Genomic DNA, 72,089 nt, shown 5'->3' on the forward strand with positions numbered 1-72,089 from the left:
GATAGTTGAGCATGAGGCAGGCTGGGAAACCTGTTGTCTGGGACCACCTACAATACCTACTTCTCCTATGCTGATGTCCCTGGAAGGTCTTATATTTTGCCAGTAATGAGAAGGGCTATGGGTGGATTGGGGTGAAGGTAAAGACACACTCAATAAAGAATATCCTTTAGTGTAGATATTGAGTCACCTCAATCCCAGCACGCTGAACAACTGACTATAGTTTCTTTGCTTATCTTTAACATACTGAGAACATATGGGCCCAATCTCTCTGCTTGATGCAGCTATCTGCATGGTGCACCTATCCCCTTCAGTGTTTCCCAAAGTGTGGTACGTGTACCCCCAGGGGTACGGAAAGAGTTTGTTGAGGGTACGCGTTGCACCGGAGTTTGTTGGGAATATGTACTGCACCGTGCTTAGCTGCGCCTAATTCTATGTTCTCATGAGTACGAGGGGTACTCACCGTTACGAAAATTATAGAAGGGGTACACATATGTCAAAAGTTTGGGAAACACTGTGCCTAGGCAAGTGAATGAAATGTTCAATGCCTCAGATCCTGTTGGAACCCCTTTCACACCCTGTGGGGTTCAGGGTTTGGTTTCTGGAGGAGACCGCACACAAATGAAAGAGACATAGAAAAGTATTAATTTGGGAATATTGGGGGCCAGGCGGGAGCCCAAGAGAGAACTACATTCAACTCTGGCCTTGCTATCCCTTTTATTAAGACTATGGGATACACCCATAGCCTTTAGGCAGGAAATTCCAATAACAGCAAATCAGTATAAATTTACATAACACTAACAGGTGGAGGCTGCTTCAGTTAACAATGTCTCAACTAAACAATGAGTGATTAGCTCTGACCTTTCAGAGCAATTAAGGTTGACCAGCCTTCGGATTCCCTGTCCACATCTTTCTAATTAGTGAGACAATGATCAGTTTCTGACAAGACCCTGAAGTCTTCACAGTTACCCAGACAATGGAATAGTTCACAAACACTGCCTCATGCTTATACTTCACACATATACATGCACAAATATTTATCCAAAAAGACATATGCATTATCATGTTTACATAAACAACATTTCCATCCACACCAAACATTAACATAGACATACATATACATTTTAACCTATCCTCTAATAGAAAATTCATATGCTACCCAAATAAAAATTAATGGAATTGAGATTCTGGCTTTTTAGTTGCCTAAAGCTGTCTTCTTAGGAATTTCACTGTTAACCACTTTCACTCTCTCTTCTTGGTTTACAGAAATCTTTTCCCTTAATGCTTCAACACAAAGATAGAGATTTAAGAACACTGAAATAAACCATCCTAATAATTCTGCTATAATAACATGTATAAAAGACCAATTAATAAGTGAATTAAAAGTACTTTGCAAGGAGCACATTATTAAACTTTAGTTTGGAATGCCTCCAATGGAAGCCTCCTTGGCTGGCCCTGCTCCTGCTTCTAGGATAGAGAAAATCTTCACCCAACCCATACCCCCAAATCTTCTGGAAACATAAGAAGGCTGTATAATAAAAATAAAAATTATCAGGTAGGAGTGTCCTTGTGTTTAAAGAATAATGAGATCATGTAGCTGGAGTGAATAAGAAAATGGGGTCAGGGAAGGAAATAAGAGAAGTCATGAAGAGGTTTGTAGGTCTCGTGAGAATTTTGGATTTTACTATTAAAACCACACCCAGCTGGCATGGCTCAAGGGTTGAGTGGTGACCTATGAACCAGGAGATCATGGTTCAATTCCTCAATCCAGGTGCTCAGATTGAGAACTGGATTGCGGGACAATTCCCAGTGTGGGGCATGCAGGGGACAATGGATAGATGATTCTCATCATTGATGTTTCGCTCTTTCTCCCTTTTTCTTTCTCTCTGAAATCAATAAAAATATTAAAAAAAATAATAACAAACAAAAACCACTGCTAGGTGTTGTTGTGATAAAGCAGGTTAAAGATGATAGGTCTGAATTTAGGGTGGGATGGGTGGAGGTGGTAAGAGTTTTCTGGTTCTGGACTGAAAATTGGATCTAGAGGTGTCTGTGCTGCCCACAGGCCACCCATCCTCCAGCTATGACATCATCAGCAAGAGCAAAGGACAGGCCCATAAAACTCCAAGAGCATCTAGCACACATACTGTTAAAAATTTATACTCCTGCCAAAACCGGTTTGGCTCAGTGGATAGAGCGTCGGCCTGGGGACTGAAGGGTCCCGGGTTCGATTCTGGTCAAGGGCATGTACCTTGGTTGAGGGCACATCCCCAGTAGGGGGTGTGCAAGGGGCAACTGATTGATGTTTCTGACTCTCTATCCCTCTCTCTTCCTCTCTGTGAAAAATCAATAAAATATATTAAAAAAAAAAAAATTCCTACTCCACCACCACCACAACATACCAAAAAAGTACATCTCAAGAAAGAAATTATAGCTAAAACTGATGCTTTATCTCCACAATAGGACCACTTTGTTAATTCAATTTTGCCTTATATCTTGCTTGACTCTGTTTACATAAAAATCCCAGGCTCTCCGGGTCATCTTTTAAAGTCTCATCCCAATATGCTTGACTGTTTCTTATCTGACTCAATATTCCACTTATCATCAGTCCTCCAAACCTTTCCATCCTACTATTTAGACTTCATAATTTAGTAACATCAAAATCCTTATATCTACAACTTTTCAAATGCACCTTTACCTTTTTTTGCTGTAATGGAATTCTGGTTGTCCACTGAGAACATTGCTTCTCTAGCAGTGCTGGTTGCTTGCTTCATTCCCTATGGAATGATATGGAATGATATGGAATTAGAAGTGTGATAAGTGTCCTTCTTGCATCATCTTTTGCTTTCTGACCACAATTCTGTAGCTTCAAAACTAGTCCATATCTGTCAATATAATCATTCTGGCATAGCACTCACCTACCAAACTCATCATGGTCTACCCAACTCTGCCTAATCTCTGTGTAGGCAAAGGAAAGCAGACAACTGTGCTGACTAATATCATCTAAATATACATTTAAAAGCCTAAGTGACTGTTATGACCAAATGACTGGAAGGACTGGTCAACCAGTTGCTATAAGCACTGACCACCAGGGGGCAGATGCTCAACACAGGAGCTGCCTTTGGTGGTCAGTGTGCTCCCACAGCCAACTTTCCACAGCCAGCCAACCTCCTGTGGTCCCTCCCCCTGGTCAGTTTCTACCCCTGGCCCACTGGCCAACCTCCCTCTGTCCCTCCCCCAGCCAGTGGCCAACCTCCTGTGGTACTTCCCCCTTCCTACCCCTCCCCCCATCCAGCAGGCCCCAATCAGCTGTCCCTAATCAACCTGACCCTGATTGGGGCTGGGTGAGACAGCCCTGATTGGCCATGATCTCGGCCTAGGGACCTCACCCCTTACACAAATTCTTGCATGGGGCCTCTAGCATTACCAAAGGCCTTACTTGGTCTGTTAGTGATACTTGGACATTTTTCTACTTCAATATTACTCCAGAATTTGCATTAGTATAACTTGGAGAGTGTGTCAAAACATGAATTTCTGAGCTTCATTCCAAGAAGCTCTGATTCAGTAGATCTAGAGTGGAGCCTCAGTTGATGCTGATGCTAGTGGTCTGGGGAACCACACTTGGAATCAATGCCCTTAATCAATACACTCTCTTATTATTTGCTCATTTCATAAGAGATAAAAGTGATCAGAACCGACTTACACCTGTGTCCATCACAAAATCTACCAACTAATTTCATCTGTACTCATACACTCTACTCTCCATCCTGTTGTATTGAATAAACTTCCCATGCTCTTAAATCAAACTCTCCACTTATCTACTCCATAATTTATTCTTGAAATTATTTTCTATCTCATGTTTCATGTTTTTCTCATTGTATTGCCTCCATCAAAATAAAAATATGTAATATTCTCATCTTAAGAAAAAAGCCTTTATTGTCACTTTCCCTATAGCCACCATCCTTTTTTTCTTATTTACAATGTTTTTATTGGATCCAATTAAAAAAAATCATTTGATTTTAAACCCAGTCCATCAGGTTTCCTGTACCCACCACTTTTCTAAAACTTGTTTCATCAAGGTCTTAATTTTCTCTTATCAAATCCAATATCAATTCTCAGTTCTCCTTCCAGTGATTCACCAATATCATTTGACACCTTCGGTTACTCTCTATTTTTTTGAATCTCTTTATCTCTCTCTGCTTTTTCTTGACTTAATGTTTTATTTTTTTCTAAATATCCTTTGTTGAATTTACTTAATCTTCCAGACTTCTAAATATTGTAGGGTGTATTAGTCAGTCTTTTTACCTCTATCCCTTTTTCTAGATACACAAAGCTTTGATTCTAAATACTTTATCAATGTGGATGAAGTCTAGATTCATGATATTGAATTACCTCTCTACATTTGCACTTGAATATAAAATAGATATTTTAGATATAGGTAAAACTGAACTTTTATTTAATTTTCTATGTAACAATTATATTTTCTTCTCCTTTTTTTAATCTCAATAAGTAGCCAGTCAATTCTTTGAGTTCTGTAGTGTAGGTAATAATGATTTTTCCCTTCTCATATTTTAGCTTCTGCCTATCAGAAAGTCAATACTTTGAAAATATATAAATAATTTGTAGCTAATGTTGAATCAGAGAAAAGACTGGAACATAAAATGCCAGGAAGAAGGTTGACTGGGGATTAGCTGAATTCGAGTCTTAAACCAAATGAGTCTCCACATGCCACATACAAGTGCTTGTGGAATCAGGACTCTTGGACTCAGAAAGAGGATCAACTAAGGGCCCTCACTATGAAAAGGGTAATTGAGATAGGAAATGGAAAAGTTAAAGGTTGGGAGAAACAGTTCCCAGGGATCCGTACCTTGGAGAAATCTCAAAATCCATTTTATGAGGCTGTGATGTCAGTGGTGAGGTCACAGAGGTGAGCTGATAGAGTGGGTTCCAGCCCAGAAAGCTTCAGGGGTGGCTGTTCAGCAAGATGAGGGCGGTTTGGAGCCCTGTATAAAAGGAAGGACGGGGTCACAGCTGATTGGTATGTATTCCCCAAATTGGATCCTTTTTCCTTGCCCAGTTACTCATCCATTGTAGCACCCTTTCCCATGTCTTCAGGTGTTCTTTCCCCGATACCATCTCTCAAACCCATGACCCTCCCAAAGCATCCTACCCCAGAGACCTCATTGAACCTTCTAGGTAGACCCTCTAGTTTTCCCACCTTGACATCCCAGGTCCTCTTTCTGCTCACCTTCCTAATTATTCCACTGCTCCAGAAGATGATCTTGGTCTCCCATTCCCATCCCCTAGCTGTGTCCCCACAGACCCGGGCCTTCTGCTGCCCACCATGGCCAAAAGCGGAGAGGCCCTGCCGCAGGGCTGTCCAGCACCAGTCCAGAATCCCCACCTCATCAAAGTGACAGTGAAGACACCCAAGGACAAGGAGGATTTCTCAGTTAAAGACACGTGCACCATCCAGCAGCTGAAGAAAGAGATATCGCAGCGCTTTAAGGCTCACCCTGATCAGCTGGTCTTAATCTTTGCTGGCAAAATCCTCAAGGATCCTGACTCACTGGCACAGTGTGGAGTGAGAGATGGCCTCACCGTCCACCTGGTCATCAAGATGCAGCGCCGTACCATGGGCACTGACTCTCCAGATGCTTCCGTCCCTAGTCGAGCCCCTGGATTGCTCCCTCAGCCAAGCTCCATTTTCCCAACAGATGGGCAGTCCACCTTTAGCTTAGGTGTCCTCACAGGCCTCAGTGGGCTGGGCCTGACTTCTGGTAGTTTCCCCGACCAGCCAAGCCCACTGACGTGGCAGAATGTATCCGTGCCTGAGTTTGTGGCTCAGATCATTGACGAGCCTTTCATCCAGGGTCTGCTGTCCAACACAGGCCTGGTGCGTCAGCTGGTTCATGACAACCCCCATATGCAGCAGCTGATCCAGCACAACCCTGAGATTGGGCATATCCTCAACAATCCCGAAATCATGCGGCAGACGCTGGAGTTTCTACGCAACCCTGCCATGATGCAAGAAATGATGCGGAGCCAGGACCGGGCACTCAGTAACCTGGAGAGCATCCCCGGTGGCTACAATGTGCTTCGAACTATGTACACAGACATTATGGACCCGATGCTTAATGCGGTACAGGAGCAGTTTGGTGGCAACCCCTTTGCTGCCACTTCTACTGCTAATGCTACCACTAACAACAGCCAGCCCTCAAGGATGGAGAACTGTGACCCTCTTCCCAATCCCTGGGCTTCCACAAATGGAACCTCAGGTGGCAGGCGGGGCAGGTGGTCTGGGGACCAGGACATGTCTGAGGTTAGAAACAGGGCTCCTAACATTCTGGGTAGTTTAGGGCTCTATGACTACCTCCAACAATTTCACGAGACCCCTCTGTCCCTGGGAACCTACCTGCAGGGGGCTGCATCCACCCTCAATCCAAGCCAGGAGGCACCACCACCAGGAAACCGAGTTCCCCCAACTTCATCTCGAGTTCCCCCAGCTTCATCCCAGAAACCAGAGTCAGGCCGCCCACGCCCTAAGGAGTCAGTAGCAGTCAAAGGCAAATCCTCTTGCCCAGCATTCTTGAGATACCCCACAGACAGTAGTCCTAGGCAAAGCGGAAGCCAAGACCATTCAGGCAATGGCTCCACTGGTCACAGCACCAGCATGCCTGATCTTATCTCAGGGTTGGGGGTTGCTGCCAACAAGGCCCCATTTGGTCCTTCACCACCGTCCCCAATGGTAGCTACCTCTGGAATCCCTGATCATTCCTGGATGCCACCATCAGCTTATCAAAGATCTCTGAGACCAGATAGCATGAACCAGGCCCCACAATTACAGGATGAGATACGCCGGCAGCTGCCCTTGCTGCTGCATCTTCAGGCAGCTATGGCAAACCCTCGTGCCATGCGTGCCCTACTTCAGATTGAGCAGGGTCTGCAGGTCCTCTCAACTGAGGCACCTCACCTCCTCCTCTGGTTCATGCCTTGCCTAGCAGGGCTGGGAAATATGGCAGGAGAGACAGAGCCTGGAGAGGGCACCCTTATGCCTGAGGCTCCTCCACCAGCCCCAGCTCCTGAGGTTTCCCCAGAACAGGGTTCTGTGGAGCCAGGCCTCCATTCTAGTCCCATCCTCCAGATACTGCAAGCCCTAGCTGGTACCAATTCCCAGCAGCTGCAGCCCGAGGCTCACTTCCGGGTGCAGCTAGAGCAACTGCGGGCCATGGGCTTTCTGAATCCTGAAGCCAACCTCCAGGCCCTCATTGCCACGGGAGGTGATGTGGATGCTGCGGTAAAGAAGCTGAGGCAGTCATAGGAGCCCAAGTTCAGACTGTATCTTTTCCTCTGTGCCCTTTCCCCCATATTCCCTGCCCCACTCCCCCATTATTGAATGCAGCCACACTATGAACTTAATTTACTATTATGCCCTTTACTGCGGAGACAATATCATTCCAGAGTCAATGAGGAAGAAAGAGGGCCACAAACAGGGTGGGGGTGCTTTGAGTGACCCAACCTCCCCTGCCACTGCACAATGATGGGGCCCCAGTGTGAGCTCTGCAAATGCTTGTCTTGAGATGCAATTACATCCAATCTCCAACTGCTGCCCGAGTCTGATTCTTTGTGGGCACTGAGAAAAGGGGAACACGTGGGAAAAGAGGTGATGATTAGAGCTATGTCTGCATGGATATGAGGGCATGAAGGGAAACTGAATGTTAGAAGCTAAAAAAAATTCAGAGGCATGGAGAATAGAGTAGGGAGAGCTGAGGCAGCTTTCTTGGTGTCCTTCCAGAGGTGCCTCAAATTTTGGGTCCTGTAGGAGCTGCCACCATGTACTCTGTTCTTTGGTGCCTCTACCACCAGTCTGTCTGAAGAGTGAGAGTGGGCACAGTTGCTTATTTTTATTCTACTGAAGACTATCTCACGGGTGGCTCTCATTTTCTGAGTTCAATGCTGATCCCTGAGTGGACAGAGATAGAGCAGGATTGTGGCTAAGCATCTTCCATCTTGCCAGGTTTACTAGGTTATCATCCCTAGTAACCAGACTCGGAGAGTTGCTGTCATTGACACAGGCTATGTGTGCCCTGGATTTTGTCTTTCTTGCAACTCCTAGCTCTGAAGTTGAATCCTGGCCTTAGCATTCACTTTTAGGAATTCAATGTAAGTAAGAAATATGATCCTGCCCTCATGAGTTTATCATGTGGTAGCAGGAACTATTCAAATTGGGAATATTTGAAGAGTGCTCATTTGTAATTACAAACTATGATAAATGCTAAGAAGAAAGAGAAGGGGGGTGTGAAATAGCATCACAGGCTTGATCTATTCTGGGAGTCAGAGAAGACTGCTGTGAATATGTGCTCTAAGCTACTACCTGGAAAGTAAGAACGAAAGAGGTAAAGATTTGAGAGGGGAGAGGAGTATTCCAGCAGACGAGTCATTATAGAGTATACAAAGGCACTGAGGTAGGATGTATGTCACACATGGGAAGGGCCCAAGGAATCTTAGGCTAAATTTTAATTTATACTCAAATGCTTCCTGTTGCCCATGAACTTCTAGGGTAAAAGTGTTACAATTTATAAATCAAGCGAGTGAATTATACCTTCCATTCCCCATACACATGAATGTGTCCATGGACTCACACTGTAAGAAATGTCCCAACACACAGTGCATATGCACAGGCAAATACACTTTCACATGGGCATGCCTATGTGCACGTGTATAAGCACACACGCACAACACAGGTTTTTTTTTTTTTTTTTTGGAGATTTACCACAGAAAGGGAGTAAAACCTTTTAAAAAATTGTGTCAGGGAAAGAAAAGTGTCTCTGGTAGAGGCCACCATGCAAGTGGCTGTGGTGTGTTTAAACGTCAGAGACTCAGTGTGGGAGGTCCTTTCAGGAACTGGGAGAAACAGAACTTCTGTCAGGAACTCAGGATACTTGGACCAAACTCTCTTTACTTTTTAGCTTGGAGAAAAAAAGAACTTCTGGGTACACTATTTTAGGGTTCAGTCTCTAGGAGGAGCACCAAACTTCAGAACCCCCGTTACCACCCACTTTGCTCCCCATCAGTGGGGGAGTTCTTGTCCAAACCAAAGGAACTGTAGTTTAAGATGGTACTGGGGAAACAAAGATAAAAGTCTTGCCTCTTGTTTCCTGAAAGTAACAAGCCAAATAGTGCTCTGGGACTGCCTCTGAGTGAGGAAGATGTACATGCACAATCTCTGATTCCGTCCTGGGAAAACCACTTAGGTATGGGGAAAAAAGTGAGGGTGGGAGTGGAGGTGGAGGGGGAGAGGACGGGAGGGAAATAAATGTTGCTGTTCTCATCTATCTATGGCACATGTGTCAAACACAAGGCCCGCGGGCCAAATCCGTCCCGCCAGGCCTTGCAATGTGGCCCGCACCGCGCTGTCATCACTGCACTCCGCTGCGTTTCCATCACAATGACAGTTTATGACTGTTCAGTAAACCATTCGGCCCGCGATTTAGGCTGGATTTTAGATTTTGGCCCCTTCTCTGATTGTGTTAGACACCCCTAAATGGGAAAGAGAAGCATAAGGTTTCATATGAAGGAAAGCAAGCTTAATAGGGCAGGCAGCAGGTGGGAATTTGCGTCTAAAAGTCCTGGGAAGTGGACTCATTTTTGTCCATATTCTCTATAGTTGATGAGATGATGAGAATCCTTGCTATAGCCTCATCAGCGACAACTCATCAGTCCCATGCCCCGTTCCATGGCGAAGGTGGTGAAATTCCAGGAGGAGGAGGTTCCAGGGGCAGGCACAGTCACTGTTCTCCATTAGCAGCTAACACAGGGTTTGGTGCATAGGAAAGCAATCAATAAATCATTCACTGAGACAACATTGAATGGGGAGTGAGAAAATGAACAACTATTAGAGAAAGTAGTTGATGAGACCAGGTAGATATGAATCAAATAGAGCAAAACACAGGGCTGGAGATTGTGTTTGTGAAAATAAAACCTGTTGGGGTTTGGGAAGAGAGATTTCTGTGGGCTGATGTTACTGAAAGAAAAGGCCTCCAGAGACATTCCATGGGCTGGTTCTCAGTGCTCCAAGTGAATATCTGCTCCATGGAAGGACCGCAATAGCAGTTAGTGTGGGTGAGGAATAGAAAAAGGGTCTGATCATACTTGGCTTGGTGCCTGGACCCTCACAAAATGTGCCCTTTCTTTAAACAGAGGTTTGCTAGAAAGTAAAAACAGAACAAAACAGTGAAGTCTGATGATTTGTATTACAGATAGCCAGCCAGGTAGGTGAATGGCATTTTAAAAGAAAGGCACTATCCAAACAATGGAAAGTAATTTTTGACATCTGTGTTCTTTACTTTTTAGATAATATTATTTAGATATTAGATATTTTTCTAATATATGTTATAAATATATCTCCATATTTCCATAGATATTTTAGGGTTGCATTAATTACATTTAATTTTAATAATAGTTAACATTTTTTGAGGTTTTCCTACATGCTAGGTTCTGTTTCAAGCTATATATATTTATTGATTTCAGAAAGGAAAATATATATGTTTCAATATATATATTTATTGATTTCAGAAAGGAAAGGAGAGGGGGAGAGAGATAGAAACATCAATGATGAGAGTGAATCCTTAATTGACTGCCTCCTGCACATCCCCCAGTGGGGATCCAGCCCACAACCCAAGCACGTACCCTGGACCAGAATCGAAACTGGGATCCCTCTGTCCACAGGCTGATGCTCTATCCATTAAGCCCAAACTTTTTACATCTGAAGCCACACGATGGTTCTTTAATGCAGGTCATATTATTAGCCATATTTTTCAGATGAGGGAAACTGAGGCATAGGAAGAGGGGAAGTGCTTGTCTTTTATAGTTATATAGCTCCTGCATAGTAGAGCCAGAATTTGAAATTAGATTATCTCTTTCCAGAGTCCATACTCTTAAACACTGCCCTGAATGAGGTTAATGCTTTAATCTTTACTTGAACAAAGTGAAAGGGGCAGAGTTTGTGGTATTTCATTGAAATTTTGCACTCTTGACTCTTGCAATTATCTACACTGGGCTGAAATACCTTCTTTACCATGGTGCTCAGATGAATATATCTCTATTTTAAAAATGTTAATCTACTAGTACCACACTTCTTCAATTATTTTATTTATTTAGCTTTTTAAATTTTTTCCCAATGACAATTTACATTCAATACTCTTATGTTAGTTTCAAAGGTAGAGTACAGAGGTTAGACAATCATGTACCTTACAAAGCAGTCCCTCTGGCATTTTCAGTACCTGTCTGACACTGTACATAGTTATTACACTATTATCAACTATATTCCTTGTGCTGTACTTTACCTCCCTGGACTCTTTTGTGACTACTAATTTGCAGTTTTTAACTCCTTCACTTTTTTTTACCCAGTCCCTCAACCCCTCCCCTCTGGCAACCATCAGTCTGTTCTCTGTATCAAACTTCTTCAATTATTTAATAAAATATTTAATGACATATTTAATAAAAGATCAATGCTTGACTCATTATTCCTTTGCAAAACTCCCTTGTCTAATTTTGTTGATTTTTCTGAATACACTTTATAATAGATGTCAAAATTCAGAAAAGGACACATGACATTTTAGGTGGCTTTCCCTGACATTTAAAAATTAGAGAAAAATTAGAGAAATGTATCAGACAGTCTTTTCTTTTAGAATAGAAAATATTTCCGCTTAGTTTATTTATATAGCTTTTACATATTTGGCTCTACTTAAACATTATATTATTTTGGTTATTTGGAGTAAAATTATTTTCATTATGGTTAGATATTGCTGTGATGAAACTGTGCTGTTACATTTTGATCTTTATTTCAGAGAGATTTTTCATTGATTATTATGCCATAACCAAATGTTTCCTTGATAGTCATAAAACACCCATTATTCTAGTAGTTAAATCTCTTCTTTTCTAAAAAAAATAACTTGACTTGTTTGCTCAATTTACAAGTTTTAATATTTAAAAATATTTAGATAACATTGATAAATAAAATAAGAATACAAAAATCATCAATAATTCCACTACCTAGATGGCACTGCTAATACCATGATGGTATCCTTTTACATATTTTACAAAACTGTGATTATATTGTACATAATGTTTTATAGCCTGCCTTTCAACTTGATCATCTAGTATAAATCTTTTCCCCAACTTATTAAGTAGCCTTTTATAGTTCATTAATTTGATAAGTATTTCCTGAACAATTTTCATATGTCAGAAACTGTGCTCAGTATTAGAAATATAATAGTGAACAAGATAGAAATGGTTCCTGCCTTAAAAAGCATATAATATGGTAGAGATAACGGACCTCAAACAAACAAGAAATAGAAGTAACAGCTAACACAGAGCACTCACCAAGAATTAGATACTATTCTTTAAGCTTATGCATATTAACATACTCAGTTCTTAAAAGAACCCTATAAGGTAGGTAGTTTATAAAAATATGTTATTACTGATTTCAGAGGTTAAGGAAGAGGGGAAGAGAGAGCCATCAATAATGAGAATCATTAGTAAGTTGCCTCCTTTAACCCCCCTACTGGGAATCAAGCAGCAATGCAGGCATGCATCTTGATCTAGACTTGGAACACTGATTACTGGCTCATTGGTGAGCATCAACCAAATGAGCAACACCAGCCAAGCAGGTAGGTACTATTATTAAACCCATTTTACAGATGAGTAAAGAATAATATTGTCAGGTGTCTAATCTAAGGTTACACAGCTAGTAAGTGATGGAGCCAGAGCTTGGATTTGAACCATTGTCTTTACAGGACACACTCTTGATCTCTATTCTATATCAATTTCTATTATGTAAAAAATTGAATTATTATAGATTTCATACAGAAAATAAGCAAGATATGTTTCTAGTTTATATTAGGGAAGAGGGATATATTTTTAGACGGGTGGTCAGAGTGTATCTCACTGGAGGGAGTATTTATGCAAAAATTTGGAGGGTAAGAGGAAGCCAGACACTCAAAGAGCTGGGTGAAGAATGTTTCAAGCATATGGGAAAGAATAAAAAAAAAAGACCTTGAGTTTGGATAGAGTTTGACACATTGGAAGAAAAAGAGAAAAAAGAAGAAAAAGACTAGTGTGTTTAAAGGGGAACAAATACTTTTCCCTCTACCCTTCTGAATTCTTCTGGCTGAACTAATAAATTAACATAAGACAGATTAACAGGAGAAAATGACCAAATTTATCACGTAAGTACATATGGGGGTTCCCTAAGAACAGGGGCCTGGAGACACATTGGGCAGTTGAGGCTTATAAGCCATTCTGAACTAAGGAAAAGGAAGCAAAAGTCTGGGATTTCCAAGGGAAAGTAGGCAACTCACAGGCAGATAAGAAAAAGCATAGTCAACAAAGTCTTGCTGGGGCCACCCAGATATTGGAACATGGAGTCCAAGCAACTTTGCGTAATCCCTCTCTGTCTCACAGAGTTCATATTATGTTAAGGTGATATCTTCATTTCTTCAAGCAGGAATTCCTTTAGTTCTGTGTCTTGTTTCTTAAAGTTAGCCAGCTTAAAATAATCAATACCCATAAAAGCACATTTTGGGGTGAAAAACTTCTTCCCTTCAGTGTCCAGAGTGTAAAGCATAAGAGGGAAAGTGTGTCGCACTGGCTGGTTTGGCTCAGTGGATAGAGCATCAGGCTGCAGACCTAAGGGTCCCAGGTTCAATTCTGGTCAAGGACAGGTACCTTGGTTGTGGGCTCCTCACAGGTCCAAGCCCTGGTCAGAACTCCTGCAGGAGGCAACCAAATCGATATTTCTCTTACATTGATGTTTCTCTTTCTCTTCCTCTCTCTTCCACTCCCCATACAATAAGTGGAAAAATATCTTCAAGTGAGGATTAACAACAACAAATAATAAGGAAAGTGTGTCATGGTGAGGTGGGAAAGACAGTGGAGTGCAAAGATGGCACAGGACTTTGTTGGCGTGTACAAGTGTAGATTTTATCCTGAATTCATGTGGAGCATGACTGAGGGGGTGGCAAGGGTGGAAGCCACGTCCAATTGGAAGCCCTGTGCAGTCATTCCAGCCAGAGATGGTGTTGGCTCCTGAGATTTGGGTTTTCCACAAGGGTGTATGTCCAACAAGTGGACAACTAAAAATACATTTTGGAGAGAGAATTTATAAAACTTTCTGATACGTTTGAATGTGCAAACTTAAAAGAAGGGAGATGTGAGGATTTATTAATTCAGCTAATACTAATTGAACAGCCTCTCTATATACCAGGTCCTGTGCTAGGTGCTGGAGAAGGGAGACATTCTAGACACGAAGTCTTGCCTTCAAAAAGCCAATACAGAAGGGGCAGGCACCAAACAATCAATATAATTGCAAGCAAAGGGAGAGGTTAAGAAGAAAGTAAGGAGAGTAAGAAACAGAGATCCACAGGTGGACTCTTTTTGGTTGGTTATCAGGAAGAACACCACTGAAGCAGAGATGTAATGAATAAAGGCACTTATCTCAATGAAGGTCAGGAGCAAGAGTTCCCAGGTCAAAGGGACATCAATTAAAATGCAGGCACTAGCTTGGGGTGTTCCAGGGACACAAGTAGTCTGCTGTGACAGGAGCAGATACTCAGAGATGGGGCCAGGGAGGCTGGCATGGGCTAGATTGTTAGGGCATTTTAGTCTTGGTAAAACATTTAGATTTAATTAAAATATAATAGAAAAATATTTGGTGGTTTTGGGTAAAGAGGTGAGATTAAGTGAGCTATATTTTTAAAATATCATATTCACTACTTTGCAAAGTTAAGCCCTGACAGTGCTTTTTCTTTATTTGTAATGCAAGTGGCTGATCTGAGCTTTTATTTCCCAAACATCCACTTCAAAGGGGCATCCACTTCAAAGTCCGCTGTGTCCAATAAACACATTTCCAGCCACAGGATTAGATAAGGAGCCAGGACACTCCCTCCCCTCTGATAGCCTTTGTTTGAGAGTATGGTTGATTTCCATTAACTGATCATTTGTCAGTGTTTTTCTTTTCTTCTTTTTTTCTTCTTGCTATGGTTTAAATTCCTGCTCTTATGTTTTAAATCCACCAATAAAGAGTAAACTCACAAAACACTGAATGCCCCACTCTTGACCCCAATAAAAGTAAACCCCCCCCCCACCCACCCCACCTCTCTCTCTCTCTCTAATGTGGCCCCAAAGGTGCCATGTAACTTCCAGGACTTGTAAATAAAACTGTCTCTTTCAAAGTTTCCTGAAGGCTATTGCTGAGGTCATATTGCAATCATGATAAGAATCACAGGGCCCATCCTACCTAGTTTGGTGCAGTGGATAGATAGAGCATTGAATTTCGGACTGGAAGGTCCCAGGTTTGTTTCAGTCAAGGGCATATGCTCAGGTTGCAGGCTCCATCCTCAGTCAGAGGAGTGCAGGAGGCAGCTGATCCTTGATACACTCTCATCATTAATGTTTCTATCTCTCTCTCTCCCTCTCTGAAATAAAAAATATATTTAAAAAAAAGAATTACAGGGCTTATCCAGCCACAATAATGGTTATTGAAAGGATGAGGCCAATACAAACTGAGGGCCAAGAAAGGAGGCAGGGACGCCAGCTGGCAGACGATCGCAGTATTGAAAGCACCGAGGTAATCAGATTCAGGATACATTTTAAAGAAAAGGCCTGTGATATTTGCTGATAAATTAGACATGGAAAGAGGATGATTCCTGTGTTTTGGGCCTGAACAACTGGTTGAATGATCATATTATTTGAAGAGGGAAAGGAACTGGAGGGAAAGGCAAATCTGAGATTCTGTTCTGACATTAACTGTCTTGGCTGTGAATTTAGCTTTGATACAGAAGACTATGGAAGAAACAGGTTTGTGAGGAGACAGTCTAGAGCAGGCGTCTTCAAACTTTTTAAAGTGGGGGCCAGATCACGGTCCCTCAGAGAGCTGGAGGGCCGGACTATATGAACTACTAATTCCTACTGTAACACCTCGGCTGCGCTCACTGCCCAAAAAACCTGGTGGGCCGGATCAGACTCCTCTGCGGGCCGCATGTGGCCCGCGGGCCATAGTTTGAAGACGCCTGGTCTAGAGCTTGTTCACTGGTATATATTATTTATCATGACAGCAAAGGATTCTAATATGTGCTTGCTCCACATCCACAAATAAAAATAACCTAAAAATAAAAGGCCAAAGTGAAAAGCAACAAGGGCTTATTTGAGATTAAAAAAAAAAAAAAAAGAATTGCAATTCTGGGAAGCACTAATTCATTTGGAGGTGAAGTCAAGGGTATTATTGAGAAAGGGAAAGGGAATAGTTACACAAATAGAAGGAATCAATTTCTTTTGGTGTTAATAAGTCAAGAAAGGAATTTCTATAGGTACAATTAAGCTGTTCTTTAGCTATACCTGGAGATGCTAATTCCAAAGAATGCCTTTCATTTTCAGGATGTCTGCTTTTCTGTTAGCTTTGCAAATATTTTTTTGGAAGACACTGATTTTGTTTGTTTGGTGTGTGTGTGTGTGTGTGTGTGTGTGTGTGTGTGTGTGTTTGATCCAGTCCAAAAGTTATTGTGCCCAGTTCAAAGATTCCAAAGGTTTGAGGAGTAAGATATACCAGGCAGCATAAGCCATATGGTTATGCTGAGAGGCAAATGAATCAGTTTGTAGAACGAAAACGGACCCAGAGAAAAAAGAAGCAGCAATCAGATTCTCAAATCTCAGAGGGAAAGTAGGGCAGGGTTGGGGTAGGGAGAGAGATCAACCAAAGAACTTGTGTGCATGCATATAAGCCTAACCAGTGGCCATGGACAACAGAGGGGTGGGGGTATATGTGGGAAGGGGTTTGGGATGGGAATGGGAGGATGAGGATAATTATGTGAAACCATAATCAATCAATAAATAAAAAAGATATACCAGGAAGTTCCCCTGGGATGACAGCTCTGACTATTTATAATGGCAAATGTTGAAACAGCCTGATGTATTCATTTTTATAGTAAAAAATATATAATTGCTGCAGGGATTAGACAATTTACCCTGGGGCGCACCTGCCCGGAGTGGTCAAGACAGTGCCTGAGAGAGTCCCTGTTTTCTGAGAGCCAAAATATGTACCTTCCCCAGTGACAAATCTCCTCTTCAAATATACCTTAAATCTAATTGTTAAGTCATAAAGACCTGAAATCAAACTCTTACTTTCTCACAATTTTTCTTGTTTTAGTTTTGATCCTGTGGGAGTTGAAATCATAGTTTATCTTTTGTTCTTGGGGAACATGATGCTTAGAACCAGATAGATGGGTTACTCAGTTTTGTAGTTATCAAAAATGCAAGCTGCCCACAAGACCCTAATTGAGGCTGGATGGACTGGTTATACATGTCTTCATTCTCTTCATATAGAAGTGGGAGCCTGGTCTGAACTAGTTCATGGTCAGTAGATAGTCATTTAGTGAGGTTAGGTGACTATAATCAGTATTTTTAAAGCTGGTTCTATAGTTGCCTTTTCTAGTCAGCTGTATTTGTTGATCCAACTCAATTGATATGGTTTTCAACAGTAAAATAGGCTGGGGTAAAACATGTTTCTAAAAAGAAATATTACTTTTTCCATATTTCTATTTAATTAAAATTGTAAGCAATCAATGGGTCCATACTGCTGTCACTACTTGAGCCGCTTAAGCAGAGACAGAGTTGAATCATATGTTTATTCCAGTACTGATGGCAGTATGGGAGAGCAGCAGGTCATCCACAAAAACCTGCTCTGCACCCCACCATAATAAGCTAGCTGCTTATATTGAGTAGAAGACAAAAATTATAAGGGGAAGTCAGTTTGCAGGTCTGGATATTTGTGAAGGCCTGCGGGTATGCAAAGGCCTGGAAGTCTTCAAAGGACCAGCATTTTTGGTTTCTGCAACAAGGTTGCTAATCTTTCCATGGTAATAGGCAGCTCCCTGATGGGGAGGAGGAGCTGTATTTCCAGGTGAGCTCCCAGGTCCCGTAACACACCTAGCCCAGTTAGAATACGCCTTCTTTAATCAGAACAAAACAACCACAGTTAACAGAACATGATTAATATTTCTTACAATTATAGCTGGTCTCCAATATTCTATTTCTGCTCCTATCAAAATCATAAAGAGAGCCAAGCTAAGGCAGGTGGTAGAGACTTCTGCCCTTCCCCCATTCAAGTCTCAACTGTGACCTCATCACTGACATCATATCCCCTAAGGCTGGCTCTGGAGAAGGGCAGCAGCCACCCCATGGGAGCCAGGCGGCTGCAGAGGTAAACTGGAGGTGGAGTTTATAGGACGTGGGTGAGAGGACATCACTGAACACCTACTGGTCCCTGCCCCCAGGTGTGCTACATCTAGGATTCTACAAGGTCCTCAAGTAGCCCTGCATCTTCTCTCGAGGAAATATGGCACAGGCTAGGGAAGAAGCAGGGGACAGCCACCTGGTGTCTGGTCGAGAGCCATCACGTATCATCAGAGTGTCTGTCAAGACCCCGCAGGACTGTCAGGAATTTATGCTGGCAGAAAATAGCAGTATCTGTCACTTTAAGAAACAGATCTCCAAGCGCCTTCACTGTGACATTGACCGGCTGGTGCTCATCTTCAACGGAAAGATCCTCCGGGATCAAGATATTCTGAGCCAACGTGGCATCTTTGATGGAACTACAGTTCACTTGGTGGTGAGGACCCGTTTGAAAGGAACTCTGTCCAATACAGGAACTCTGCCAGACCCCACCGGCAACTGTACCCGTGGTTCTGAAACCTCCACCTCAGAGAGTGCTGGGATGGTAGCCAGGCTGCTCTGGCTAGCCCGGAGCTCGCCTGATCTGGCTGACTTCTTTGGTCAGCTGGCTCAACTCCTGTTGGCTGCGCCTGAGCCTGTGGTGCAGTTCTTGGAAGACCCTCTGGTTCAAGGTGTGGCAAGTGAGAAACCAGCCAATACTAGCCACGTTCCCGAATCCTCAAGGCCAGTACAGAAACCCGAGCCAGCTCTAGACAAGCAAGGGCTAGAGGCCTTGAAGGCAGTGTCAGGTGGTGATAATGCTATGCGTCCCATCTACTCTGACATCCGGCAGCTCATGCTCTTCACTCTGGCCCCACTGGTTGCTACCAGAGGCCATAACCCAGGTCCAGGACTTTGCCGAGGGGAGGCCAATGCTCACAGCAGTGCTGACACCACTACTGCCTCTGTGCCTGTCAGGCCATTGGCACAGGAGGTGAGTGCAGGAGTAGTTGCCCAGACCAAGGGCATGGCCTCAACCCAGGCCAATTCAGGGTATAGGGCCAGTATGCAGGACTCATATTCAGGCCATGATATCTCCTCCCAGGATGGCCAGCAGCCCACAGGGAAAGCCACTCTAACCAATCAGCTGAGACCCTCGCCCTCTGTCTTGCGTAGAGCCATGCATGTCCTTCAACAAAATCCAGGTCTGCTACACCAGCTGGCCACTGGCAGCCCTCTGCGACATCATATGCCATTACTTCCTATCCTCACCAACCCACGAGCACTGCAAGCATTGATACAGATAGAAAAGGGCCTGCAGATACTGTCTAGGGAGGTGCCCAGTCTGGGCCCTGGTAGACCACAGGAAGCTACAGGAGCCCCTGAAATGAGGGGTGCAGGCCAGGGTCACAGAACAGACCCTGTGCAACCCACTATGGCTGTTCTCCAGCTTCTCCATGCACTGGCCAATGCCTGCTCCCAATCCACCCAATCCTCACTATCTGCAACCCTCCCCCCTGAAAGCAGGTACCAGCAAGAACTGGAGTATCTGAAGATCATGGGATTTGCTAATCGTGATGCCAACCTGCAGGCCCTAATGGCCACCGATGGAGACATCCATGCTACCATTGAGAAGTTGCTGGGGGAACCAGAGGCCTAGGTCCCTTCAGCTGATGCTCACCATGCCACCCCATGGAGAGGGAGGTGGAGAAAGGGAAAGGGGAAGGGAGGGGAAGTAGCTTATTTTGGGAATTCCTCCTATTCAGATCATGTGCATACGGGAACAGTCCTTTCCTCAATCCCGAAGCCTGTTCTACATTAAAAAGATTGCTCGGATCACATGTGTGATGTCAGTTATGAGGTAGGTGGGCAAAGAGAATGTTGTTTTGGGGAGGAAATAACCATGTTATATGGTCTTGGGTTTGGGCTTTATCTTCTCATACCCGTAATCTCAGAGTATTTTCCAAATTTGAAAATGAAGTGGGGAAATTGTATTTTTTTTCAGTATTTTTTTTTCTCCTGCTCAGTTGGCAGCACAGTTCCTCACCAACATTGTCATCATCACTGTGAGCCTCCTCTATTCCAACTTGAGTGACTCTGAAGGAATCCTGGCTTTTGCTCCCCCAAGAAGCTGTGGCTCTTTTTACAGCCTCTGGAAGCTACCACTCTTTGACCATGTTTCTCTGTGTTTAGGTCCAGTCTCCTGCTATTACAGAAAAGATGTTTACCTTCCCTCTCAGCTAGGGCTCTTCCTTTGATATCTTCCTGTGCCAGGATTCTGCTTTTATAAGATTGATGGGGAAACTAGAGGCCTAGGTTCCTTCAGCTCCACTACTTCAGAAGGTCCATTCTCTCCACCTATTCCCTTTATGCCACAAAATGCTTGACTCTGATGCCTTATTGATTACTAAATTTTATCTCTTAATTCTGCCTGCCCTTCCAATGATTATGTTTCACCAACCTCTGCAGTCTCTGACTTATCCCCAGGATGGTGCAGAAACTTTCTCAAGAATGTTCCTCATTTTTGATCTTCCCAAAATTTTCTATGGAATTTCATATGCTGACCTTTCTTTAATTTTTAAAAATCTTTATTGTTGAAAGTAGTACAGATGTCCCCCCATTTTCCCCCTCCACCAGGTTCCTGCTCTGCCCCAGGCCTTCACCACCTTATTGTCTGTGTCCATAGGTAATGCATATATGCATATAAATTCTTTGGTTAATCTCCTCCCACTGTCCCACTCCCATTCCCTCTGAGATTCATCAGTTTATTCCATGTTTCCATGCTTCTAGATCTATTTTATTCATCAGTTTATTTTGTTCACTAGATTTTTGTTTATTTTAATTTTTAAATTCAATTGTTGTGTTTTTTTAAAAATATATTTTATTGATTTTTCACAGAGAAGAAGAGAGAGGGATAGAGAGCTAGAAACATCGATGAGAGAGAATCATAGATCAGCTGCCTCTTGCACACCCCCTAATGGGGATGTGCCCACAACCAAGGTACATGCCCTTGTCCAGAATTGAACCCAGGACCCTTCAGTCTGCAGGCTGACACTCTATCCACTGAGCCAAACTGGTTCCAGCCTTTAGAGTCAATTGTTGATAGGTATGTAGTTATTGCCATTTTTTTCCTCTCCTCCTCCTCCTCCTCCTCCTTCTTCTTCTTCTTCTTCTTCTTCTTCTTCTTCTTCTTCTTCTTCTTCTTCTTCTTCTTCTTCTTCTTCTCTTCTCCTCCTCCTTCTTTTTCTATGCATGCCCTTCAATATTTCATGAAATAGTGGTTTGGTGGTGATAAATTTCTTTAGCTTTTTTTTTTGTCTGTGAAGCCCTCTGACCTTCAATCTATACTAATAAAAAGGTAATATGCTAATTAGACCAGGAAACATTCCAAACAAAGCATGGTGGCTGGGCCGAGGCAGAGGCAGGTTTGGGCAGATTTGGGGTGATCAGGTTGGCTGGGGAGGAGGGGGAGGCAGTTGGAGGCAAGCAGGCTGGCAGGGGGAGCATTTGGGGGTGAGCAGGCCAGCAGGGGGACAGTTGGGGGCAATCAGGCCAGAATGTAGAGTGGTTATGGGCAATAAGGCAGGCAGGCAGATGAACAGTTAGGAGCCAGTGATCCCAGATTGCAAAAGGTCCCTGATCCACAAGGATTGGGACTAAACCAGCAGTCAGATATCCCCTGAGGGGGTCCCAGATTGGAGAGGATGCAGGCTAGGCTGAGGGACAATGCCATCACCTGTGCACAAACTTCATGTACTGGGCCGCTAGTTCTAAATGATAGCATTGATGATTAAGAAATCTTGGTTGTAAGTCTTTGCTATTCATCACTTTGAATATTTTTTGACATTCCCTTCTGGCCTACAAAGTTTCTATTGAGAAATCAGCTGACAGTTGTATGAGTGCTCTCTTGTACGTAACTAACTGCTTTTCTCTTGCTGATTTTAAGATTCTCTCATTGTATTTAACCTTTGGCATTTTAGTTATGATGTGTCTTGATATGGGCATCTTTGGGTTCATTTTGTTTGGAGCTCTCTGCACTCCTGGACTTGTAGGTCTGTTTCTTTCACCTGGTCTTTCTTTCTTTAAGCTGCTTCACTTAATCTATTATATTACACACTGGCTTACAGAGTGGTGCCTCCTGAGAGTATGTTATACCAATTCTTTCTTTATTCATCCTCCAAAAGCTTTGGCCATATTTTTTGGTTCTTATTCTTACTTTTAATAGCATGGTTCCTAAAGCTGCATCTACTTGTACTTTCCAAAGCTTATTAGCCTTCCCTTTGGGTGTTCCAGAGGAACCTCAGGCTCAGCATGTCCAAATAAAGCTCAGCATCTTTTCCCTGGTTCCAATTCCTACTCTAACTTCTGTGTGATATTTCCCAATATCTTACTGAGTTCCATCAAAACTCTCCCAATCCACCCATTATCCCTGTAAACCTCTGCTCTATTTGAGGTGACTCACGGTGTAGGCAGCTGAAGCATGTCTTATTTGATTTGTAATTTTCTCAAGGTCACACAGTTTGTGGTTGACAGGAATAAAGAAACCCAAACTCTTTGATTCTAAAGTTTGTGCTCTTAGCTTTACATCGTCCCAGAGCCAGGATCAATCTGTTCCCATGAAGTCAGTGAGCAGGAAGTGTTTTCTATGTGACCCTGGCACAGTGGAAGGAACAACTTAGGTTTCCTATTCTTTAGAAGTTTAGAAATATTTAGAGAGGAAGAGCTCAGAGAACAATCCAAGTCACAAGGATAAAATTACCTATGCTTACTTAAAATAAGCACAAATAAAATAATGTGGCAGTCAAGTAGGAGGTAGAAAGAGGTAGTAGGAAGAGTTTCCTCAGGGCTCAGAGAAAAGGATTTGTTTTTCTTTTAAAATTGTACATATACAAGAATGTGTGAGTATATGTGTGTGTGTGTGTGTGTGTGTGTGTGTGTGTGTGTGTGTGTGTTGTATGAGATATATGCAGACTGACAGGAGTGGCGGGGATCTGGGGGTGGGGTGGGTGAATTCTAGTCCTGGGAATGGCTATGACACAGGGAAGAACTCAGCAGGGTAATGTCTCAGGATCTCACCAGGGCTGAATCAAAGTCCATTTCAAAGTCTCCTCACCACACATTGAAAGAGCTAGACTCAGGGCAAAAAGAAACAAGAATCCTGCATACAATATGGCAGGATTCAAGACCACAACCTGGGCATGTGCCCCAACCAGAAACTGAAACCAAGACCTCCCGGTTCATGAGTTGACACTCAGCCACTGAGCTCCACCTAATACTATCAACTATCACCAGTTTTTATGGAGAGCTTAATTTATGTCAGGCACAATGATGAACACATTTCTAATGCTGGTGTTGGTTAAGTGGTATGCCCCAATTTATGCACCTGTAAGTAGTAGATAAGAAAGTCAGATTTAAGTACAAGTTTATCTGTATCCACACATCACATTTATTTCTATTATAAAACACTGGATAATATGTGATATGTCAGTACAAATGCATAACCTTAGGACTATTAGCCTCTCTAAATCACAGGCTCTTAATTTAAAATGTAGAAAATCACAACATATTTTTGAGCCACTGGGAGGAGAATTTGTGGACTTGTGCATTTTAGAATTGAGGTTATTAAGCAATAAAAAAATATTTTAAAAGACACTTGGACCCTGAGTCATCTCCCTTGAGTTCTTAATAAGAAATTACTTCATGCCTGAAAAGAAAAGGATCTCAAAATGGAAGATCAGAGAGGTAGAGAAAAATGCAGTTTTAATGAGTACTAGTCATATCACAATCACTATTTTAAAGTTTCTATATAGTTATAATAATGAGCTTGTGAAGAGACATAATATAAAAAGCCTTCAATAATTATAACTTGGCTAATAATATTTAGAAAGGTTACATAAGTTCATCATCTTATACTTATTTTATTGAGCAGGTTACATATTCAGCGCTATTGTATGTTTTTTTTACATCCATTAATTTATTTATTCTTCACCACAACATTAAGAGATATTGTCATTAACCTCCATTTAACAGTTTGTCAAATTGAGGCATAGAAAGATTTAACAATATGCTCAAGGCCACAAAACAAGTAAAAGAACCAGGATTCAAATCCAGGCATTCTGACTTTGTGTACTGAATCATTCAAAATATTAAAACCCAGGTTCAATTTGCCTCAAATACTCTCTTTTTTTCCTGTTTGAACTCACAGTAGAATAACTCCACCATAAAACCCAGACTCCTTTCAGTACAGCAACTCACTTCCTCTTTAGTAATTCATAGATACCTTTGAGACAAAATTAAAAATATAATCACCTTTCTGAGCTCTTCAAGGAGCCATGGGGGGGGGGGGGAAACATACTTCAATTTGATTATTGATATCTCCAGATCACCTGGCCTTTTCTTTTTTTAGATCATGCACATATAATAAAGCAGGGCATATTTGTATAAGTTTAAATAACAGTGTTCAAAAACATTCTCCTCATATGATAGGTCTCTGCACATGTAAATGCATCTAGATAGCTACCTTACAAATTTATTATTCTCATTTCCAACGTTTTCTCAGAATTCATACTGAAATCTTCTTCAGGCGAAGCAGTCTTAGGAGTCGACTCCGAATCTCCTTGGTCCTCGCCCCATAGATGACTGGGTTGAGCACAGGAGGCACCAGCACATAGAGGTTAGCCAGAAAGATGTGCACATGCTTGGGGACTCGGTGCTGGCCAAAACGGTGGGTGAGAAAGGAGAAGAAGGCAGGGATGTAGAAGACCAGGATGACCCCAAGATGGGAGCCACAGGTACTCAGGGCCTTGTGCTGGGCATCTCGGGATGGAAGACGAAAGACAGCACGGAGTATAAAGCCATAGGAGATACTAATGAGAATAGAATCCAGGCCCATGGCCAGCAGGGCCACGGTCAGCCCATAGACAATATTGACAGTGATGTTGGCACAGGCGAGTCGAGCAATGCCCATATGCTCACAGTAGGTGTGTGCCATGATACGGTGCTGGCAGTAGGGCAGGCGCTTCAATAAAAAGATGAAGGGGGAGACAATGGCTATACTACGAAACAGCCCAACGAGGCCAATTTTGCCTATGACTGTGTGGTTGAGGATGACTGTGTATCTCAGTGGGTTGCAGATAGCCACATATCGATCAAAGGCCATGGCAAGAAGAATCGAAGACTCCAGAGCATAGATAGAATGGACACAAAACATCTGGGCCAGGCAGCCACCAAAGGAAATCTCACCAGCATGGAACCACAAAATGGCCAGCATTTTGGGTACAGTAGTGGAGCTGAGCGCCAGGTCAGTGAATGAGAGAAGGCAAAGGAAGATGTACATGGGTGCATGCAGTGCCTTGTCCGTGACAATCACCAAGATGAGGGCAGCATTCCCAGCCAGGGCTACCATATACATGGCACAAAAGGGGATGGCAATCCAGATGTGGGCTCGCTCCAGCCCTGGGATCCCCGTCAGAAAGAGCATTGCTGGGAGACTGTCATCACTAATGTTGGAAGTTGACATTCTGCCTGGCAATTAAAGACACCAAGGGGTGATACTGCGCCTCTCCTACAACAGAAAGTATTTGGTTCATTCACATAAAATGATGAGCCTTCTGTGCGTAACCTTTTTTAGTCTGAGAAAAATATGTATTGGTATTAATGTGTTCAAGAACCCTAACAGATACTATTACATATAATTCATTTTTGTCATCTGCCACTTTCTATATTAAAAATTCATGTTTTGAATTCTATGTTCCAAGTACCAAGCTAAGAGTAAAAGCGTTTTCTTTGTCTAATCCTTCCGATTTGTTTCTCACCACGTCCCCACATCATTTACTCTCTTTTGTTCACATACATCTAAAAAATTTTTCTTGTTTCTTTTTTTAGTGTATGGTATTCCATTCCAAGGAGTACCTTTTTATTTTTTATTACCTTTTTAGTTTTAAAGTATCAGGCAAGCCTCCCAGAAGCCTTACCACTCTAATTTAGTCCTTAGTCTTCTTTATATTTTTTATTCATTCACTACTCTGCAAAAGTCTGTTGAGCTTGGTACTCTGTCTTTACACAATTGCAACCTCCATACAACATGGCTCTATCTGTACCTAGACACTTTGCTCAGTATTCACTAAAAGACTCAATTCTGATAACTTTATAACAAACCATTGATGTCTGCCTTAATGCCATATTTTTAAATTTTTTTAAAATATATTTTTATTGATTTTTTACCGAGAGGAAGGGAGAGAGATAGAGCTAGAAACATCGATGAGAGAGAAACATCAACCAGTTCCCTTTGCACACCCCCTACTGGGGACGTGCCCTCAACCAATGTACATGCCCTTGACCAGAATCGAACCTGGGACCTTTCAGTCTGCAGACCGATGCTCTACCACTGAGCCAAACCGGTTTCGGCTTAATGCCATATTTTTAATGTCTTAACCTGTGTTTGTAACATATCTGCCCAGATATATATGAAATGGCTTGTTTTTATATCTCACTTATAGTGCCTACAAAGAGGTTAAGCAACTTGAAAATACTCAAATGCCTCATGGTTAAATAACTACAGTGTTTTGACCATGCATGGAGGCACCATGAAAGAAAGTAAAAGATGTATCAGACATGCTAGCTAGGGATACAGAACTGCTAACTTCCTTGTACTGCACACTCACCAATGCAATTGTTGGATTAATGGCATCATCAAAATATCAATTGATAATAGAGGCAGATTGAGGGAGCGAGTGGTGTGTCCTAGAATTTACCTACAGTAGACATCCTGGAAGAATGAATTATTTTTTGTTGTAGAAACTAATTATGTACTGGTATTATGTACATCCTCCCTCAGTAATATTATATACCTAAAGTAATCCTTTGTAGGATGCCTGAATCCTGAATTTTAGTTCTGATTCTATTGTGTGAGTGTTATATGACTGGGACAATTCCTTCCCTTCTCTGGGAAGTCTCGATTTATAAAAAGCAACAACTTGTAGCTACAGAATTGTCACAGAAATCTAAATTACAGCATATGGAAATAGTCAATGATATTGCAATAACTCTCTTTGAGGCTGGGTGGTATTTGAAATATCAGAGGGACCACTCTGTAACGTTCATGATTGTCTAACCACTATGCTCTACATCTGAAACTAATACAGAATAATATTGAATGTAAACTGTAATTGGAAAACAAAAAAACAAAAAAACAAGAACTCTGAAGTTTTTATCTCAGCTTTTCTACTATTCATTATTTAGCATTGGTTAAGTCTCATGAACTTTTTGAGACTCAATTTTCTCATTTCTAAATTGAGAATGACAACACTTGGCTTATTTCACACAGCTTTTGTGTTTGAGAGAGTAAAGTACATGAAATTTAAAAGTTTGAACACCAAAAACAATGCCCTCCACATTTTTTACAAACTCTTTCTCATAGCTGCACTTGGGAGTGATACAGAATATAATAATTATACTCACCTCTGTCTTGCCAAGAAGAAGTCCAAGTTCAGATAAGTGAGCTGATGTAATCCAGATCACAAAGCCTATTACTGTCAGAACTAAAATTAGGTCTTAGATCTCATATTTAACATTTGGTTGCTTTCATCTCACTTAACTGTCCATGTGTATGGCCAACACTTAATTTGCTACTTTTATTTTATTATTTTGCAAAGGCACTCTAATATCAGTAACTAATGCTACAATCACTTTACTCATCTGAATTCCAGAGACAAAGTGGAGCATCCCTCTGGTTTGCCTGGAGACTTCCACAAATAGCTCCAGCCACTAGAGAAAAGAAGCTTTCATGGTGGAGAGTGGAGGGTTGGAGTCACTATATCTGCCTTTCCCCCTTTTTCCTAGCCTATTCTTGCTTGCAAAGGAAGGTTTCAAATAGTTATTATAAGGAAGCTGCTACTCTGGAAGCCTGTATGGATGGGAGTACCAGGAAGATTAGGTACAAGCAAAGTTGTTTTCCATGGAAATGCATGGGGGAAAGACAGAGAGCCCCAGGATCACTCTGGGTGGAATAAGGCATCCTCCCAAATTTGTCTCTCTCAGCCTTGTTTCTGGGTCACTGTGATAGTAAAGTTCTTCAGAGTTCCCTCTGAGACCTAGACTTTAATACATGAACTCCGAGTTCTTTCTTTCAACACAGATTTTTGAAGAATCTGATTTCAAGAACATACCTGTGTGACTGATGGGTGTTTACAAGTTGAGCATGCTGAGGCTGGAGCTGTGACCCGTGTCATATGTGATTGTGAGGCTGCATGAGAGTATGTGGCGGAGTAACATCTTGTACAGATGCTGAATACCTGAGTGAAATGGCTCATTTAGGAATGTGAAAAGTGTTTTTGTGCAGGCTGTAAAAACTGTTTTTTGTGCAGTATGTAATTTGGATGATAATGGTGTCTGAGTGTTGATATGTCTGGGTTGAAATGTGTAATCTGTCCTTAGTTTTGTGAACCCAGTGAGTGGCTTCAGTTTAGCTCTGAGTCCCAGCCTCCACTGGTGAAGGGGCTTAGTAAGTGAGGTTATTTATTGACTTTGCGACACTCATGTATGAAACCCCAGGGAGATCTACTCTAGGGATTTTAGCCATGGTGTTCATTAGTAGAGAAAGAATGGGGGGGGGGGGTGCGGGGGTGAGGGGGGCTTATAATAGGAGAAAGAAATGAAGAAGGGAAGCTATCCTTAGAAAAATTTCAAGGAAAGTGAAAATAAAATTTAGCAATTTTTGTTTTCTTCCCTGATGACCTCTTACTTTCTCTCTCCTCTCCTTCTCTTCTAAATATCACTATATTTTCATACATTGTAGGTCCATGGTAGTCTGTGTATAGAGGGCATTACTAATGTTATATGCAAATAGGGTGACAAGAAATGGCAGTGGACATTTTTTTATGCTCCATTGTCCAATAGACTTGATTTCACAAAATAAAAGTTCAAAATTAAGAATTTCAAGAGCATGGAAGCAGGACATTGAAGTGAACCCAGGAACCTTCTGAGCATGGGCCTTATGCTACTGTCCCAGGTGTCATGCCCACAAAGCTAGCCCTGGGAGCGAACAGCATCAGTCCTCTAGTGAGATCCCTTTATATTCTTTTACATTAGTCACACATCAAGTTTTTGCATCAAGGATTTCTTCAATCAATGCCTTCATAGTACAACTTTCCTTTGTACATAGGGTAGTTTCCTCCCTTATTCATGAGTGATATGTTCCAAGACCTCAGTGGATGCTTAAAACCACATCTAGTACCAAAACTTTACATACTGTACTTTTTTTTTCTATACATATGTACCTGTGATAAAGTTTAACTACTCTTGAGGTTTGGAGCTATTATGAAGTAAAGTAAGGATGACTTGAACACAAGCACTGTGATAGTGCAACAGTCAATCTGATAACTGAGACAGCTACTAATGACCAGTGCACAGGAAATGTATACAGTGTGGATATGCTGTACAAAGGGCTAATTCAGGCCCCCATAAGATGGCATAATGTTTTGTCACACTACTCAGAATGGTGCAATTTTAAACTTACAAATTACTTATTCCTGGAATTTTTCCATTTAGTATTTTCAGACTACAGTTGATCAGAGTTAATTGAAATAATGAAAAGCAAAATCATGGATTGGGGTGGGGGGGACTACCATACCTATATACCTATATCCTCTCACATTTTTCCAAAACAATGGTCTTCACAATTTTTGCTTAGATACTTTCTAAATCAATTTTGAAATAGTATATGCTCCCTCAAAAATGTTCACACTTAAAAATGTAATTGACTATCTAAATAGTTTAGTCTTTGTAAATACTGATATTTTTAAATGAAACTACCACCTAAGTTTTTTAATTGTATTCTATGGAGTTTATTTTTAGAGTGATGAAAATATTCTAAAATTAGATATTGATAATGGTTGTACAACATTGTAAATATACTAAAAATCACTGAATTGTACACAATTAAATTTTATGGTATGTGAATTATTATAAACTAGAGGCTTAGTGCATGAAATTTATGCAAGGAGGTAGGAGATATGTGTCCCTCAGCCCAGCCTATAACTTCTCTAATCTGGGATCCCTTGAAGGATGTCCACCTGCTGGTTTACAGGGATTGGGCCTAATCCGGCAGTCAGACATCCCTCTCGCAATCTGGACTGCTGGCTCAGAACCACTCACCTGCCTGCCTGCCTGATCACCCCTTCACCACTCCTCTGCCATCCTGATCAACACCTAACTGCTCCCCTGAAGGCCCTATTGTCCCTAATTGCCCTCCCCTGCAGGCCTAGTCACCCTAACTTCTTTCCCCTACAGACCTGGTCCCCCCCCCCCCCCCAACTGCCCTCCCCTGCAGGCCTGGTCCTTCCTAACTGCCTTCCCCTGCAGGCCTGATCACCCACAACTGCCCTTCACTGTTGCCCATCTTATGGCTGTCATTTATGTCCACAGGCAGATGGCATCTTGTGTGTTGGAGTGATGGTAAATTTGCATATTACCCTTTTGTTAGATAGGATGACCAATTTTAAAAAAAATAATAGAATTATGGCCCTGGCTGGTGTGACTCAGTTGGTTGAGTGTCATCCTGTGCATAGAGAAATTGCAGGCTAGATTGCCAGTAGGGGGTGTGCAGGAGGTAGCAGATAGGTGTTGAGCTCTCACAAGGATATTCCTTCTCTCTACCTCTCTCTTTATAAAATCAATGGATTATTCTTTGAGATAACTAAGTAAGTAAATAAATAAACAATAGAATTATGCAATCATTAAGACTTAAAAGTTTCTGTGGCCTACAGATGAAGCTGATACAAGTACTGGATCTGAGTGGGGTACAAAGGAAGGGGTCAGATTTCTCTCTCAGCTCTAACAGGTGGCCACAGGGAAAGGTCAGAAGTTTCTAGTCACAAGGATGAGTGAGACTTTTTTTTAGCTTCTTTTGTTTCCTTTCTTTATTTTTTAATTTACTGATTTTAGAGAGAGGGAGGGAGACAGAGAGAAAAGAAGAGAGAGAGAAACTTTGATTCATTGTTTCACTTATTTATGTATTCATTGGTTAATTCTTGTATGTGCCCTGACCATCTGGGATTGAATCTGCAACTTTGACCTATGGGGACAGTGTTTTAACCAACTGAGCTACTCAGCCAGGGCTTCTTTATTTTTGAGGGGTATATATAAATAGAGGTAATGACAGAGAGACAATAAAATAGTAAAGATAGCATAAACAGGAAAAAAAAAAAAGATAGAGGTAGTAAGGATTAACAAACAGATGAGGCATGTTCCAGGGTCTTTTTGGATAAAAATTATTAGGTTTTCTGATGATGTTGAGTAAATGAATGGTCTATGTAAGAATGTAGCTCTGCCACTCAGTGGTATATCTCTGAGTCTATTTTTTCTTATCTGTAAAATGGGTAGAGAGTGTTTCTCTCTAAATATGGTTGATTTGAAAGAAACAATGACCACAGAATTTTTGAAATTGAGGAAACATTGTGAATACTGAGTATCATTAATGATTATATTTCTATTAACTTCAACTCTAGCCAACCCAACATTTTGGCTTCTATAAGTCCCTTAGGTAGAGGGCCCTGTAGTGGGGACTTGACTTCAGGTAAAGAAACCCTGGAGCTGAAGGTCAAGAAGAATGAATTTTATCCCTGGTTTACCATGTACTAGCCTGGGATCTTTGACACTAAACATTCTCTATCTGGCAGAGGTTTCTTAGGACCCATCCTTGATAGGATCTCAGGAGCCAGAAAACATGATCGGCTGTGCTTTGGTGGAAGGAAAGGAGAGGAGGTATTGCCTTGCCTCTTCAAACAGGTCTCAATCGCACATGGGAAATAGATAGCAAGAGGCATCCCCTCAGATCTCACCATGAGAAGCCAATTCCCAACAGGGGGTAATATTATGGCTTACCATAGCCTCTTCATTGATCAGAGGAGGACAATCTTGAGGGACAGAGTCCTTAAGCAATAGGATCTGATGCTATCTCGGGGTAGGTAGTATCAGAATTTATTTGAATCGGAGGACATCCAATTAGTGTCAGAAGAGTGATAAAACTATCTCTCCCTCTCCCTTCCCTCTATTATCCCTCCAAAACATATCCAGGGAAATTGGTACCAGATCTTTATGGTGCTTCACCAAGTGTAGGGCACAGGGAAGTTTCTCTACAAACAGCTGGAAAAAGAGAGAAAAAAGTATTGCATTTAAATAAAAAACATAGTGCCTAATTAATAAAAAATGAAGAAGGCAGCATACTACAGTGCCCTCAACACCTTCTTAACCTGGGCAAACCCATTCTATAATTTGACTTGTAATTAACCTGTGTGTGTGGTCACAATATACCAGTGCTTCTTCTTATACTTGGGATCAATTTTATGGATGATCCAGGTTAGAATTTCATGTGTTCTCAGACATTCAGGTGTTGAAATTAATTTATACTTGGCTTAACTCTTTACAGGACTCAGTATTTTGTATGGATATTGATCATAGTTACAGAGTAAAAAAGCTAAGTTAGAAGACCTAGGTTTAAATATTCTGCCACTGACAAGCTATATAAATTTGAGGTGTCACTTCTTCATTCTAGGCTCTAATGATCTCTTATCTAAAATGGGAGCTATATAAAATATTTTTGCAGGTCCCTCTAGTTCTGATCATTCCTACTCCCCTATATGAGTGATGAAATGCTAAATCAGAGAGTCATGGAGCGCTGTGGATGCTCCATATTCCCAGTGGTCCATGAGCTCCTCAGCTGCTTTAAGCTCAAGAGATTTCCTGGGGGCAGCCTTATATGGCTCAGGCCAAGCAGGTGGCAGAGGTAACTGGAAGCTATGGGCAGGGCATGCAGGACCCCCACTACTGGTCTCCTTTTCTCTGTGCCTTCCATGCATGGAGCTATCCCAGGTAGGTAAATCGGGGCATCAGACCCTCTAGATTCAGGACTAAGGCACTCTGCATCCAGTTTAGAAATACTGAGTGCTAGAATATGACAGTATAAAGGAGGAAAGACTGTCCGTAATCTGAGTCAGGTCTTAGTTTTTGTTGCGTTTCCTGCATGCTTTCACTTTTATTACCTTCCCAGTTCTATATTTTCTATCTGTTGCTCTTGTTCTCTGAAACCCTGCCATGCTTTCTGCTTCAAGCCACTTTCCCAGCAGAGACACTTTATTTGGCTGTACTTTGGATATAGATGCCTTGAAGTGAATAAATACCACCCCCACCCCCCCCACACACACACACACATTTTCAGGATAATCTGGTGTGGGAGGTACATAAAAAGACACTGGCTACTTTGGAAGACCCTTGGCAGGACTTTACTCCATTCTAAAAGACTCCAAATGGAGGGTGTCTGCATATTGTACACAGAGCTGACCAAAAATGTTTAGGAATTGTTATTAGAGAAATCACAGTGGTCTTAAGAATATGGAATGGAGAAAAAAATTGCATCCTGACAACGAAGGATAGAGAAGTCCTGATGCAAATGAAGAAGCAAAGGCAGGTGAAAAGCTGAAGGTGAGGGTGCAGGTCAGGCTTTAGAACTCAGAGATGCAACTCAGAGATGCAACCATCTACCCCTTGGACCTACATAACCTCTCTAGCTAACTTTCTTATTATCTGCAATTTACAACAAAGACAGCCAAAACCAAGAAGGGATCAGAGACTTGTACATCTCCTCATCAAGACCTTGCACTAACCATGGCCGGGAGTGAAACACCAAACAAGAGATAGGACTGAGTTCTTGCAGCTGATGAGTCAACAGAAAAGGTAGGACTTAAACAGCTATAATGCAAGGCAAGGAGAGAATCAAGTACAGAAGGAGACACAAATTAGAACTGTGAAAATGATGGGAGAAGTTACACCCACTGGCTATGACCAGCCAAGTGTTCATGAAGAAGGGCATTATTGATCCTGGGGCCTGGGTGACAGTTTGAATGCGTAAGCACATTCTGGGAAACCTCTGGGAGCTGAGGAGCTGTGGTTCACATTTGTATAACAGAAAATAGACCTATCTGGGTATCTTGAGGAACAAGGAAGGAAATTCTGAGATTTGAGACCCGAAATATTGACTTAGTACTGATCATAGAGGAATTTTAATACTAGGCTAATGAGTTTAGATTTGATCCCTTGGCAATGAGGGGACATGCAAAAGTTTCTAATCAGAACAATTATATATATATATATATAAATATTAGTCTTTCAGATTAGAGAATGAAATAAAGATAAGCATGAGATTTATTAGGAGGCTGTTATAATGGTAAAAGAATGAATTTTCTTGGTTCTGAATTATAAAATGAAGGCCTAAGGAATTGAAAAAAGGTACTGGCAGAGGCAGTTTGGCATCAGTATTTCATCAGTTTTTACTCAGTTTAATGTATTACATAAAGGAAAGAGTCAGTGATGTTTGGGTTTTGAGTTTTATTCTTAGTCACAATGATGTTATTACTTAGAGAGATGGATAACATGGATAAGAAGTAATTCCACTGAAACCGGTTTGGCTCAGTGGTAGAGCGTCAGTCTGCGGACTGAGAGGTCCCAGGTTCGATTCTGGTCAAGGGCATATACCTTGGTTGTGGGCACATCCCCAGTGGGGTGTGTGCAAGAGGCAGCTGATCGATGATTCTCTCTCATTGATGTTTCTAACTCTCTATCCCTCTCCCTTCCTCTCTGTAAAAAATCAATAAAATAAAAAAGAAGTAATTTCATGGTATAGATAGATAAATGATTATTCATTATTTAATAAGTATCAATACTTAATGGGTATGAACTATTATTGCATGATTATTCAGTACTAAAATTATTTTAAAAATATTTTCAACAAATTAAGTTATTCAGGGAGAAAAGTAATATAATAAATGAATGATAGAAGAATTAAAAGATGAATGGATAAATGGGAGTCAAGTGCATTTGATGAATGTCTGGAAAGTTATCTCTATGCATGGATATTTTTTTTCTCCACCTATCTTCTATTTGGACAAATATATGGAAGAACTGAGATTACAAAAGAGTAGAAAATCTGGGGAGTCATAATAAGGTAACAAATGTTCAGTAACGTAAGACAGTGGAAAGAACACGGAGTGGTTCGATGAATACATGGAATGCTCGGGAAGAAGGAAGAACAGTTTCCCCTTAGATCTTGAACAGAGTTATGCCCATAAAGAGTTCATAGTTTTAAATGTAAAAAAGGACAAAGTGCCACCCTAACCAGTTTGGCTCAGTGGATAGAGCGTCGGTCTGCGGACTGAAAGGTCCCAGGTTCGATTCCGGTCAAGGGCATGTACCTTGGTTGAGGGCACATCCTCAGTAGGGGGTGTGTAAGAGGCAGCTGAATGGATGTTATGGATGTTTCTTTCTCATCGATGTTTCTTCCTCTCTGTAAAATATATATATATATATATATATATATATATATATATATATATATATATATATGTGTGTGTGTGTGTGTGTGTGTGTGTGTGTGTGTGTGTGTGTGTGTGTATATATATATATATATATATATATATATATATATATTAAAGAACAAAGTGGCAATAGGCACAGCTGTAAAGAAAAGGCAATGTAATCTGTTTAGCCAGCTAGAAAAAAAATGAGAAAACTCAAAACAATTTCAGAAATGTTGGTGACAATGAGAGACAAGAATGAATGAAAGAAAGTCGACTAATGTCATTAAGTAAGTGGCTGGATGGTATTTAAGAGTATTAAAATATTAGGCTCAGGCCATTGATAAAATTGTATTATTTTCTTTTTTTACAGGAGAGTGGTCATAGAATCTAAGAAATAGCCCCAGTATGGGAGGTCACCCCCACAACAGCTCAGAGTTTCCACCTTTCACCCTGACTGGTCTTCCAGGGCTGGAGACCTCCCAACATTGGATGTTTCTGCTCCTTGGTACCCTCTATATTGTTTCCATTGTGGGCAATGCCCTTATCCTTTTTATTATCAAAGAGAAGCAGAGCTTGCATCAGCCTATGTACTATTTCCTGTCCATGCTGTCAGTTAATGACCTAGGTGTGTCTTTTTCCACACTGCCCACAGTCCTGGCTACATTTTGCTTTCACTTAAGGAAGATCAGTTTTGATTTTTGCATGGCTCAAATGTTCTTTATCCACTTCTTCTCCTTCACAGAGTCTGGAATCCTGCTGGTTATGAGCTTTGACCGCTATGTGGCCATCTGTAACCCACTGCGCTATGCCACAGTGCTCACTGATGCCCGTGTGGCACGCATGGGCATGTCTGTTATCATTCGCAGTTTCTGTATGGTTTTCCCATTGCCTTTCCTTCTGAAGAGGTTGTCTTTCTGCAAGGTCAATGTACTCTCTCATGCCTACTGCCTGCATCCAGATCTTATCCGCCTGCCGTGTGGTGACATCACCATCAATAATATTTTTGGTCTATTCATTGTCATCTCTACCTTTGGCCTGGACTCTGCACTAATTCTCATCTCCTATGTGCTTATACTACGCTCTGTACTTGCCATTGCCTCTTGGGAGGAACGGTTAAAGACACTCAACACGTGTGTATCACACATGTGTGCTGTGCTCATCTTCTATGTACCCATGGTTGGTGTGTCTATGGCAGCTCGCTATGGGAGGCATGCTCCACAGTATGTGCACACACTGATGTCCCTCATTTATCTTTTTGTTCCTCCAATGCTCAACCCTGTCATCTATTCCATCAAAACCAAGGAGATTCGTCAGAGGCTTTTCAAAATACTACTGGGAACTAAGTTTTAAGCAGGAATCATGGTGAAAGGTCAAGACTCAGAAGATATTTACTGTTACCCAAATTTGAGTTTTCTAGACTTATTTTAACAAGGCTTTTAAATATTTTTTTTGGCACCAACCTATTAGGATTTCTGCCTCCAGATGCTTAATGATATCCTGGCACTAGTTAAGATGCTAATTAACATGTTTTGGCAAGATAAACCGGGTTATCATTTAGCAAAAAATGTTTTTCTTTTTTAATTAAAAAATGCACATCTTCATTATCAGTCCCCAAATTTGTCACAATATATTTTTATTATAATTCTTTAAAGTGAATTATCACAAAGAAAACTAAACTACTTATTACTGTGGAAATAGTACCAGAATGGGTGAAGGATTCTTTTCCCCAGTATGATGGTAAAGATAGTTCTAGTTTTAATTCTTTGAGGAACTTTCATCATATTTTCTATAAGAGATGCACTATTTTACATTCTCATCAGTGTGTAAGGTCCAGACCCCTCCTCACTCCAGTCAAGACTTGTTATCTTTTGTTTTCTTGCTAACAGCCAACTTGACCAGTATAAAATAATTTTTTGTAGTTTCAATATTCATTTTCTTTATAATCAGAGACATTGAACATTTTTCATATACCTTCTGGGCATTTGTATGTCTTCTTTGGAAATGACTATTCAACTCCTTGGCCCATTTGTTCTTTTACTATTGAATTGTACATTTCTTATATATTTAGGAGATTAACCCCTTGTCAGATATATGGTTGGTAAATATTTTCTTCCATTTCATAGGTTGCCTTTATACTATTTGATTATTCTATTTATTGTATGTCAGTTTTTTAGTTTGATGTAGGCCACTTGTTTATTTTTATTTTTACTTTTTTTTTTGCTGTACTTTTGGTGTCATAACCATATGATATACTTATCCAAAATAATTGAAATAGGATCTCAAAGAATTACTAGCACTTCCATGTTTAATGGAGCATTATTCACAATATTTAAGGTGTGGAAACAACCTAAATATTCATCAACCAATAAACACATAAATAAAATATGCTATATGTATACAATGGAATATTAGTTCAGCCTTTAAAAATAAAATTCTGCAATATGCAACAACATGGGTGATTTTGAGGATATAATGCTAAGTGAAATAACCCAGTCACAGAAAGATAAATACTGAATAATTTCACTTAGTAAAGTAAATAGTCCAACTGATAGAATCAAAGAGTGAAATAATGGTTATCAAGGGCTTGGGAAGGGGGGAAAATGAGGAGTTAGTTGCTAATCAGTGGGCATAAAGATCTAGTTAAACAAGGTGAATAAGCTGTAGAGATCTACTATAAAACATTGTACCTATAGGCAACAATAATGTGTTGCACACTTAAAATTTGTTAAGAGAATAGCTCTCATGTTGTGTCCTTATCACAATAAAATAAAATAACTGTGTCAAAAGAATATTGTTTAAAATAATATATATGCTATAATAGCTATAGCTATACATGTAAATATTTATTTCAATGACATATACGGTCCACCCAGCTTTTAGGATGAAACAAATGTAATTGCATATAAACGTATTAAATAATATAAATTTCAGTAATATTTAAACTTGGTAAATTTGGGTAGTATTTTTATAAAAAACAAAAGAATAAGAGTTAAGAAAGGAAGCATTCAATTAAGGACATTATAAAATTAAAATACTTTATAAAGTAATTAAAAAAATGAAAGAAGAGAAGTGAATAAAAGAGTGAAAGTAATCCAATGACTAATTCTTTAAGAAGCTGACAGAATACACCAACCTCTGGAAATTTAAATCAAATGGAAAATAAAACTTAAACAATCATATATATTAGTAAATTAGATTTATTTTTAAATGATAGTAGAATATTCTGAAAGTAATTCAAAATCTTGAACAAATTGGTATTTTTAGGACAATTATAAATTATAAATTATAAAATGTAAACAAAGAAAGAATTAAGTGGTAATTGAGAAAAAAGAATGAAAGTTGACAACTATACTCCCACCATCTCCAACATACTATAGTACAATATATTTTTCTTTACTTTCCCAAAAAATTTTAAGAAATAGATTACTCTTCTTATACATTTTAAATCAAAAATAAAATTTGAAAACTGTAAAAGGTCAAATATAGTCCTGATAAAGAGTACAGAAAAAAAAAATGTATCAACAAAATTTCTATAGATTAAGCATATAATGAAAATATATGTATAAATACTAAAAGTTGTACATGCAATTAAGCAATATAGACAAAGAATAGTTGATGCATTCTAGGATTAAAAAAGAGACACATTTTTCAAAAATCCCTCAACATAGCCCATTATGCTAATGAGCAAGATAATGAAAAATATGTAAACAATAGCTTTCAGAAAAGATATCTAATGAAACAAAAAGTCTGTCCTCTATAAAAAGAAAATGTCATCTGTATATTTACTTAATATGTTAAAGTGTCTTCTGGTTAAAATGAAGGGAAAACAATTTTGCCATTTTTGGACTTTGCTATTTACTACTTTTTAGAGGAATCTTTCAGTAATGTAACAAACCTTGAGAGAAAAATTAACTATTTTATTTTATCCCTTTATTTGTAACTAGTGACCCAGTGTACAAAATTTGTGCATATTAAAAGGGGATTAATTAGAGGAAATAATTTAATATTACTATTTGCCCTTTATCTATAATAGAAGTGTCAGAGATGAAAGAAAATTAGTAAAATGTATATGAAAACCTTCCTCCTGTCAGAGTCTGGGGCACACCATGGGACCCAGAGTTAAGTCCCCGCCCATCCACATGCACCTCAAAATCCTGTGAGATCCAGACCTGGCCAGTCCCACCCTTGTCAAGCCCTGTTGGGCAGAGGTCATAGCCTCAGGTCAACTGGCCCGGTGCCAGGATGGCAGGCATGGCCTGAGGTTGACCAGGCCAGCAGAGGGGGGCAGTTGAGGGTAAACAGGCTGGCAGGGGGCAGTTAGGGATGATCAGGCTGGCGGGGAAAGGGGGGATGTTAGTGGCAATTAGGCAGATAGGCAGGTGAGCAGTTAGGAGCCAGCAGTCCCAGATTGTGAGAGGGATGTCTGATTGCTGGTTGGGGGCAGTTGGACATCCCCTGAGGGGTCCTGGATTGGAGAGGGTGAAGGCTGGGCTGAGGGGACCTCCACCCATGCACAAATTTTGTGCACTGGACCTCTAGTTGGTTAATAAAATTATATTGGTTTCAGGTATACAATTCAGCATAATGTATACATTATACATAAACTGTATAACGTGTTGTGTGTTCACCATTCGACTGAAGTTCCCAGGTTCAATTCCGGTACTTGGTTGTGGGCACATCCCCAAAAGAATGCTGCTCTCTATCTTTCTCCCTTCCTCTCTGTAAAAAAATCAATAAAATATATTTTTTAAAAAAGAAGAAAGATGCTCAAAGTCACTAATAATCAGAGAAATGCAAATTAAAATTACAATATCACTTCGCACTTGCCAGAATGGCTACCACAAATAAATCAACACACAAGTGCTAGTATTGTGGAAAAAAGGGTACCCTCAAGCATTGTTGGTGAAAATTCATATTGGTACTGCCACTGTAGAAAATAGTATGGAGTTTCCTCACAAAACTAAAAGTGGAAATACCTTATAACTCAGCATTTCCACTTCAAAGAAAGCTGTTACACTATTTTGAAGGAATATTTTTATTACAGCATTATTTAGAATAGCCAAGATTTGGAAGCAACCTAAGTGCCCATGAGTGGATAAAAAAATCCATTGATATACTTACATAATGGAGTACTACTCAGCTGTAAAAAAGAAAGGAATCTTACTTTTTGCAACAGCATGGATGGACCTGGAGAATATTATGCTAAGTGAAATAAGCATAAGTGATTTCACTTATTAAGTGGAATCAAATGAGCAAAATAAATTAACAAACAAAATAGAGTGCCTAGATTTAAATGCCAGTTCTGCCACTTACACTTTTTGGAAAAGTTATTTAAGTCAGCGTGTCTCAGTTTTCTTTTCTGCAGGCCGATGCTCTATCCACTGAGCTAAACCAGTTTTGGTGTGTCTCAGTTTTCTTATAGCAAAAGAGTAGTATCCATTTTATAAGGCTTTTGTAGAGTTTAAATATATTAGTGGAGCTGACCAACACATAAACTACTCAATTAGTATACATGAATGGAAATAGTTATCACCTACTGACGTAAGATGCTATGATTACTATATGTGGTAGGCCAGAAAAGGGAAATGTTCACACAGCCTGTAGGGTCAAAGGTTTCCCTGATGCACATTGGCTTAGATTAATTAAGGTAGGAAGTGATACAATTCCTTTATTAAGACTCTATCTAGAAATGAATAAATTTGGGAAAATTGGTTTAGGTTGGGCAAAAATATGTAATTTTTAAAAAAAAGTAAACAACGAAGTGCAGGTCATTCTGTACTGTGGGGCTGATAGGAATCTAGATACATTGACAAAACAACATAAATTGAATAGATGTATTCATGCTCTTTGCATCCTAAAACATGATTCACCAAATACCATGGCAACCCGTTTTCCAGATGGAAAGATGGCTGATGCTATTAAACTGATAGTGTTAATTATGGCAAAAGTATTATTTGAATGCTTACTATATGCTATACCCTATGCTGAGTGCTTTGAGTATATTAAAGAATAAGAAAGACACAGCCTCATCTTTCATGGAATTTACACAGTAATGTAGGAGAGGCACCAAATACATAATTTATTGTTTGCATTAAATCAATAATCACAGCTCTGCAGGTGCTAGAAAGGATCAATGCAGAATGTAGGGTAAATATTTATTAGGCTAGAGGTAAGGGGAATCTTCCATAGGACAGTTTAAGCTAAGAGCTAGCTAATGGATAAGAAGCTAGCCAGGAGAAGGGAAAATAAATGGGGGAAAGCTTCCAAGACATGGGAAGTAGATTTGTTAAGGCCATGAGGAAGGAGTAAGCCTTGCATAGTCAAGGCACTGAAAGATGACTATGGTTGCATTAGAAAAAGAAACAAAGGGAAAATGTCTCCTGATAAAATATGAAAGGAAGGCAGTCGTCACAGCACAGGCCCGTATAAAAGTTTGAACTTGATCATACAGGTAATGGAAATAATATGATGTAATTGTATTTAAAAGCACTTTTGTAATTTGAAAAGTGAATTGAAAAATATGACAGAAACTGCATTTCTTTCAAATTTGCTGTGGGAGTCAGAGGGTTTGGGCTTCAAACCAGCTCCGGTTTTCACCTGCTGGATGGATTATTTCTGGGCATCATGTCCTCTTCTATAAAATAAAGACCTTAAATTGCAAGTCACAGAGGAGCAATCTACCCCCAATTTTTGTATTCCCTCTTGCCCTAGCCGCCTCTGAGCCATGGGATATACTGAGCTCAGGGGACTTATAAGAGGCAGTTTTACAGCGCAGGGCATGGAGAGGGTGGAGGCTGGCAGGGAGGTTGTATGCAGAGTGTACAGAGTTCTCAGTGTTTCTTCCCTAGTAGACACTTCACCTACGTCTCTCCTTCCACCCACCAGAGCTGCCCTGCAGAGGTAAATGGGGGTTCAGCTCTTCCCTCCTGAAGGTCTGTAGAAATCTCATTCTTAACTTCAAAGTTCTGTAGTGATTAGGGTACAAATATTTGAAAAAGCTCATAATACCTTCTTCCTAAAGTAATTTATTTGTGTAATCAGTATTTGTTGACTAGAATTTAGAAGTGGTAATCCCTGAGTCCTAATCCAGGGCTCTAAGCATGGTGACATGACAAGGCATTGAAGATAAAATAAGAAGGAAAACAGACAATGATGGGAACTTACAATTTATTGAGGGGAAAAGACATAATCAAATAACCAAACATATATAACAATTCGTTATAATTCTAAAAAGTGATAGATGCCATGAAGAAAAATATGTCTGAGTATAGACAACAGGGAAATATGACATTGAGCAGGGATGCAATGAATAATTAGAATGGTTGGAAGATAAGTTTACAGGTAGTGTTAATGCTGCTGTATGCCATAGTAAAGATGCTTGAATTCTATTGAAATTTTATTTCAGAAAGGAAGGAAAACCATTGGAAAATTTGTCAATAATAATGTAACATCATTTTATTTATATTATGAACAAATAATTTGGCTATTTTGTGGATAATGCATTAGAGAGGGGCATGATGTTAAGTAGGTCAATCACCAAGGAAAGTCTTGAAGAAATTCTGGTAAAAGATGCTGAGGAATAAATTACAGATGGAAATGGAATAGAGAGGAAAGCCAGTGCTTAGTATATTTTGGAAATGTGGTTATAGGTCAATTATATCTGTGAATGAGAGAAAGTGGGAGATGCCTCAGAGGTTTTTCTGCCCTGGTGATGGATTTTTATAAGATGATACATACTGAAAAGGATCAAGCATGGTGACTACTTCACAGTTCAACCTCATATTTGTCAATAGGGAGTTGGATGCTTGAGACCAGAGCTAGGAGAGAAGTCTGAGCTAGAGATCATTGACACACAGAGAAGAGATTAGAAGGACATTATGAGTGGAAAGTAGTTTTGAAGATATTAGTTATAAAGAGAGCAGAGAAATGAGTGATTACTAAAAGAGCATGTGAGGGCAATAAAGGGGGTTTTTGTTAGTCCTTGTTTTTTATGATAGTTAATCCTGAAATTAATCCTTAATAAATAAGAAATTGTTGTGAGGTAGGATATATGTAAACCTCTAATTTTCAAATTTGCCTGCCTATTGGAATCACTTGAGAAGTTTTAAAAAATACTGATTTTGGGGTTCCACTTCTAGAGTTCCTGATTTAACTGATAAGAGCAAGGCTCATGAAAACAAAAAAAAAAGGTTTTAAACTTCCTCAAGTGATTCCAACATGCAGCACAATTTGAGAATCCTTAATCTAAACAGCAAAAATAGATGTAAACATGCCAGAAAGAAAAACCACGAGCAACCAGGGATGAAGAAGCCCTGGACTCTTGGTGAATAACTGAGGAGCTCAAAGAACAAAGAGAGGATGAGAAGTGATGCTTTAGGACAAGCAAGAGAGGAGACTCAGCTCAGAATATAGAGAGAAAAAAAAAGTCCTTTCTTGTACAAGAAAGAATGCATTAGTAAGTAGAGAGTATTAATGAAAGAAATCCAGGGAGGACATATTGTATCTTGCTTCTTTTCATTTTGTTTTGTTAATCCTCACCTGAGCATAATTTTTTCCCATTGATTTTTTAGAGAGAGTGGAAGGGAGGGGGAGGGACAAAGAGCTAGAAAACATCAATGTGAGAGAGACACATTGATTGGTTGCCTCCCGCACACACCCTGAATGTGGGCCAGGGATTGAGTCTACCTGCAACTGAAGTACGGTAAGAGGTGCCCTTGACTTGAATCAAATCTATAGCCCTTCAGTCTGAGTGCAGATGCTCTAAATAATGGGTAAAACCAGTTAGGGTTGTATCTTGCTTCTTGAAGAAGATGGTGGATAACATTAGGTAGAGGAAAAGGGCAAAACTATCTTCCACCACTGGAAAAGACTTGAATATTTCTGTATAAAAGGCAGAGATAGAAAGAATGAGATAATGTAAAAAATAAATAAATAAATAAATAAATAAGAGTCAAAAGATTTTTGTGGGAAAGGAGTTGGAGTCCATGGCCCATCTGTGGATATGACTGGGCTAGAGCCAATGAGCCCTGACCCAGTTCTTCCTTAGCCTTTCATGATCTTTGATATCCTATATAATAAAAGGATAATATGAAAATTGTTTCTAAAGGCAGAACAACTGGGAATGACTGATCGCTATGATGCACATTGACCACTAGGGGGCAGATGCTCAATGCAGGAGCTGCCCTCCCTTATCCCCTACCCCGCCCCACAGTCAGTACATTCCCACGGTGGGAGCTCTGCTCAGCTACAAGCCAGTCTGATGACTGTGAGTGCAGCAGTGGTGTAGGGAATCTCTCCCACCACCACGGCAGCACTAATGATGTCTGACTGTGGCTTAGGCCCGCTCCTCGCACTGCCAGAGGGATCCCGGACTGTGAAAAGGGTGCAGGAAGGGCTGGGGGACCCCCGCCCCTGAGTGCATGAATTTTCATGCATTGGGCCTCTAGTCAAATATAAATGTCATTGTCCCTTCCATCTTGAGTACAGTGATCACTCTTGGTGTTTGAGTCCTCCACTGTCTGACCTCACTTCACTCTGGTTATGTTTCCTTAAAAGCTTCTCATGGATCTCATGAAAAATTTTGGGACTAACATCTCAAGCATTACCAGCTTCACACTAACTGCCTTCCCAGAGATGGAGGGCCTGGAGCACTGGTTAACTGCTTGCATCTTGCTGCTTTATGCTGTCTCTGTCCTGGGCAACATTCTAATTCTCTTCATCATAAAGGAGGAGCAGAGCTTGCACCAGCCAATGTACTACTTCCTGTCTCTGTTATCTGTCAATGACTTGGGTGTGTCCTTTTCTACATTGCCCACTGTACTGGCTGTCTTGTGCTTCCATGACCCAGAGATTGCTTTTGATGCCTGCCTAACCCAGATGTTCTTCATCCACTTTTTTTCCTGGACAGAGTCTGGGATCCTGCTGGCTATGAGTTTTGACAGGTATGTGGCCATCTGTAACCCCTTGCGTTATTCATCTGTGCTCACTGATATCCGTGTGGTTCACATAGGCCTGTCCATCATCATCCGCAGTTTCTGCATGGTCTTCCCACTGCCTTTTCTTCTGAGAAGGCTGCCGTTTTGTGAGGTCAACACGCTGACCCATTCCTACTGCTTGCACCCAGACCTTATCCGCTTGCCTTGTGGAGATACCACCATCAATAGTATGTATGGCCTGTTCATTGTCATCTCTGCCTTTGGTGTGGATTCAGTGCTCATCGTTCTCTCCTATGTTCTCATACTGCACTCTGTGTTGGCCATTGCCTCCAAGGAAGAAAGACTTAAGACACTCAACACTTGTGTGTCACACATCTGTGCTGTGCTTATCTTTTATGTGCCCATGGTTAGTGTGTCCATGATTCACCGATTTGGGAAGCATTCCTCTGAGCACGTGCACAAGTTCATGTCCCTGGTTTATCTCTTTGTGCCTCCAATGCTCAACCCAATTATTTATTCCATTAAGACTAAGGAGATTCGTAAGAGGCTATGTAAAATGTTATTGGGATATAAGCTGTGATCAGAAAGAAAGCTTCTGGAAATTCATGTACCCTATGTTTTTGTTATTGCTGTGTGTGTGTGTGTGTGTGTGTGTTCTGCTATTTTTTTTGGAGGACTTCAATCTCCTGCTATGCATGGACCTGTGATTGGGTAACTGCGATTAGTTGTATGGTATAGCCAAGCGAAAACCTAACTCAAAATATCAGCTGTCTTACATTGTAATGAAATGTCTCAGGTTGCCAATTTTATTAGTCAAATACATTTCAAAAACTAATGCATATATATCAACCATAGAATGACTGGGTATTATTATTTGAGATAATAGGTATTACCCAATACTTTTTAAAGTAATAATATTTTTAATAACTTTTAAACTTTAAATATTAAAGAACATGATAGCTGTAACTAATTTTACACTTTTGAAGTAAGAGCATGCAGGAATCTTATAAAATGAAACATGTCTTTGTCATATTGATTATGAACTACCTGAAATTAATAAGCTTAAAACTGGGAAAAAAAAGTCTTATTAAAAAAATTATATGTTGCCATCCTCAAGCATTACTAGGGGGACAATTAAATTTCTTTTAGGGAGCTAGTAGACACTTCAAATGGAAGGCTAATAAATACTAGTTATTGATGGCAAAGTGTGTCAAGAGGCATTAGGAGTTTGACTCATGATTTGCTGGAGTATAGACTTTCATGGTCTTTAGTGAATCTAAGCTCAGAGTCTTCAGCATAAACTAGAGCAGAGAAGAGGTGCCTGAAAAATATCAGGAAATTCACAAAATATAATCTCTGGAGAGCAGTCATAAAGAAAGAGGAATCCTCTGCAAATTTATGCAAAGCACACACAACATAGACCATTCAGGCTTGTAGACACTTGACAAAGGTAAGCAAGCATATGATGTGGGGACTTTCCCTGGGCAGTGACAGGCCAAGGAATAATCCAACTTCATTATATGATTGGGGAAAGCAGACACTGGGACAAAAGTTATCTTTCTTTTCTTCTTCACCTTCTTCTTTTCCTCCTCCTCCTCCTCCTCCTCCTCCTCCTCCTCCTCCTCCTCCTCCTCCTCCTCCTCCTCCTTCTTCTTCTTCTTCTTCTTCTTCTTCTTCTTCTTCTTTTAAATAAGCATTTCTTTCTGTAGAGAACTCCTGGGAAGGCACATGAGCATTTCTTTAATTTTTGCCAGCTGAATCCAATGGCATTGGCAGAGACACTTTCTGGAAACACACCTTGCCAGAGGCAGGTGTGTTGTCAGCTTGACACGAGGGGGTGGGTTTTATTATCGAAGTCCTGCCAAGCACCAGGAACAAAGACAATTATTTGGGCCCTCCCAAAAATTATGATTACAAAGAAGCCACAAGAAGGCACATAATCTCCTTTGTCTTGGGCTTTAGTAAAACTTCCTGGTATTTTTCTGTATAAAATAAATGCACTATATTGGCTCTGGGTCACTGTCTTTTCATCAGAGAACAGCTATTCCACCCGGTCCCAGCTTTTTTCTTCTAGGTCTGTGTTTGTCTCTTTCTTTCATTTTCTCAATCCCCATCTGCCCCTTCTCAAGCTGTTTGAATTGCTTGGAAGAAAGGCCTGTAGAGATCTAGGGCTAGAACAGAAGGAGGGAGCCAAGCATTCTCTACAAACAGACTTAGCTCTGAGACAGAGAAGTGTCCTCAAGTAGAAGGGCCATTTTGAGTATTCGCCCAGTAGCTGAGGGAGCCCTAAAGCCAAGGAGCTGAAAAAGTTACCCTGCCATCCCCTTAGTCCAGAGAATCCTCTCCCCAGTCACCTTGCAAAATGATCCTTGCTTAAATTTGGGGACAAAAATCAGATGTGAACTAACTCTGTACACAGTTCTGAACAAACATAAATGAAAAAAATTGAGGAAAAAAATTGACCCACCGCCCTTAGAGTCATGCTTACTCTGCGAATCTTCCTTCTTTAAGGAAAAAAAAAATGTTTTTATATCCTCATGCTTCAGTTTCTATATCTGAATATTAGAAACCACATAGCTGACTCCAGTATTTTTTAGGCTTAAAAAAAAATACATTTCAATACCAGTAACAAAATTGAAAAGTCACAGAATAAGACATGAGGATGGGAAGAGTGACTACCAGTGTGACACAGTAAGTACTTCTGTAAGCATGTTGTGCAGTGATCCCTTATTGATTCATGTAACAAACATACATGAAATGATGACCAAGGGCCTAGCTTAATGCTGAGCACTGGGAATGTGGAGATGGATAGAGCCTGGCTCCTGATAGCAAAAGGCATGTGACTTTGGGAGATGTTTCTTAGTGTCTCACCAGTTGAATACAAATGTGTGAGCTTAGCTCTGAATAAATAAGGAATCACTGCACAAAGCTGTGATAGAAATTTATTTCAGTGTTACAGAGCACTCACACTCCAATTGGTAGTTGTATAAAGACTAATGTGTTTATGTGGAATATACATTATAGAAATTTATGTTGATCAGACAGAAAATTATAAGCTGTTATTTTCTTAATATTAAAAAAACACACAATCCATTATACATGGGTATGTATACATATATGTTTTGTTATTGCCTAAGAAATATTGACAATTTTAAAAAAATTGACAGACTTAGAAATAAAGTTTGTTTGTATTTTTCTTTTTGAGATAAATTGTATTTATTCAAACTATATAAATTGTATTTATTCAAACTGTATAAATGTCAAGTAGTATTCTGATATTCAAATAAATGACAAATTATAAACTTGTTTATAATATTTTTGTGTGAACTGAAGGCAAAGGAGCTCTTTAAGATGTTACATTGAATATAGATCAGGATTGGTTTAAAAATAGTACCTTATTGTCCATTTATACCTGACTTGTGCCTTATAGATCTCTTTCCCCCTAATAACCCTGAACATATTTTTCTACTTCATTTGTAAAAATGTTCTTGTAGATATTTGAATTCTAAATGTTGAGTGATATGTCCTGTTGAATGTACCATCTATCTCCATTCCTAAGCTGAGTAATTGACATGGGAAATATTTCCAACCTAGTGTTTCTAACCCAGTTGTATAAGGTTTGGATCTGTTTAAGAGGAGTTTCTTATTTGAATTTCAGATTTATTTTACTTGCATCTTTTACACTTAGATAAGGATTTGTTTATTAAGTTGGTGACAGTAATATTTTTTGTATTAATATTACACAAAAGATTTGTTTCTATAATGCCATGTCAAATACAGGAAAAGCCACTTATCAGTTCTAAATTGTTTAAGATTTACAGAATAATTTGTCTCTGTCACTATTGAAACTAATAATTAAAGTTGACTTTGATCCATGGTTATTTAGAGTTTGTCTTTCATTATAAAAATGCAGATTGGCATGCAGGAAGCTCATTTCTCCTAGCCCAGCAATATGGGAGGTTTACCTTAAATCTGTAGCCTTTAAATAGTTTACATGGATGGGTACTACATTTCCAGCAGTAACATTTCTCCATACAGTTCACCCACTCAAAACACAGCACAGCTTTGCAAGAGGTACTAAAAAAAAATGTATCTATTAAACACATCTCTGGAGCCTTTGCTATAACCCTTCCATCTGTCTTCAGGTAGGTTTCTCTCATAAAACCTAGTGACTATATTCCATAATCATTGAGACCTCACACCTAATACCATGCTTGCCATATTTAGGTTTTAATAAATATTGAGTGAATAAATAAATAATTAAGTGGGCTGTTATGTTTATTATAACCAAACAAAAAAGCTTGTAAGAAAAATAGTTTTCCACCAAAATTGTATTCTTTCCCCTCCAAAATTCTCCACATATTTTTAGACCTGGGATTGTATAAAGATCTGTAACTACATATCTCTGCTAGGAAGATGAAGGCTGAAAAACAGTTTGGAGACAAATATTCTGAGCAAAATGGCTGGCAGTAAATGATGTAATATCAAGATTATGTAATAACTGATTCTGATTTTTGCATTTATACTAGCTGAGTTCTCTTTGTCATCTGAACTTTTAATAAAGCCTGTAACACACTAGTGCTTTAGATAAGTGAAACATAACCAGAAATTTTTAAAAGTTTTGTCAGGGGATTATATTTTCTATTTGAAGAGTATTGGAAGTTCATGCAATTTTCAGTGAAATATCAAATATCAAATATTCAGTGACTTCTGAGTTACACATGTACAAAAAACCTAATAAAATAACTAAAGGATAATTTATCTCTTGTATTTATTTAATATAGTTAATAAACAGGTTTTTCATGGATGACAGAAGAAAAAAATAACAACTTATAAATATGAATACAAGTCACATACACCTACTACTCCTACTTTGACAAATCAAATGAACAACCTAACTCAGAAAATAGACCCTTTGAGCCCTGTTCCTATTTAATCTTTCAAAAACAGTTTCTGGGTGAAGTGCACATCTTGTCCAACTGAATTGTAACTGCAGCAGCATCGTGACTTACTGAGCAAATCTGATCAGGTCTGGAGATGGCTTCATGAGGCAGGACTGGTACTCAGCAAGTAAGAGTGATAGCCGCACTCAGGGCCTGTGTGTTACTCTCTCCTACCATGCTCTCTTTTATGAAGGTTGTCCCACTTCCTGGACTCATACAAAAATTAATTTAATATAAGTCCATACAATATGGATCTGTGTTTTTTTCAATTCTTTATCATATCTTGTTTATATTAACTTTTCTATGAGTTTTACAGTGAGGCACAGAGATCATGCATACTATCTTACCAAAAGTATTATTCTAGGTTCTTCTCTCTCCATCAACCCACCCAGCATGGGCCCAGAGCATGAGAGATACTCCCATGACAAGGAAAGATTAACTAACTAATGACCTTTCTTATGCAGAGATTCTCCCTCCCCATAAACTTGAAAATAGTCCCTTCACAGGCATAGCTGAACTATGTTTAGTATGTCATTTTCATTTTTAAAAAATATATTTTATTGATATGTTTTACAGAGTGGAAGGGAGAGGGATAGAGAGCTAGAAACATTGAAGAGAGAGAAAAATTGATCAGCTGCCTCCTGCACACCCTCTACTGGGGATGTGCCCACAACCAAGGTACATGCCTTTTACAGTAATCGAACCTGGGACCCTTTAGTCTGCAGGCTGACACTCTATCTACTGAGCCAAACCAGTCAGGGCATAGTATGTTATTTTCTTAGTTTAGAGGTAGGCCTATGGGGCTCAAAATAAAACAAGCATAAGAATTTCATTTCTCGGGGCAGGGAGTCAATCAGGGAAATAGGAGAGATATGTAATACTTTAAACAATCTATCTATCTATCTATCTATCTATCTATCTATCTATCTATCTATCTATCTATAAGGCTAAGCATCTGTCTGTCTGACCAGTAGCTATGATGCGCACCAACCATCAGAGGGCAGATACTAAATGCAGAAGCTGCCATGATGGGCACTGGCCAGTTAAAAATAAATGGCACCACGGACCTGGCACTGACAAACCAACATTTGGATTCCCTCAAGTGGTGACTCTGGAGTGACACCTCACCAAATGGTAGCACAAATTGTGGCCCACAGCCCAGCCCAGGCCAGAAACGGTGGCTGTGGGTGCTGTATAATGACATCACATAGTAACACCTGGGTTTCTCTCCCTAGTGACTAGCATCCTTGTAGTTTCTTTAGCCCAGGAACACAACGTCTGTAAGGTACAAACATTTTACACTTTAACCAAATGTTTTTAATGCATTATGTGCCTCATCTCATTTAATCTTTACAGAAGTCCTGGAGTAGGTTTATAGGAGACTTAGTAGAACCCTATTTTCTTTTCATTAGCCAGAAAATGGAGATCTAGAAAGTTTAGAAACTCAACCTGACTGAAAAGAAGTAAGAAATGGTGGAACTTGAAAATGACTTCACATTTTCTCACTGCACAGAATATAGTCAAACACTGCTACAGTTAAATATTTTACTCTATGTTCTATCTGTGTGATCTACAATAATAATCTGCTTCATGTTGATATTTACTGCTGTATTGCTGACAATTACCTGAAAGAGAAGTTGGGTTGCTTCACTGTGCTGGAAAAAGTTTAGCTAAATCAGAAAGCAGGTCTAATTAAGCAAATTTATTCTCTATCTATAAAAGGCTACCTTTTTTTCCGGCGTATAAGACGACTTTTGAATTGAAAAAAAGTTAACCGAAAATCGGGGGCAAAAGACCAAAATTGCACAAAAATTACCTGCAGATCTTGATTGCAAAATAAGTCTTTTCTTTGAAGTGGGGGGTAGTCTTATACAGTGAATATAGGCCTAAACCTATGTTTTAACTGTAAAATTAGGGGGTCATCTTATACGCTGGAAAATAGGTAAGTTGACTCACGCATGTGCAATACATATAAAGCTCTCACTGGCACCAATCATAATGTGTTTCAATCTGTCATTGTCTATCATGAATTTGATTGACACTTCTATTATAGAGAAAGGGCAAATAGCAATATTAAAATATTTCTTCTAATTTCCTTTCAATGTGCATGACTCTGTGTACTAGGACACTAGTAAATAAATAAAAGAATTTATTTTCTCCATTTACTAAGCCAAAGTCTAAGCATTTTACTATCAATAGGGAAAAATGTTGACTTCAAAGAAAATCTTTTTAAATAAAGAGAGTTAAAATAAAGTTTTTACTTAAAACAAAACAAACAAAAAAAAAAAACAGGACTTACCTGAGACCTTCTTACAATGGAAATTGCTGGAGTGGCACTAAAGTTTTCTAATAGCCCCAGCCTCATAATTCGAGACAAAAACCTAGCAATTCTTTTTTTCCTTTATCCTCTATAGATAAGCAACATTTCTAATTAATGATGGAGCTGAAAGAAAGGAAACAGTGGAGAGGAGCCAGAGGGTCTTTTAGGAAGCTCATATTGCTGTTCCTTCTTTTTGCTGTTATATCGTTGGATTTCAAAGTTTTTCCTATGGTCAAAAGGATGTTTTCCCTTCTTTTTCTTGGAAGGAGGTATTTCCCTTGCTTCTATATAGTAGCTATACCAAGCCTCGTCTTTCCATATATAAATTCATTTAAAACTAAACTTTCAAGGTATTATAAATTATTATTATTATTTTATGTTGCAATAGTTTCTTGCATGAATTAGAAATTAACTAAGACCATATTCTGATTCTAAACATCTATACCTCAATTATGCTGCTTTATTTTATGTAATCATGTTCTCCAAAATGATTTCTTTAGTGGACAACCACATATATATTGTGAGTCTCTTAGTGAATTTCTAAACATCTTTTGGAAACTCTGAATCCTGAACATTTACATTATCTTCATTCAGAAATAGTTCCCTCCTTCAGGCACCTGACACTTCTCCTTGATATTTTCTCAGTAGAGCATTTTATAGAGAAGAAAACTCTAGATGACTAGTAATGGTATGGGTCTCTTGCCCAGTTTTGCTGGTGAGTTAGGTTGCACTCCGTAGGACATCTCCCTTATTTTAGTTTAGAATTCAGCCCAAATTTAATTTGAGACCACTAAAATTACCAAGGGATTTTTATTGAACCCTATATCAAGGAAAAAGTATGGAAGGGAAATAAATCTAAAAGAAAGTCTGAAATAATTATTTTCTGGTGTTTAAATCATTAACGTTCTATTCAGTCTATCCCACACCTTTTTGTAGCTGGAAATTCTAGAAATACAAAATTTCTAACATCTATTATCATATCATTGTATGGAAGTACATTTAAATCCCAGAAAAGGAAGAGAAAGGTAAGTCATGTATCTAGTACAGTGTCAAAAAGAAGTTTATGGTTCATATATTCAAAGTTGCTTCTATTGGAGGAGGATTACATGGTGGACAGATAGAGTTTTTTTCTAGATGCCAACTCCATCAGTTTTCCTGGATCACATTTGTTCATATATTTTATGACAAGTTCTGACAGTACATCCAATTTCACATTGTGAAGTTAAAACAGCTCATGAATTTTGGGGAGTGAAAATGGTAGTGAAAGCAATGGTAATGTTAATATTGATGCTATTAGAAAGGCAGTATTTATAATGCTTATAAATACTGGAACCAGACTCATATTGAATCTCCTCTGAATGGCATATTATCTGTGTTTCTATGAACAGTTTACTTATTTCTCTGTACCCCATGGGACTGCTATAATGAATAAGTGAATTAATGCACAAAAGTAATTTCAAATAGAACCTGGCATTTTAAAGGCTTATTGCATAAATTAGTAATATTTATTATTGTAGAAAATGATTCTTAGTTTGGATTAATTTTCTTCTATAAAACTCTGTCAAATCTCTTAATTGCTTCTAATATTTAACTTTCTAATAATGCCATCCATACTTGCTGAAAGTACTATTATCTGTCATGTGTTACAAATTTTGTCATTCCATTTTCTGATCTTTTACTTTTTTTCTCCAGGACACATATCTATTTATTCTTGATGGTGACACTGCGATGATGACAATGAGCATGATGATACCAAAGATGGCAACTTATAGCTACAATAAACATCATATTTGAAAGCCATATGGGAAAGTCACATTTTGATGCGGCGAAACATGCGAACAATGGCTCGGCGGATCTCCTTTGTCTTGGCGCTGTAGATGAGAGGATTGAGCACAGGAGGTACAAAAAGGTAGACATTGGACATGAGGACATGTATGTAGCGTGGGACATGCTTCCCAAAGCGATGCACTGTGGAGACCCCAATCATTGGCACATAAAAGGCAAGTACAGCCAGGATATGGGACACACATGTGTTGAGAGCTTTGAGGCGCTCCTCGTGGGAAGCAATGGCCAAGACAGAGCGCAGAATGAGCACATAGGAGAGGAAGATGGAAAACAGGTCCATGCCAAAGGTGGATACAAGAACAAAGAGTCCGTAGATGCTGTTGATAGTGATGTCAGCACAGGCCAGCTTCATCATGTCTGGGTGCAGGCAGTAGGAATGGGAAAGAACATTGGACCTGCAGATAGGCAGCCTCATGATGAGGAAGGGAAGAGGGAAGAGGGTGACGAAGCTCCGAGCAGTTATAGCTACACCCATTCCAACAATGACTTCATTGGTGAGCACAGTGGCATAATGCAAGGGATCACAAATGGCCACATAGCGGTCAAAGCTCATGGCCAGGAGAATTCCTGACTCCATCATGGAGAAGGAATGAATGAGAAACATCTGGATTAGGCAGGCATCAAAAGCAATGTCTCGGGCATTGAGACAGAAGGTTCTGAGCACAGTAGGCAGCGTGGCCAAGGACATTGCCACATCACTGAAGGACAGCATGGACAGGAGGTAGTACATGGGCTTGTGGAGGCTGAGCTCCACTCGCACAGCCTGCAGGATCACTGTGTTGCCCCCAAGGGCCACGGCATACATCACACAGAGAGGCCCAGCTAGCCAGGAGTGAGAGCTCTCCAGACCAGGGATTCCAGTCAGGAGGAAGGAAGCAGGACGAGTGACATTGAATAATCCCATGGCAGGAAGAAGCAGGACACTTTTCAGGGGAGACCTTCTGATCTGGGACTTCTGAGAGTTGTATTTAGTGGAAGAGAGGGAACCAAGGAGTGAGAGACACCTCAGACGATGTCTTCTCAGTTGGAAATGGATGCGTTCACGCAATCACTGTTTTGGGGAAAATGCAGGCAAACATCCTTTCTTTACATTTTATGGTCATCTGGCCACACCGGTTGGGCTGCTCTTTCCCTCTGTTGAATGGGAGAAGAAACACATTTGAAAAATACTTCAAAAATATCAATTATTTACAAGGAAAATATTTCAACTGTATTTTTTCACAAGTTTAACGTCATATAAGCATAATTGAATGGGAATGTTTTACCTGTAATTCATAGATAGTTGCTAAAAGGACACCAGGAATTTGAACTTTCAATAGCTCTTGGAAGTATTTCTTCAAATATATTCTTGAAAATATTGTTTAATTCAGATGTGTGACTGATTAATGAGAGCATCTCCCAGAGTGAGTTTGAGTTATGTATGTCACCAAGGGAGTGAAGAGGGAGGGGCAGTGGGATGCGGAGGAAATTGTTGCCTCTGGACATCATCATTTCATTATCAGAGTTGCTGTAAAAATAGCAACAAAGAAACCACATGTTTCTGCCAAGGCATAAAGCTGTTCATCCTTTTTAAAAACATGTGAATTCTTCTCTCAATATTCTATAGGTACACTAATATGCAGCCTATGGGAGGGCATTGTTCCAGATACAGACTTTCACAGTCATGTACTCTCAACATGTTCATTATTCACATAGACACTCATGCCTTATAAAGGATCCCATTCATACCCTTACAATACTTATTGACAGCTCTCTCTCTTGCCATCTTACTCTTATTATACAAATATGTACACACACTGCCTCCTGACATTTATACTCTTGGACATAGCACACACCCTATCCCTGTTCATCCCATACTGGCATATATGTAACATTTATGTATCCACAACACTCAGGTTACACATAGATTCATGCACTCACACAACACTTCCAAGTGCATATTTGTAGACTACACTTGTCCACTGTTATGAAGTCACTCATCAACCTTTAGGCACTTTTCCTCCCATCATGTATTGCCTTTACTGACAGTTTTTCTTGTACATATTACTCAATTCCTAGAGGCTAACTCATAGCCTTTTCCCTTTGGAAGTGATTATATATTTTATTCTTCTCTCACTCAAATGTTTTGGAACCCCTTTCATGTTCATTTCCTCTTTATGGATGACAATAGAGCAGCTAGAGGCTTCCACCTGGCAGACATGCTTGAGGATTGTGAGGCACCTCTTTTGGAAGAGGATTTCCAGAAACACATACCACTATTCACCCCTTCTCTTTCCTCTCCTACCTCTAACAAAGCAAGGCCATAGCATGATCTCAGATTCCGTTTGATGGGGCTGTAGGAGGAGGAAGGGGATCTGGGAGCCCCAGGCATTAGAAGGCCACAGAATTGCCATGTGATGCAGCACTAGCCCTCCAGGACCTCTTTCTGGATTTCCCATGGTATTCAGAACTCGGATCATCCTGTGAGTCTCAGAAAGTCAGTGGCCACTTCTATGTGAGATTGAGTGTATCCTTTCTGGTCCTGGACGTCTCTCTCCCACCCAGAATTGATTCCTTAGGATCCAGGACTGACTGACCTTGTTTGTTTCTTGTCTCTCCCACCTGGCTACAATTCCCACTTTTTAAATACAGAGTCTCATAGTGGTGATCAGAGAAAACAGAAGAGAACTGAGCTAATGTTAAAGGGAATATAAAGAGAAGGGAGAAGGAAGTAGGCTTCAATAAAAGCAGGGTTCTATGAAAGGCAAGGCCAAAGCCATTATGGGTATAAAAACCTTAGTTTTAGGATTAATGGCAACAAGGCTACCTGGACCAATAGCCTGCTTGTTTGTTTGGATGCATATGAAAAAAAGAACACAGTGAGGAAATAAAAAACAATGCATATTGAGTACATGGACACTCTGCAAGGACCTTTGCAGCCCGTTACTCATTTAATCCTTGCTAGGTGTCGACACTGAAGTGAGCTTGCCTCCTGGTGTGTGGCAAGTCAGTGATAAAAATCTCAACTTAAAAAAGATCTGTAAGACTTTCTAATATTTTATCGAGATATGTGAGATATCATTGAGGTGTTGGAGAAGTAGAAAAGAAAAACACAAGCACACATTTTTTGAATGGAGATATCTTAGGTGTCCTTGAACAAAGGTAAGGCTAAAGTCAGAATAATGTGGTTAAAATGACACAAAAAGCAATTGTCTCTCCAATGCTGGAATATATATGACTCCATAACCTTTCCTTTAACTGAAGTCACATAGGAACCAGAGGGATTTATGGGCACGACCCCTGGCTGGGGATCCAGAGGACTGAGATTTAACCCTGATTCCACAGGCTCTGGGGTATAAGCTTGGGAAAATGGATTCTCCTTTCAGAGGCCTCTTGTTTATCTGTAATTATTGTTTTTTTATGGACATATTCTAAGATCCTTTATGTCTCTGGTGTTTTATTTTAGTTTTTAATATTTGGTCAAGCAAAGAATGGCCTAAGAAGATTTGCTAAGGATGCTGAATGAAGGCAAAATAAGGTAGTCATTGGAGGGATATAGAGAGAGGCTCCTCTAAAGATCATAATAAAAGAAATGCTTAGCTATTTATGGTCCACGTAAAGTTTATGACTAGCTGATTTATTCTACTCTCTTAATTTCCTGGGGGACTTGTACATATTTTATCTCAAAATGTATAAGGCAAGAGCAGTTTTTAACCTCATGTCCTGGCTGAGCTGTTAGTTTGAGTCGTGGAATAATAGGTTGTGAGCACTTGGCTCCTGGATTTCTGAACCTCCCTGACCTTGCAACAATGTTAATAAATCATAGAAGCCTTGATCCCAAGGAATTGACTCTGGAAAGTGAGCTAGCCAGATAAATATTTACAAAGTCAGTTAGTGGCAATTTGCAAACAAGAACCCAAGACAAAAGACCTTGCCACCTGCTCTGATCACTCTAAGATGCTGCTATAAAATAACCCCCATCAAGTCTCTCCCTCACCCTTCCTACTCTTGTCCCAATTTAACTCTTTCTTGGAACAGACATCAGGAAAGTGAGCTAGCTCACTGTGGAGACTCACCAGGAGAAAGTCAGATGCGAGATACCACAAAACAGTCCATCCTTCTCTCTGTCTCTTAAGATGATTTCATGCCTGCCACTTTTATATCTCACTGTAAGCCTCTGGAGAGAGAGGATTGATGCGGACTCTGTGTGTGAAAATGCATCAGGTTTTAGTCTCTTGAGGTTCTTAATGACTTTTGAGTCTAAAGCATGAGCTCTTTTAGCTGAAAAATAACTCAGCAATTTGCTAGACCAGTTCAATACCCAATACACGACACCCTCTGGTAATGGATGTCCAGACACTATAATGAGAGATTTCAGAGTTACTTAACATTTTGACCAAGCTCACAAATAAGACATAATCATAAAATAACTATTTTTACTTTTCTTTTTCTTTTACTTGTATTAAATAAGGCTAGGTATTTCTTTACTCCTGCTTGAAAATCGAGCTCCCTGAGATTTCTCATCACATTTAAATAATAAATTACTGGTAAGTAATTATTATAGAATACCTAAACTCAGGTTGTAAATTAAGCTTCCCAGTACTGTACTAGATTATAGCCTTTCCCGTTCTCCCATCCTCACTTGCTAACCACGGTTTCTGACCTCTGCAGGAGGTGAAAATTTCATAATTCATTAGTGCTTCAGTTAGCTACTATCATGTTTACCAGGTATGTTAACTGTTTAAAACTGACTCTTTCTTGCATTGAGTACTTTCAGAGATCATTCAAAGAAACATCTCCCCATCTTTTACTTCTCACTTGATTTGAACTTCTAAAAAATCTTGAATCTGTGGAGATGGCATAGGTGTCAAAATAGTTCTTGAAGAATATCCCAATCTCCAGTGAGTGGACTTCCAGAGGCAAACAATTACCAGAGACCCAGCTTTAGGTGGGAGAGAGGAGAGAGTGACATATCCTCTTTCTGCCAATGCTTTCCCACAGCTGAACCATCAAAAACCCAGATCCTCCTTATAGATTCATGCCTTCTTCAGGACAGGCTCAAAGACAACACTAAGCAATGTCTTTCTAGCATGTAACCATCAGGAAATGGTCAGCCTTCCCCTACTGCAATAAATGCCATAACCAAAACAGCAATAGTCTCCCATTCACTTCTGCCACCAGAACAGCAAGGACATTTTTATCTCTCCATTTAGGTTCCCAGGCAAGAGTCTGCTGTGACTCTCTCTCCTCCTAATTTCAGCGACGTATGTTTCCTGAGCAAAGACCTTGAGGTTCCTCTCTCTTGACTCAAGGTAAAGTGAAATGTACCACTCTTTCCTTTCTCTTGAGTGTGGGATGGGAGACTTAATTCTTTCAAAGGGATCTCTCCAGAGATCTTTATTTAAATTCTCTAATTCATGATTCAGTTGAACATTAATAAAGGCAGATTTTTATAATCTCAACAAGATTTACATTTTGGGCTAAATGATCTTTAGTTGTGATATGATGTCCTGTGCATTATAGGATACTTAACAACACTCCTGGTCTTTACTTAGTAGGTGCTCCATCCTACTAATGACAACCAAAAATACCTTCAGACATTACCAAATGTCCTCTAGGGACAAATACACCCCTGATTGAGAACTACCAAATTCAGAAGAGTTTATAAGTCAGCCATCTGGTTCTCTGAAAACGTATTGAAAATTTCCTAGTGGTTGCCCATTAAGATAACAGCATCCATTGTCTTCATGTATTAGCCATTTTGAAACAGGAAGAATCTACTTTCAAATTGTGTTCCATGTACAAGTATAACCCAAACTGTTAGCAGATTGGCATTTCTCCTCTCAAAAGGCCATTTTTTCCCCTGAGCTGCAATTATGCAATTTGGGATTTGCCTATTCTCTGTTCTCAAACCATTCCCTTTGCAAGATTTGCAGCTGTTGAATATGTATTAAGATCTTTGTTTTTCCTTTCCAATGGTCTCTCTTCACTCCAAGCCTCACAATATTTGTTCCTGTCTTTCTGGACCTTCTCCAGATTCTCAAACACTCTATTTCATGACTTTGTGCTTCTGTGATTTTGTCCACATCATTTTCCAGTGTGGAGAATTCTGCCTTTTAAAACTTTCTTTTGATTTCACTTGTATGTAGAATCTAAAGGACAGAATAAACAAACAAAATAGAAACAGACTCATTGATACAGAGAGAGAATAGACGGATGATTGCCAGAAGGGAAAGGTAAAAACGATGAAAGAATTAAGAATGGGGAATTACAGAATAGTAGTCACTGGGGGAGAGGAGGATGTAAAGTATAGCATATAAGGGAATGTACTGTAGTCAATAATATTGTAATAACTATATATGGTAGCAGGTAGGTACTTCAAATGATGAAAACATTGTATCAACTGCATGATTGTCTAACCACTAAGTTGTACATATGAAATTAATATAAAATAACATTCCATGTAAACTATAATTGAAGAAATTACTTTAAAAAACACACTCTTACTGGTGAATCCTACAGGTATAATATTCATTATGAGCTTCCTCTGCTATGTAATTCTTCCCTAATGACTTGAGCTTTGTTATGAGATTCTGGGTCCTTGATATTCCCCCATTACAGACTTCATAAAACACAATAGGCCCAGAATAACTGAGACTTATACCTCTGAGACTTGAGGACTTCTCTGGCTTGTCTTGTCTTTTGGCGATCATGGGAAGACTGTTTCCTGGAGTGTTGAAAAGCTGCAATATGGACCCAACTAATATCACTGGAATTAACCACTGGTTGTTGGGTGAATAAGTTTTACTAGGTAACACTGATAGCAACAGAAAGCAAGTTCTACTTCCTGCCACGGCTTCCTAGAGCCTCCTGCCACTCCTCTGCCCTTTTGGCAGATTGTTGGAGCTCTTTGGCAAAGAAGAAATACAGTTTTCAGAGGCCCAGCCCCAGTATCACAATTAATAATATAAAAGGTGAGATTGAGATAGAGAGAAGATAATATGATAACCAACACAATGAAACAATGAACTTAATCCTTAGAATTCTTTTTTTTTAATTTTATTGATTTTTTTTATAGAGTGGAAGAGAGAGGGATAGAGCATTAATGAGAAAGAAATATTGATCAGCTGCCTCTTGCCCAACCCTTACCGGGGATGTGCCTGAAACCAAGGTACATGTCCTTGACCGGAATCAAACCTGGGAACCTTCAGTCTGCAGGCTGACACTCTATCCACTGAGCCAGACTGGTTAGGGCAATCCTGGAAATTCTTTACGTGGCATCAAAAGAGCAAAAAAACCTGATGATCAGATGCCAATACAGCACAGATATTTGCAACAGCAAAAAAGCCGCCACCACCACCTTTAGGCTGAAGAGTCAAAGGCTGTGTTGCTGGAGCTGAGTCCAATGATTTCAACCAGTTGAAGCTGGGACCATGGATAAGAGGCAAACAATTACCAGAGACCCAGCTTTAGGTGGGAGAGAGGAGAGAGTGACATATCCTCTTTCTGCCAATGCTTTCCCACAGCTGAACCTATCTAGAAGTCCACTCACTGGAGATTGGGATATTCTTCAAGAACTATTTTGACACCTATGCTATATAGAATGGTTGCAGGAGAGTAGGAGTGGATCTTATTCAGGCATATTCTTGGTACGGAATGGAAGCATATTTCAGCCACTCACCTCATCCTTCATGAATCACTAGCATTGTAAAATAAGTAATCTCCCATGAGCTTTGACCTTCATAGTCAGCACCATGTAAGGTGTAATTCACTGTAGTCTGTGAAAGATGAGAATGAGAGTCTTTGAACTTGCGTTCTAAGGAGTAGAAATCCTATTGTGTTAAATGATTTGTCTCACAATGAGATAGCCAAAATTTTTTGGAGGGGGACTTCATTAAGACTGTTACACAATCAAAACCTATCTTTATTTCTAAAACCTTAGCCACTCAAGTAGAATTGGTGACTCGCCTTTAGTAACATTGTTCATTTCTGCCATGAAAGTATTGATCACACTCTATTATAGTTGACTCTGCATGGTTCTGTAGCTTCCAATGGAGAAAGAATACTCTGGGGGAAGAACCAGTTGGCCCTAGGATGGGGCATAAGTATTGACATGAGTGCTTTTTTCTTAATCATAAGCTGTTAGCTTTGGTAAAACAAACAAACAATCAAACAAACAAACAAGATGCAGCTGTAAAGTTTGATTCTTGTCTTTAACCATATGATAAGATATAAATTATGTCAAATACATAAAATTCATTCCATAAATTCTACTAATACTGAGTTCATACAAAAGATGCCCAGGGTTGTTTTAAACTATGTCTTGAGATAATTTGCATTTGGTTGAATTTCATTGCAGTTTTGAACATACTTTGTGCTTTTAGAAGAATGGTTTATGTCCTGCTCCATCTGTATGTTTTTTCCTCCCACAAAAATTGACTAAACTTAGTTTGGTGATCACATTATAAAGTATATAAATGTTGAATCACTATCTTTTATACCTGAAAATAAGGTAATATTTTATGCCAACTATATTTTTATAACAAATTTTAAAATTATTCCAACATTTTATCATGAAAAATTTTAAACAAACAGAAAACTTGTAAAAATTTTACAATAAACACCAGTATACTCACAACTTACACGCTATTAATACTTTTTATTATACTATCTTTATCATATATCTACCCATGTGTCCATCCCTCTATTCATCCATCAGTTCATTTACTTTATCAATGTGTTTCAAAGTTAAGTTACAACATCAATAAACTTTCTATTAAATATTTCAGAATTCATATAATCAATTGAAGTTTAATTTTTTATATTGTTATTTTATTTCTTTCAAACATATAATATACAGATTGTACATGCATATTAGATAAGTTCAGACTAAAGCATTGGCTTTGTTGTGAAATAAGTTTATGCCATATTTCTAAGTAGCATCTGGAGGCATATTTGAGTAGCATGTTGAATGCTTGTTGTTGTTGTTTTTTTTTAAATACTTATCTTTTTACAGAATAAGCGCTGGGTCAGGCTGGTGTGGCTCAGTGGTTGAATGTTGACCTATGACCCTCGAGGTCATGGTTCTGTTCCTGGTTAGGGCACGTGCCTGTGCTGCAGGTTTGACCCTAGGCAGTATATCAATGATTCTTTTTCATCATTAATGTTTCTATTTCTCTCTCTCTCCTTTCCTTTCTGAAATAAATAAAAATATATTTAAAAAAAGAATAGGTGTTGACTTTATGTATGTATGTATGTATGTATTTTAATTGATTTTAAAGAGAGGAAGGAAGAGGGAGAGAGAGAGATAGAAACACCAATGATCAGAGAGAAATCATTGATTGGCTGCTTCCTGCATATTCATCTAACCCAGGACCCTTCAGTCTACAGAACAACACTCTATCCATTGAGCAAACCCAGCTAGGGCTAGGTACTAGGTCTTTATTGCTCTATGTAACATGAAAGCTGAGAGTAACACTTGAAGTAAAATCATGCTAAAAATGTGTTTTTATTCTATTCTATTGTTTGGTCTTAGTTGAACTAAACTAAGTTTGTAAAATTTATGAGTGGAGGAGTAAAAAAGAATGCTTGTTATATAGATGCTAACATGCATTTTTACCAAAAAAAATTACAGTGGATTTAAATTCCATACACGAACCTATGAGGAGATATAGGGATATAAATTTGTGATATAAATTAATGATTTATTAATGAGAATATGGGCATATGTTTAAAAAATATATTTTTGGATATGTGAGCATGGGAGTATATTTGAAACATACCTAATTCTTTTTTTCAGATATGTGGATGAATTTCTAACTATTTCTAAAATGCTCTCTATAATCTATATCAGCATCTCTCATCAATATAAGAATGTATAGATTATAGTATGTGTTTGATGTATTAAGATATGTGATTAGTCACTTATCTATGGGGCAGTTGTATGGGAGTGTTTGCATTTATCTGTTTGTATGCATATGGATCTGAAAGAGCCAATGCTAGAAAAAAAATTAATAGTTGAATATGTTTAAAGGAGTATCTTTTGGGCTGTCAATGAGGAGGTATGTTTATGTGCATAGAACCATTTGCATTCCCTGATCAAGGGAGGCATAATAATGAATATAGATGATGACATCAGGGATTAATGGAGCCAAGAAAGGTATCCTTCTAGGACCAATTCTCCTAAGGCCGAACAGTACTGATTGAGCCCACCCTCTCCATTATTTCCACTCTCCTCCTCCAACCACAAACAAACACTAGGGACTCTTGGGGTTTTCATAAATTTATGAGTTCTTTAGTGAGGAAGCTGATGCCACTCTACCCTGTGGACCCACAGTGCAGTACATCCAACTACAAGAGGAAAAAAACGTCTGCCACCCAGTGAGTGCCCTTTCCTCAGATTGCCCTCTTGGGCCTCTTCCCTAAAATTATCCCAAACTTGAAAACTCTTATTGCAACCCCAGACTGAGTCTGACCCTCATATTTCTCCTCCAAGCATGAGACAAATCTATTCCCTTCCAAAGCCCATAAATACAGACACTGATGCCAGGTACCCATCTGAATCAAAATTCTAATACCAAATCACAATGAAAAAGGGCTGACTCATTAGGTTTATATTTTGTTTTGAGGGCATTTTAGACTTCCCCCTAAAAAATACCCTCAAATATCTAAGTCTTGGTGTGCAGCTGGAGAAAAAAAAAGACAGAACCAAGTGATCTGAAGTTATTCAACAATGTGATCTTCAATCTTAACTGCATTTTCAGTAGTGAGTAGATCATGGGAATATAATTGATGGAGTACTACTGTGAGTCTGTTAATACTGTGCATTTTTGGCAGTGTGGGTATGTTTATAAGTATGAGTTCAGATTGCTATAAACAAGGAAAGATAACTGAAACACAGTGTATAACACTGATGAGTAAGTATTACTCGTCTCAAGTTCTGTGGTTGTGCTAGTATTATGTGTGACCAAGGAAGAACACAATAATGTCTGACTGTTTGATGTGAGATAATACCTTGAATGGGTAACTGTGTGTACAAGTGTGAGATGTATATTTGCTAGTACCTTTGTGTGACCTTTTGTGTGTGTGCATGCTCATGTACATGCTGTGTAAGAGAAGGTTATTGTTTGTGTTTGTCTCCATCGTCTTAATGTTTCATCCTAGAGTAAGTTACATTTAGGAAGTTTTAACTGACACCCATATAGCAAATAAAAATTGGTGAAGGTTGTTCTCTTTGGGGGAAGAAGTTTTCAAAGTTACTTTCCATACTGAGGGAAATCTGGAGCACGGATGAAAAAAATACGACCTTCTGGAATACCTAAATTTATACATCAGGGATTAAGGCTAGTGGAGTAAACTTATCTTGTAGGAGTGTCCTTAGTATCTGCTGATGCTCTGAAGGTTCCATTTCTTCAGAACCTAAAGATAATCTTAGAGTGAAGATTATAGAAAAAAGTAGATTTGGATAGGCTGTATGTAAGAAGATTCTTAGAACATTGTTTTTAATCTTGGTTTGGGAGTAAGGGAGAGGTTAGAGGTGGAGTACAGAAAATAAACCCTACTGATTGATGAGTTCATTTGAATTTTCATTTGGAAGGGAGAAAAAAACAAATAGATAAATTCCTTCCCATGGCTCATACTTTCAGGATTATGAATGATATCTGGGCAGTATCCAACCTCTTATAGCCATTTACTTTCACTGTATTTACTAAGAGAGAATGAAAACTCCAGGAAAAATTGAAAGGAATAAGAGAACCACTGTACCTAACTTCCAGAATAGAGCTTTAGCTATGAGATACCTGATACCATGGAAATACAGGTACAGATATATTTTGGACAAAGGCTGAGAAAAAGTTTTTTATGATATGGCTTCTCAGTCTGCACACTTCTAACTATTGCTTACTTTTCCTGGACTTAATCTGATGCTGTTGAAGGATAACAGAGAAACAGGATTCAGTAAAGAAGGTAGAAAAGGAGATATCAATGTAGGAGAAAAATGGGAAGAAATGGTGCCTCCAAAGGTGAGTTACCAACAAAGTTAACTCTGCTAGAGAGGCAAAATGAATGAGTATTGAGACTATTTATTATTAGATTTAAACAAGGTGGTCAGTGGTGACCATAGAGAAATTGGTTTCAGTTGGGAAGATGAAATATAGAAGCCTCACTATAATACACTGAGCTGTGAGAATTTCAAAATAAAATTGGAGAAATAGAAACATAAACAAGCTTCCCTTCCTTTGGATCTGGAGAGACAGTGTTTCAAGAAGCTTGACTAAAAATTGAGTAAGGGTAATATTAATAGAATGGCAGCTAGGAATGAAAGCTTTTGTTTTTATTGTATAATGGGATGGTCTTGCCCATGCTTTTTGCCTGAAGGAAAATGGGCATGAAGGGAGAGGCTGATGCATACAATGGACTAAAGGGAAAGGTCTCTGAAGAATAAGGCAGGAAATGGAATCCTGAAGGTGGAGTGCTATTCTTGGAGAAGGAGGGGCATCTCTTTCTCGGAACCAGGGGGAAAGAATGGATAAAGATGTAAATAAGTTTAAAATTTAGGCAGTGGTAAATAATCAGGTGTTTTGTGTTTTCTCCCCCCAGCAAAACATTTGCTTTGTTGGTTTTATCCAGCTGCACATCCAGTTTGATTATAGAACTTATGAAAGTTGGGGTTTGCTGTATGAATGTGAAAGAGAAGCAAAGATGAGATGAAGATACCAGCTCTTGTGGAAGAGTAGGTCAGCAAAAAGTGAGGGAGAAAGTGCTAAAAGACAAAGAGACTGGGGGGGGGGGGGGGAGAATTATCAAGACCCTGAAAGAAAGTGCATGGACACAAGAAGGTAAGAGTGCTGGAAGATAGACGGATGTGGTCAGAATGTTTAAAAAAAAAAAGAAATATAAAATTCTCAAAGGTGGAGCAGTTTTTGGTGTCAACCTATTCAGAGGTAGGCTGATGGGGAAGGATTGGGAGGCTGAAGTGAAGGTTATTAAAACTGAAATTTTACTGCTGTAGAAGCTTCATCTACAGCATCTACCAAAGGACTTCCAAAGGTGTGTGCAATGTTTCTCTTTCCTTGTCTGTGTTAACCTCTAATCCCCTACCCCCCAAACTCCCAAATGTGGCTTCTGGGGTAAGATGGGGAAGTAAAGGTGAGAATTAGGAGCTTTTTCATCATAACTCCTACCTTGTTGCCTTACCATGATATGGGCACTCATTTGCTCATCACACCTTAACAGAATTTCCATTATGGCCTAGACAGGGTACTGGGCCCTGGTGACACAGAAATGAGTAGAACCCAGTTGCTATCCTTAAAGAGCTGGTAATCTAATAGGGGAAGCAGGAACAGTGACAAACACTTTTAATCTCTGACCTTTTCTGTTAGAGACAGGATGTCTGAAAGAAAGTGAAGATCTCAAAACACTCTCTTGGCCTCATTCTTATCTATATTCTCACAACTGCCTGCCTGCCATGTTGGGACTCAATGGCACCCCCTTCCAGCCAGATACACTTCAGCTGACAGGTATTCCTGGGATGCAGACAGACCAAGCATGGGTTGCCCTGCTTTTCTGCATCCTGTACCTGATCTCCATTGCAGGCAACCTCATTATCCTTGCTCTGGTGTTTAGGGAACCTGCTCTACACCAGCCCATGTACTACTTCCTCTCTATGCTCTCTCTCAATGATCTGGGAGTATCCTTCTCAACACTCCCAACTGTGCTTGCTACCTTCTGCTTCAACTACCACCATGTTGGTTTTGATGCCTGCTTGGTTCAGATGTTCTTCATCCACACTTTCTCTTTCATGGAATCAGGCATACTGTTGGCAATGAGCTTTGATCGTTTTGTGGCTATTTGTGACCCACTACATTATGCTACTGTGCTCACCAACAACTGCATCTTGGCTCTGGGCCTGGGCATCCTTGCCAAGAGCTTCACTACTCTCCTGCCTTTCCCCTTCCTGGTGAAACGACTTCCCTTCTGCAAGGGCAATGTTTTACATCACTCATATTGCCTCCATCCAGACCTCATGAAAGTGGCATGTGGAGATGTCCGTGTTAACAACATCTATGGGCTCTTTGTGGTCATTTTCACCTATGGCATAGACTCAACTTTCATCCTGTTGTCCTATGCATTGATTCTGAGAGCTGTGCTGGCCATTGCATCCCGGGAACAGCGGCTCAAGGCACTCAACACCTGCATATCACACATCTGTGCAGTGCTGGTTTTCTATGTGCCCATAATTGCTGTCTCCATGATCCACCGCTTCTGGAAAAGTGCCCCACCTGTTGCTCATGTCATGATGTCCAATGTCTACCTATTTGTACCTCCTATGCTCAACCCCATCATCTACAGTGTGAAGACAAAGGAGATACGCAGAGGGATCCTCAAAGCTTGTTATAAACCCTAGAGCTGAGGAAGGCTGCAGATCCTGAGAGAACTCCTTTGTGGAAAGAACTTGGACTTGTTTGCCAACTTAAAAAATGCTTAAAGCAAGGAGGAGAAGAACCAGAATCTTTATAGTTGTGAATATAGAACCAATAAAGGAACATTTGACACAATAAAATGACATATATGTGAATTGAATATTTACTATGTGCTAGTTGTTAAGAATTTTAGAATGGTGAGTAGGAAATATTGTTAAGCAAGAGACATATTAAGAGAAAAACATAAACAAAGAGTAAAGATGCCCTGAAAAATGTTTGATGTGTGGAAATAATGAAAGTTCTACAGTTCAAATAAGCTTGAACAGAAATAACTGTTTTCACCCAGAATGAGGGAAATAATAAACACTGGAGACAAACAAAATTCATGTAAGCTTTGCGCTTCATGTGACAGAGAGGGCCCATTTAGTTTGTAGAGAGCAGGATACATTTTGTTCTGTTTATGTGAAGGAGCTCGTAAAGGATGACGGTGGTTAGAGTACTTTGTACAGTGTGGCAGGAGGAAGAGAAAGTAATAATTTTTTACATAAGTATGAGAAAAAATATTTAGGCAAGAAAATATAGAATCTTGCTAGTCCAAGTGTGATTTGATAAACAATAGCCTTCGTAAATCTGGCAGCCTGTTAGAGAAGCAGAATATTAAACCTCATACAAGACCTACTGATTTCAAGTGGCATTGAATGAGACTCCTGGATAATTAAAACTTGAGATGCACAGTGATTCTCTTTTCTAACACAACTCAGGTAATGCTTATCTGATGTGTAACAACAATAACAAGACTCACAAGTAACAAGAGTGTGCCGGGCCAACTCAACTCAGCCAAGGCTTCCGTGAGCCTGAGAGGGAGTGGCGAAGGATGTAGAAAAGACAGACAAAGAGAATAAGCTGGGTCTAGGTGGATCTTCCTGTGCCTGGTTCAAGCCACAGAGAGAGATCCAGATGGCAAGCTGAGCCTTTATTTTATAGCCAGAGGTAAACAAGGTAGTGGTTACCATAGTTACAATGTTTTTGTGAGTTTCACTTGTTTTGGCAGCACTTGCTGCACCTCTCACAACCTATTAGCTACCCAGATAAGATCTAGGGAGAGTCTTAAGGTCAAGCCTAATTATGCTAAGAGGGCTGTGCCCTCTAACCTGGGACTTGTCTGTGGCTTTGCCAACTGGTCAGTCGAAGGCTTAACCCTATAGTTGCTTTCTACATAAGAGACTGGAAAAGTGGTTCTCGAAGTGTGATTCCCAGACTAGCAATATCAGCAACACTTGGGAAATTGTTGTGAATGCACATTCTCAGGCCCTTCTTCATATATCCTAAACTATAAATTCTGTGAAGTCCAGTAATTTGTTTAATAACTTCTCCTAGTAACTTAGATATCCATTAAAGGTTGAATATCAGACTAGAATATTTAGGACAATTTCAAGCAGCTTTGTTTAGACAGAGAGATTTCCATAACAAAGCTTGGGAAATGAGATCTTGAGAGATTGTGAATGGTTTCTAAAACTTGGAGAAACTGACTTCTAGGTATATGCTGTTGGTGGTGAAGGAAAATGCAAACCCATAGCCTATGATCTCCACAAGTTGGTACAGATATAGCACAGAAATAGCTAACCCAGAAAATTTGATGAGTCATCTAGCCACTTTATAGTCACTATAATAATGAAAAGTAGAGAGAGTTCTCAAATTGCCTCCTTGAGATATTTCAAAATTCCATAAAGGGAAGGAAAAACATTACTCATAACCATCTTGTTTGCTTCTCTGGATACATTCCACCACCTAATACAAAAGAAAAAAGAGCTCTCTCTCCTGCCATTCCTTCCCTCAATACACCCATACTATACTTGAAACTGAAATAAGGAAGAGGTAAAATGAAATGAGAAGACTAAGTTCTTGTGATAATAATTATATGGGGAATCTGAAATTGGGTCTCTAGAAAAACTATGTATGGTACAATTACATTAAAAATATCACTTTTTCCCCCCATTTGAACTCTACCCTCTGTATATAAATATAATCCTCTCTACTGATCAAATTCCAGTTTGAAGAAATGCTGTTCTCCTGTAATCATAAAGCTGGTAGATGGCAAAGCTAGAACTCAAATCTACCTCTATGTGACTTTGAGCCCCATGGTCTTTCAGTAACCTGGGATATTTCTCCTGGAGAACACTTCAATCTTGAGCAATTTGGTGGAAGTTTGAGTGGGAATCAAATAGAGAACAGTAAAAATATTGAGTAAAGGCAGTCATGGTTACATCCTCTCTTGGTTAAATCCTAGGCCTGGATCTGGGCTCTAAGCTTTGTTACCCAGGCTCTCAGTCTTGCAATTTTCCCACCAGGCTCTAAGCTTTAGGTTCTTCATAGAATATAGATTTTTAAACCCAGAATTCAGAAAAATAAACTCCGGGTTCTGTGCTCAGAGTTCCAGTTCTGAGACTGGATAATTCTAATTAGAAAAGGATGTTGCTATGGAGCTTGGAGTAATTTGTCTCCATCCTGTTCTTCATCATAAGGAAGGAGTTGGAATTTGATTTTCTCTGTATAGAGAGGGAATTATCTCCAGGGAACATGCTTTTTCTTTCCTTCCTGCTCCCAAGGTGAGATCTAATCCTCCTTTTCCCATCACAAGCACAGCATCACACTCAGGCAAAATAGGACTCAGGAGGCACTGACCTCTGGGAGCTCTCATTAAAAAATATAAAGTTTGCCTCTTTTCTTGGCTAGTTCCTGCCAGAGGTCCATTCTGGAGCCACTTTGAGCTCTTCCAATCCAACTAACACTTCTCAAAGCTTTCTCAGGTGAATTTAAAAAAATTTGTGTCTTCTAAGTATATGCACAAAAAGTGTGTTTCTGTCTACAGTTCTGCTTGTGCCTCTGTGTGGTTCTTTCATTCTCATTCATGTCTCAGTATCTTTGAGTGAATTTCTATTGATGAATATGTGAATGTTTGTATCTTAGCCAAGATTTGTTTAGCCTATGATGGAGATGGAAAAATCCCCAAATTTTATTTTCATGCAGGCTTTCTATGAAAAGAATACTACTCATGAAAATGCCCTTGTAGCCGCCAAAATACTCTCAGTCAGGGC

General features: G+C 39.7%; 7 protein-coding genes across 7 annotated transcripts; 5 read left to right on the top strand and 2 right to left on the bottom strand.

The window, feature by feature from the left end:
- The first annotated feature begins 5,341 nt into the window (after positions 1-5,341).
- Positions 5,342-7,318, top strand: UBQLN3 (ubiquilin 3). Its single transcript, XM_036428082.1, has one exon. It carries the CDS (start codon positions 5,342-5,344, stop codon positions 7,316-7,318), a length of 1,977 nt encoding a protein of 658 aa, XP_036283975.1.
- Positions 7,319-18,388: 11,070 nt separating this feature from the next.
- LOC118713484 (ubiquilin-1-like) lies at positions 18,389-19,864 on the top strand. Its single transcript, XM_036428110.1, has one exon. The coding sequence runs from the start codon at positions 18,389-18,391 to the stop codon at positions 19,862-19,864; it is 1,476 nt and encodes a 491-aa protein (XP_036284003.1).
- A 4,835-nt stretch (positions 19,865-24,699) lies between these two features.
- On the bottom strand, positions 24,700-25,741 carry LOC118713492 (olfactory receptor 52D1). Its single transcript, XM_036428120.2, has one exon. It carries the CDS (start codon positions 25,721-25,723, stop codon positions 24,767-24,769), a length of 957 nt encoding a protein of 318 aa, XP_036284013.1. The 5' UTR covers positions 25,724-25,741; the 3' UTR covers positions 24,700-24,766.
- A 10,216-nt stretch (positions 25,742-35,957) lies between these two features.
- LOC118713501 (olfactory receptor 51I2-like) lies at positions 35,958-36,902 on the top strand. The gene has a single exon (XM_036428130.1). It carries the CDS (start codon positions 35,958-35,960, stop codon positions 36,900-36,902), a length of 945 nt encoding a protein of 314 aa, XP_036284023.1.
- An 8,220-nt stretch (positions 36,903-45,122) lies between these two features.
- On the top strand, positions 45,123-46,067 carry LOC118713500 (olfactory receptor 51I2-like). The gene has a single exon (XM_036428129.1). It carries the CDS (start codon positions 45,123-45,125, stop codon positions 46,065-46,067), a length of 945 nt encoding a protein of 314 aa, XP_036284022.1.
- Positions 46,068-54,513: 8,446 nt separating this feature from the next.
- LOC118713503 (olfactory receptor 51I2) lies at positions 54,514-55,568 on the bottom strand. Its single transcript, XM_036428133.1, has one exon. It carries the CDS (start codon positions 55,497-55,499, stop codon positions 54,561-54,563), a length of 939 nt encoding a protein of 312 aa, XP_036284026.1. The 5' UTR covers positions 55,500-55,568; the 3' UTR covers positions 54,514-54,560.
- A 12,471-nt stretch (positions 55,569-68,039) lies between these two features.
- On the top strand, positions 68,040-68,978 carry LOC118713219 (olfactory receptor 51I1). Its single transcript, XM_036427620.1, has one exon. It carries the CDS (start codon positions 68,040-68,042, stop codon positions 68,976-68,978), a length of 939 nt encoding a protein of 312 aa, XP_036283513.1.
- The last annotated feature ends 3,111 nt before the right edge of the window (positions 68,979-72,089 follow it).

Source organism: Pipistrellus kuhlii, unplaced genomic scaffold (assembly GCF_014108245.1).
Source record: "Pipistrellus kuhlii isolate mPipKuh1 unplaced genomic scaffold, mPipKuh1.p scaffold_m20_p_9, whole genome shotgun sequence".
NCBI classification, from domain to species: domain Eukaryota; kingdom Metazoa; phylum Chordata; class Mammalia; order Chiroptera; family Vespertilionidae; genus Pipistrellus; species Pipistrellus kuhlii.

Bases quoted from the DNA above. Each gene is read 5' to 3' on its own strand.
- LOC118713492 (XM_036428120.2), bottom strand. From the start codon at position 25,723: ATGTCAACTTCCAACATTAGTGATGACAGTCTCCCAGCAATGCTCTTT.
- LOC118713503 (XM_036428133.1), bottom strand. From the start codon at position 55,499: ATGGGATTATTCAATGTCACTCGTCCTGCTTCCTTCCTCCTGACTGGA.
- LOC118713219 (XM_036427620.1), top strand. From the start codon at position 68,040: ATGTTGGGACTCAATGGCACCCCCTTCCAGCCAGATACACTTCAGCTG.
- LOC118713501 (XM_036428130.1), top strand. From the start codon at position 35,958: ATGGGAGGTCACCCCCACAACAGCTCAGAGTTTCCACCTTTCACCCTG.
- LOC118713500 (XM_036428129.1), top strand. From the start codon at position 45,123: ATGAAAAATTTTGGGACTAACATCTCAAGCATTACCAGCTTCACACTA.
- UBQLN3 (XM_036428082.1), top strand. From the start codon at position 5,342: ATGGCCAAAAGCGGAGAGGCCCTGCCGCAGGGCTGTCCAGCACCAGTC.
- LOC118713484 (XM_036428110.1), top strand. From the start codon at position 18,389: ATGGCACAGGCTAGGGAAGAAGCAGGGGACAGCCACCTGGTGTCTGGT.